This window comes from Camellia sinensis, chromosome 3 (genome assembly GCF_055761805.1).
Source record: "Camellia sinensis isolate YWXY chromosome 3, ASM5576180v1, whole genome shotgun sequence".
NCBI classification, from domain to species: Eukaryota; Viridiplantae; Streptophyta; class Magnoliopsida; order Ericales; family Theaceae; genus Camellia; species Camellia sinensis.
The window spans coordinates 226,064,917-226,136,559 of record NC_138963.1 but is presented as its reverse complement, the minus strand read 5'-3'; the positions used below and the strand labels follow the sequence as shown (position 1 = coordinate 226,136,559).

Below are 71,643 nucleotides of genomic sequence, written 5' to 3'. Positions count from 1 at the left end.
TTGTCATTCTGTTCAGTCGAGGGTCATCATCTCAATTTTCTTTAATATCCCAACCTAGTTAAATTTGGTGTCCCACATCCACTAGCATCACCCACAGTGCGGACAATGTATCCTTTTTTTCTATACATAATATTGCTAATAGGAGAACTCTAGAGAATGAAGGAAAGGAAACCCCCATCAGATTTGGGGTTTTCAGCTCATTATCCTCTTGAATTATCTTTCATGCTATTGCTAGACCTAGTGTGGTTCATTAAGATTTACTAGAACCCCCTGGTTCTTACACTGATGACTTATGAGTCTCATGTGGTGTTTGTTTTCATGCAATATCATGTCTCCAAGATACATACTGCTGCTACATTGAGATGTTAGTTTTTTTCAAAACATGCAATGTTTTTCGTTTGTGCAGGTATACAGCATATGGTCCTGAATACGTCTACCCGCAGGTTTATACTGTCCCAAAATGGCATTTGAAGTTTAATCTTTTATTAGGGCAAGAAAGCATGCATACTTTTTTATTCTTATAATGCCAACTTGCTCCTGATGTGTTTGTTGGCATCTTTCTTTTAGGGTGTTTACAACCCATATGTGGGGCAACAGTACCTTCATTTATATGGTGTACCTGGAACAGTTAACCCAGCTATGTACCCTTATAGCCAATTGGGTCAGACTATTCCTGGTGGTCAAGGTTATAATACGATGCAGGGCTATACAATGCCAGGTCATCAGATTGTGCAATTTGGTGGGCCCAGTGTCAATGCAATAACAACTTCGCCTATTCCCACAATTCATGCACAATATCCTACAGGCAAAGATATTTTTGAAGCTGTTTCTTGTTCCTTTATGACACATGAACCATACTCATACATCTCTACACATTTATATTTCTATTTAAATAACATCTGTTTTTGTAGAACTGGTATAAATTCATAATGGTGCAAATTGTTGACACCTTTTTAGCACATATAGACAGATATAGTTGACAAAGAATGAAAAGGATGAATGGAGAGACAATTGAGATCTCTTTCAAATGATATATTTATATGAGCATTGTGTTGGAAAAATTAACGAGGCATGTGCTCCTGCTTTCAGGTATGGCTGCACCTGTTCCAGTCCAACCACAGTTTATAGTTCCTGCTCATTCTCCTCAGTTCATGCAAGGTAGCGGTTCTGACCAAACAGCAGGGTGAGGGTTTAATCAAGGTGAGACCCTTTGGTAACACTCAATTCTGGGGATTAAATTCTCTATATTGTTTTGCTTGTGCTTTCCACCTGTATGATTTCTGGATGGATATTTTTGTTTTAATGTCATTTGCAGGTATCCTTAGATTGCAGCAGGACTAAGAGCATCGGTACTGCTACTTGAGTGGCGGGAGTTGAATCTAGCCTTGCAAATTATCATTTCGCATTCTAGAGGTATGCAATTCACATCCTGCCTATTGCACATTGGACGTAAGTATAACATGAGAGAATAAATTTTGTCAATTTAGAGGGGGAATACAAAAGTGAACTTTTAATCACACACCAGGAGAAGAAAACAAAGAGCCATGTGCAACCATCAACCAAATAAGCCTCCCATCCCTGGAGGGGAATGAAAAAAGTATAGGGTTGTATGAAGCCATCAACTAATTAATTCATGAAGTAATTTTAGGAATGCAAGTGCTTTAATCATTAGAAATATGATCATGAGCAAGATGGTGGTGTGTACATATACAAATGGGAATGGCCTAATTTACATAAAAAGTTGGGCATAAACATAACATATTCCGAGCAGAAAACTGGAAAAACAAAACATAATAATCACGGAGACTTCACTTTTTGGCTCTTTGAAGTTGAATTTTTATTTTAGGTCTGTGTCATGGTCTTAAAATTATGCCTAATAAAAGCAAAAAAGTTAAGACTTAAATAGAGAAGAGATTTATGATTTTGATATGTAGGGAAAAGGTTTTTTTGATTGCATTGGAATATGCCCTGTTTGCAAAGCTAGCAAATGATACAAGAAATCTTCCTTGGACCATGTTAGGGATCACCATTCAATGGGGATCTCGTATACGGTTGTAAAAAATTGTTCTTCTCATACTTAATGATGATTGATTGATGTTATGCAGGTTATACATAGTCATCATGCTCACCAGAGAAGTCATTTTTATGTCTGAGTCGCTCTGCTCCAGATGGTGGAGAAGGGAACATAGGAAGATGCGGACTGCTGTTCTTCCTTCACTGTTGTGCATCTAAATCCCTTGTGTAACTGCCAGTGCTTCAAATGACTGGTAGGAAGAGTTGGTCATTGGATTGATGGGTATGCTGGAATGGGTTTCTGGCTACCATTATAGCCATTTACAGGAACAATAAACTCTGTAAACATCTTGTTATTAGAATCAAAATATGATTCTTTTTCTCATAGTCCTGTCCCAGCATTTTGGGCATGTAGATATTCTCTGGTGTCTGTTGTTGAGTCCATCCTGCATTGTATTTAAATGTCAGTTCATTCCTTCCGAGTCAGTCTTGTGCATAGCAGTAGTTGGGGTTTCATTTGGAAAGTGGAAACTCAATTATGTAATCTGAATTATTTTGAGAGCCTGACCTCAAAGCATGGGTGAAGCTCCAGCTCTTATCTATAATACAAAGATCTTCTTTTCTGTGTGTAAAGTAGTTTTATTTTATTTTATTTTTATGGGGTCATGGCATAAAAAGATTGTTGAGAAAATGGTATGCTTATTATCCCATAGCATGCCAAGAAGAATCGACCCGCTAACGCTATTTCTTTCATTGTCCTACCACTAAAATTAAAGAATACAACTACATAGCATATTTTAAAACCATACATTTAACTGCATACCACCCGGTCTTGTGGTGCGGGTTGAAGTCACTAGAATTAATCTCTGAACAAAAAATAAAATAAAAAAAAGTGGGGAATGATTCTCTAACCACTATCTTTTTTAGACCATTTAATTATTTATTTCTTTTTTGATTTTTTTTTTTAAATTAGAACAAAAAAATATTCTACCACTAGATCTTTTATGTGAAAATAATGCATTAAGGTTATGTTTGATTCACAAGACTAATAGTGAAGTATTAATAATCTCATTAAATGAGTATGGTATTCACTATCTAATTGGATTAATATCAATTAGATTAATAATCTCACCCTTATCCCATTACTAATAATCCTACAAATTTGTTGGATTAATTATCCATTGAATTAATAATTCTAAACCAAAATGTTAAAACAAACATAGGATAATTGGGCCCACGAATTAATAATCTCAATCCCATGCTCTAATCCACCTAATCAAACATGCCATAAAATTATTAAAATGCAGTAGGGCTATTGTTAACATATTGAGGAAGGAAAATACAACAAACAAACAAGTTTGGTAGAACAAATGGATAAAATATAAAGATAAAAGGAAATAAAGAAAGAGGCTTGAATGGACTTTAGAGACATCATAATGGTTTTTTTTTTTTTAATGTATTTGGCCATCTGCCCCAATTTTATTCAAATTTGTGTGCAATTAGCTTTTTGCCAGCCACCTTTCATGATCTGATCTGGGCTGAGCTACTTTAATATTTACCTTTCATACCGTTGAGAGCATCTTCACGCGCTTAAATGGCAATGATGATGAAGTTAAATTTTGATATGATAATAGTGTCAAAAGCAGTAAAAAAATCATGGCCAATTTTAGCAAAATATTTTTGGACACTTTATGTTAATTCAATGCAATCACCAAGGTAGTTTTTGTCTATCTCTTTCTGGTGGTATTAAGAATAAATTTCCTAGTCAAATAGATAATAAAGGTTCCAGCGTACTTCAAGAAGAGTTGCAAGAAAGGCTAGGAATAACAAAAGTAAAACAGAGAGTAAATATGCCACAATCTAGCCGCCTCTTGGTGTCTTCCAAAGAGCTGGCTCCAGGTGCATGGAAATCCTCGGCCAGGATGCAAACATCATTTAATGCTTTGCTTCCTTTAGTAAACTTGACTTCAATTGGACATGTTGCAGCGATGAGAGCCGATGTTGAAAGCAAAAATGGAAAGGATCCTGGCCACCATAGCAGTGAAATCAATGAATCACTTAACTGAAGTCGTACATATTCAAGCAATGATCAGCATACCAGTTCCACTTGCCAAGCTAGTGAATAAGGACTCCAAACCATATATTATTACCTCAGAATCTCAGTTTAATCTGAACGATGAAACAGCCTGCAAAGACCAAAAAAACGATAAAACCTCTGAGCATAAACTTTGACCAGTTCCACGAATTCAATTCTCAGCAGTAAGAAGTACCCTAGACAACAACTCGATTTGAGAACTATACAGAAAGGAAGGACTCAATTGTCCACAAAAATAATTAAACCCAATAAATGGAAAAATCCATCAGATGGACCATCTTTTCTTAAGGGCACTCCAATTTGGGATTCTGGTGAACCCCAAAATCAGGAATCACATAACAAGGTAATATATAATTGAGCAATGCTACAACAACCATGTTTATATACCACATTTGGCAACGAAGAGTGCTCGTCAGAGATCTAAGTTTGTCAAATATAGCATAGGGGATGGTTATAATATGAGAACTCAATCAAGTATGTGCCTGCTATCAGGGGCATGTCCTTTCTGCACAAGTATCTTGCTTACATTAACTGCTTGAACTAGTCTAGCATCAATGCTAGACTACAGAGAACCATAAATTCTGTGCCTTTTTTTTTTTCCTTCAAACTTCTCTGAATAGATTTTTTATTAACATTAAGCCAAAATTGGGACCCTATATGGCAATGTACAAAAATATGAGTAATACTACAAATCCACCCTTACCAACCCATAAATTGCCAGAATCTTTATCTTGTGGTTCAGATTTATTCTACATATGGACCCCGCACTACATAAATTAATCTCCACCACACAATCACCCCCCAGAATTTTCTGGGTGGATTAATCTGGGTCTGTATACATTTCCTGAAAATATACTAAAGTCCAAAAGAAAGACTGAAAATTTAGGCATAAGAGCTTCGTCCTGCAATTTGAGATGCAAAAAGTATCATCAATACTGAATTTCTTAAAGCTCACCTTCTCAATTTTGGAGCCATATTTTTCTGAATCCTCATCAACAAACTGTAGCAAAAATTATATTTTAGGATGAAACTTAGGTCAAGCACCAACTGCACACTCATACATATACAAAAACTATAAGTCTTGAAAGAAAGAAAATTGTCTATGCACATTTCTTTTGGCCACACTTACCTGTCCAGTGACGGTATATAGTCTGTTATACCAACCATTGTTCGCTATCCCAAGCACTGAAATCAAATGTCTGCAACTTTGGCCAGGATTTTGCAGTGTATATTCAATGTAATACAAACCTAGCCAATAAAAAAAATTATAAATATTTGTGTGCATGTATACATAAGAATCTATATTCTTAAATAAGAAATTCTTCAAGCTTGTAACAGCTTCTCCTAGGCTGGACCATCATTATTAACATAGTTACATTACTGGAATGCATATGGAAGAAGATGCGAGTACCATTAGCAGTTTTAGAGTCTATGAGTTTTGCTCTCACACCCGGTGGTCTTTGCCAGCTTCTGTCCAGTCCGCTAACCTGATGAAGACAGTTATAACGCATAAAATAAGCACATAATCTGAGTAAGCTTCTGCACTGGAAAGTTGCCGGATGTCTTTTTATCCTACCTTGCTAGTTAAAAGAACAAATTACTCACCAGATTCTCTGCAAAAGCATCAACTTTACCAAAAGATTCCAATCTGGTAAAATCGGCACCAAGGCCCGTGATTACTACGGTGACTGAAGCATCCCATCAAGCAATTTTTAATATTCAGAAATCAAATAATTAAGGGATGGACGGATCACCAGAAACCCATATATACCATTTGAACTAGAAGGTTCATCGGGGAAAAATCCAGTTACTGATTTGACTCCATTATTATCTCCTGCACCCACTTGCCAATCTACATGACAATGGACCGACTGTTACCGTCATACATGTATTATGTTAGGCAAGACAATAAAAGCATGTATGGAAACATCTTAAAAGCAATAGAGGGAACAACTAAATCAGAGAATCTACTCCTTGACTCTCAAATTATGCGTCTGAGGTTTAAATTAGTGAAGTCCTCTGATACTACTGGCAAAAGATTAAATGTGCTGATCTGTTTCGGAATGAAACAATTCCTTTTTGGGAGTTGTGTAGACTTGAATTCAACAGGATGGCGTACTATTGAATATCCATGATAATGAAAGCATGTGATGATATAAATAAATAAAATTGGTAATAAGTCAACCCAAGCAATTATGTTTTTGAAATCAATGACCGGTGCAGAAAATTTGATGAAGGAAAAATGGTTAGAAAAGGCTTGAGGGTTTCACCTTGGGGAATCATTATTTTGAATTTGTTCGCTTCATCAGCGTAAAGGCGGAAATCCCCTGGTGTATCTGAAACTCATATATATTGAACAAGAAGAAATCAAGTTCAACTGCAAACATACATTAAAGCTGTATTACATTTCCAAATCCCTACACAAATCAATGATACAAACGCAGCCTAAAAAACAGAACAATTCCATGTTCATCTATATTGTGCCCCACCACCAACCACACACACAAGCAGAGAGAGAGAGAGAGATGATTACCGCTGTCTGCCAATGCAAGGGAAAGAATTGGAGGAAAAGAAAATGCAGCAAGGACTGTCTGGAACAATACTTGTCTCCTTTGAGTTCCTGATTGATACTCAACTCCAATACTGTAATTATTGAAAAACCAAAAGCAAAACTCTATGTTCGGTGATAAAAAAGATGGCCAAATAATTATAATTATAAATAAGAAGACAGAAACAAAGGAGTAAATTTGAATGAGATAAACCATGGATTTTGATGGAGGTCATGGTTGTTCCCGCAAGAGATAACTTGCAGCCTTTTGGACTTACTGAAGAGACGAAGAGCTGAAGAAATTGAAACAAATGAAACACAAACAACAACAACAACAACAACAATATCTCTAAAGCATTGAACACTAGTTTATGTACCAACAATTAGGTTTAGGGTTATTGGGGGAGTTTTGGGAGACTCACGATGAGGAAGAGGAGCTGCTGCTGTGGAAGGTAAAGAATGCAAACACCATACGGACTGAAGACACGCCATTGATTTTGCTTTGCTTGGCTCTTTACAGTTTTTGGCGGTTTGAGACTGTTATAACAACATCCATTACATTCGGACCACCAATCATCCACCCACCCATCCATCCATCACACCTGTTTCTCCTCATATTTTCATCCACAACTTTTAAGAGTATCCATTTTTTTATTTTTTTTATAGGTATCCTCTTCTTTTATTTTATTTTTTCTCTTATGCATATCTTTTTCACTTTTTTTTTAAAACTAATTTTAATTATTTGTCTAATAAATGATAAGTAAAAATTATGTAAAATAATATGATATAGATTTTGGAAAGACTATGGTATGAGTGTGTTTCGTATGCACCTTAGACCATATCTAATGTTTTACTTTTTTTTCATTAAATTTAAATTTGATAAAAAATTGATCAGAATCTTGCTCCAATATTGTCATTAATTTGATATAAAATTGAGGATGTCTAAAATTTTTCATCAGATTGAGGATGCCTTAAACCTTTCATCAAATTACTATAGACAACTATTAGTGTAGGAGTACTGGGCGACTGGCCGGTTGTCCCTCGGACATTCATTTCTTCATAATTTACACTAGTCGATCGACCGGTTGGATATTCGCCGGGTTGTCTATCCGGTCGACCGGTGATTTGATGAAAGATCAAAATCCTTAATTGGAGCGTACACGATATCCGATGAAATTTTTACTCAAATTTGATGAAATAAATGAGTAAACATTAGAGATGTCCTTATAATTAAAGAAAAAAATGACATAACTCTATATATTTTAAGTCATAACTATAAAATATATATATATATATATATATAACCAAACCATATGAGACATAATCAAAGATGTATAATTTTTCTCTAGATTTTCAGAATAAAAATTATAAGTAATTTAAATAAATTACATCAAATAACTTCATTATGTGTTTTAAATTGTTGTGAAGCCACTTATACATCAAACTAAAATGGATTAGGTCGTTAGGTTGTAATTCATAGTAGTCTTTTGTCATGATCTATAACGGTTGCTGTCTTGTCTTCAATGTAGTGGTGATTGGTAACAACCTACAATGGTGTTGTTCTCATTATCTTTTAAGTGAGGGTGGTGGCGTGACTAGGAATACTGAGGTGGTGGAGGGAAAAGGGATTGGAGTGGTGCATAGTGGTGGCAAAGAGGTGCTCCAGACAACAAGAAGGAAATGAGAGGTTAGGGGTATTCACAAAGGAAAAGAGCCTAAGCGAAAGAGAGGTATGAAGAGATGAGACAAAGAAGGTGTTAGGAAAAAAATATGATTCCCATAAGTAAATTAATCAATAGGAATAAAAATTAATGCAGAAAAATTAAATCAAAAGCAATACATTAATTTTTGCGTGGTTCCCTCAATATGAGATACGTCCACGGGATCGAAATCCGATTTCACTATCAGCCAAATAGTTTCCAAACAATTACAAACGAGACACGAATGGTCTCACAAACCACCCTTAGGTGAATTCCAAATAATCACAAATAAACAAGAGGAAAAACCTCACCAAATAGATGAATCAAAATCTTCGAAACCAGAGTTGAAGAAGACCCAAAATAATAACCCAAATCAACTTCAAATCAAGAGCAATAACATCCACAAACCAAGCATAATCAACTCACTGAATTGATCATCACGGCTGCTCCTCCACCAAGCAAAAACGGCTACCTTTTTTCTTGGGAAAAACAATACCAATAATATATTATAAATCTAGGATTTTTTTATCAAAACCTTAGTTGTTTCCAAACTGAATTGGGTCTCCACTAAATTAGATATAATATATAAAAATATATTATAACTAATACCAAACCAAATTAAACTCTTTTAATAAACCAATTGGGGCCTACACTCCAATAAGGAGGTATATCCCAACAATTCTCCCCCTACCGACTTAGGTGGAGACATCAATCATACCCGCCAAAGTTCAACACTTTAAATGTTTGTTTCTCGACAAAGTCTTAGTCAACATATCCGAAATATTATCATCCGTGTGAACCTTTTCGAGTTGTAACAATTTCGAATCTAACACATCACGAATCCAATGGTATCTCACATCAATGTGTTTCGATCTCAAATGAAAAGTAACATTTTTACTCAAGTGAATAGCACTTTAACTATCACAATAAAGCACATACCTTTCTTGTTTCAAACCCAACTCTTGCAAAAATTCCTTCAACCATAACACTTCTTTGCAAGCTTCTGTAATAGCAATAAATTCAGCTTCGGTAGTTGAGAGAGCAACACATTTTTGTAATTTAGATTGCCATGCCACAGCTCCCCCTGCAAAAGTTATCAAATATCCCGAAGTAGATTTCCTAGAATCAATATCACCGGCCATGTCAGAATCTGTGAACCCATCAAGCATCGGCTTACTATCCCCAAAACACAAACACACCTTCGAAGTCCCTCGAAGATATCTTAGAATCCATTTTACTACTGCCTAATGTTCTTTACTCGGATTAGAGAGAAACCGACTCACCACACCAACGGCGTGAGCAATATCCGGCCTTGTATAAACCATGGCCTACATCAAAGAACCAACTGCTGAAGCATAAGGAACTTTCAACATCTCTTCTTTGTCTTTCTCACTTGTAGAACATTGATTCAAACTAAGCTTGAAGTGACCCGCAAGTGGACAACCAACCGGCTTTGCTTTATCCATGTTGAACCTCTCAAGAACTTTCTCAATGTAGCTTTCTTAAGACAACCAAATCAGCCCCTCTTTGCGATCACGAACAATTTTCATACCAAGAATTTGCTTTGCCGGTCCCAAATCTTTCATAGCAAAAGACTTGCTCAACTCCAACTTCAACTTGTTAATCATGGTAGAATCTTGACCCATAATTAACATGTCATCAACATAAAGCAAAAGAATAATAAATTTACCATCCAAGAAATTTTTCACAAACACACAATGGTCCGAAGTGGTTTTAGAAAAACCATTATTCATCATGAAAGAGTCAAATTTTTTGTACCATTGTCGCGGAGCTTGCTTGAGACCATACAAACTTTTCTTCAATTTGCAAACAAATTTCTCTTTCCTTTTTTCCACAAAACCTTCCGGTTGCTCCATGTAAATTTCTTCTTCAAGGTCACCATGAAGAAATGCAGTCTTCACATCAAGTTGTTCAACTTCAAGGTTCATACTTGTAGCTATGCCAAGTACAACTCGAATAGAAGACATCTTCACAACCGGCGAGAAAATCTCATCAAAGTCAATACCTTTCTTTTGCCCAAAGCCTTTCACAACAAAACGTGCTTTGTACCTCAGATTCTTGCTATCATTCTTCAATTTGAAAACCCACTAATTTTTCAAAATTTTCCTCCCTTTAGGCAACTTCACTAAATCATAAGTGTGATTTTCAAGTAAGAAATTCATCTCCTCTTCCATTGCCTTTTTCCAATCATCTTTCTTTGCATGCTCAATTGCTTTTTGGTAGCTCTCAGGCTCCCCTTGATCAGAAATCAACACAAATTCATTGGGAGGATACTTTCTTGAAGGTTGTCGGTCCCTTGTAGATTTCCTCAACTCAAGTTGTGGTGGCGGTTCTTGAGTTGGATGCTCTTCCTCAATTTCTGACTCAACTTCATTAGGATTAGCATCATCCTCTTCAATAGGTGGCTGCATATCTCCCCCATTTTCATCATTCACCGAAGATGAAGGAGATGGATCCATGTCAATGAGATTACTAGTTTTTGGCTCCGGTTGATCACCTTTGCCAAAGTCTTCAATTGTTTGGTCTTCAAGAAACACAACATCAGGGCTTCGAATGACTTTCTTGTCGACCGGATCTCACAATCTATACCTGAATTCATCATGCCCATAGCCAAGAAAAATGCATTATCTTGACTTACTATCAAGCTTGGATCTCTCATAATTTGGAATGTGAACAAATGCAACGCCTTCAAAATAAACCCATAATCATGCATCCATGATACAAAAAGAGATATCATATTACCAATATCAGAGTATTCTTACAAAAAATATTACATGTTGACAACAAAAGTAAATGCCCTACAGGCTTACAACTTTCCAAGTCAACACTTGGGTTCAACAAAATAGAGTTATAACTCTTTTCACAAAATAAGCCCTTGGCTTGATATACATGTAATACCCAAAAATAATTACCCTCCCAAGCTACATTCTTGGAGGCGGCATATCACCTGCACCTGAAAATGATGTCCCATATAGGGTGAGCCAACGCCCAGTAGAGATATGCTAAACATAATATGTGCAATAACTAAAACGTCAGCATTTGATAAATGTTTGACTCATACAAACCAACGTACAACACAATCCAATTCCATGACAAAAATGTCCATGTTTCATTCTCCCTTTTTCTTTTACTTATCAACTTTTCAATTCATAACATGGCTCAGAACCTGGCCAACAATTTAATGAGACTACGGCTCATATTAAAGCACTTCTTTTTTAAATGAAATAACAACTCATATCAAAACACTTCCATACTTCACAAATGATACACAGATTTGCTGTATCAATGGAGTCCATCCCCTATCTCCTCCCAAACCGTGGAGTACATCCCCTATCTCTTCCCACACAATACAATGTATATAAACACTTATCATATACAATAATCAACTAATACATATATTCGATGTATTATTCCAATCGTCATATTCAATGACATATTCAACGTGATTAGTTTCAGTTTTCCCTAATCAACATACAATGTCTACAACAATCAAGACTATCCTCCACTGATAGCCCAAAGTAATTATTTCTAAACAGATAATAAATACATCAACAGATAATTTATCAACAATTTCAAAAATGAGCGAGTAATAAATCCGACTCCACCATTCCAACTCATATTAAGCTAATTTCATCATTTCCAACTTAATTTCATATTCCCATAACATTCCCAAATTAATTATGTAAATTAATTCATAACAAAAATTAGGGCTTTTCTCCCTCCTTCTCAACATTGACCAAAAGGCTCAAATATCAACAACAAACAACAATAACCTCATTTGTGACCCAAAATACACATGTATTGGCTCAAAGAACAAAGCCCCTCTTTACATAATTGAAACCCTAACACCCGAAATTACCCAACTTCAACATTATATCAAAATGATTAAAGGTTTATGTCAAAGACCATAAGTATGAGTAGTTATCCCTACCTCAAAAGATGAGACCAAATGGAGAAGATGAAGAATTTCGAAATACTCTAAAACCCAAGATTTTCTGATGGAAATGTAGCCCAAGCCAAGCTCTATACTTTTTACAAAGACACTAAGGTACAAGATCACTCAAACTAGTTCAAACCCTAGAGAGAAGTTGAAGTTTAGAGTGAGGAGCTCTCTAATGGAGGTTTTGAAAAGTTAGAGAGAGAAAAGGTATTGAAAAAATTATCCAAAAAATCGAAATTTAGACTGATATACAAACAGGTCCGCTCGAGCGTGGGATTCCCCGCTCGAGCGTCAGATACAGACTTACGTTCGAGCTTCAAAAGTTCCGCTCGAGCGCCGGATGCATACTTCCAGAAGTTTTGCAGTCGATGGTCCCCGCTCGAGCGTGAAAGTGGACGCTCGAGCGGGGAAAGTGGACGCTCGAGCGTCCGATAACCTACAGAACAAAATGCTGAGAGATGAATATTCACGCTCGAGCGTCAACACGCCCGCTCGAGCGGAGAAGTAACAACGAAGGGCCCGCTCGAGCGTCAAAAGCCCCGCTTGAGCGTGAAAGCCAAAATTTAGGCATCAACATTTGGTTTCTAAACACAACCAACTTGTTCCCAACCTGCCCAACACAACCCAAGACTCAAACAAAAGGGTAAAGGATAAAAATGAGAATCAGACAACGACCAACATCCATGGAACCGAGTTCGAAATACAATTAAACAATGAAGGGAAAACCGGGATTGCTATAACAAAAGCTCGACAACCAAACACTCTAAAGTGCTCATAAGACACATATTTGTCGGTCCAAATTCTTTCTGGAACATAACCATTCAAAGGATAGGAAGGAGACAAATTGATCACATCAACCGCTGTCTTCATTGCCTCACCCCAAAAAGATCTTGGCAATTTAGCTTGTAAAAGCAAACACCTTGTTTTTTCCACAATGGTGCGGTTCATCCTCTCAGCAACCCCATTTTGTTAAAGAGTCTTCTTAACTGTCTTTTGGTACTGAATACATTGGCTGCGACAATACTCATCAAATGGCTCAATGTATTCACCACCATTGTCTGATCGGATGCACTTCAATTTTTGCCATGTTTCTCTTTCAACCATGGCCTGAAAATGCTTAAATACTTCTAAAACTAGATCTTTAGTTTTTAGTAAAAAAGCCCAAACTTTTCTTGAATAATCATCAATGAAAGTAACAAAATAAAGTGCACCCCTATGTGTTCTAACTTTCAAAGGACCACAAACATCCGAATGAATCAACTCCAAAACATTTTCTTTTCTAGAAGTAACATTTTTCTGAAAAGAAACTCTATGTTGTTTACCCGCCAAATAATGAACACAAGTTTTGAGATGTGCACCTTTCAAACCGGGTAGAAGCTCTTTCTTGAACAAAACTTGTAGCCCCTTTTCACTCATATGGCCAAGCCGCTTGTGCCACAATTCGGTAGAAGTATCATCTTCAAGTACATTGACAACATCTTTACAAATTTTTACTTGCATCGAATAAAGTGAATGAATCTTCTTGTACTAAGCCACTACCAAAGAACTCTTTGTGAGCTTCCATATTCCATCACCAAATTTGTTGTTGAAGCCTTCATCATCTAGCTTCCCAGTAGAGATTAAATTGAGGCGAATGTCGGGAACATGCCTCACATCTTTAAGCAATAACTTGCAACCCAAATTTGTTTCCAAGCAAATATCACCCATGCCAATAATTTTGGACAATCTTTCATTACTCATTCGAACAGAACCATAACCTCCTTTGGTGTAAGTAGTGAAGAAATCAACTCGAGAAGTCACATGAAAAGAAATACCGGAATCAATCACCCAATTGCTCTCTTGGCCCACAAAATTGATACAATCATCTTCACAAACAACCATGAGATCATCGGTAGTAACTGCTGTTGTGTCTTCTTGCTTCTTATCCACACTTTTGTCACACCTTTCCTCCTTGTTCTTGAGCTTTCGGCATTCTCGCTTCATATGCCCTTTCTCATGGCAATAATAGCACTCAATGTTTTTCTTTGAAAAAGAACCATCTCTTGATTTGTCGCGACTTTGATCACGACCATGAGGAGTCTTACTCCTCCCCCTTGTTTTGCTTCGGCCGCTCACAACGAATGCTTCCGAATGAGAGGAACCCTCTGATTTCTTATCATAAAGGCCTTCTAATTTTTTTCATAAATCACGTGCTGAAGTTTCAGTAGCAACATGATGAAACACATTGTCATCAATCCATTAACGGATAACACCAACGGCTTTTCTATTAAGCCTATTCCATTCATCATATTTCATACCCTTGGGTTTGCCACTATCACCCTCAATGGGTCTATACAAATCTTTACAAAATAATAAGTCCTCCATTTTAGTTTTTCAAGTTACCCAATTACTTCTATTGAAGCTAGACATATGACCCACATTCCCCTCCATTGATTTACACAAATAAATAAACCCCAATAAACCGTAAGCTCTGATACCAGTTGTTAGGGAAAATATATGATTCCCACAAGTAAATCAATCAATGGGAATAAAAACTAATGCGAAAAAATTAAATCAAAAGCAACACAATAATTTTTACGTGGTTCCCTCAATGTAAGGTACGTCCACGGGATCGAAATCCGCTTTCACTATCAGCCAAATAGTTTCCAAACGAGACACGAATGGTCTCACAAACCACCCTTAGATGAATTCCAAATAATCACAAATAAACAAGAGGAAAGATCTCACCAAATAGATAAACCAAAATCTTCGAAACCGGAGTTGAAGAAGACCCAAAATAATAACCCAAATCAACTTCAAATCAGGAGCAATAACATCCACAAACCAAGCACAATCAACCCACTGAATTGATCATCACGGCTGCTCCTCTACCAAGCAAAAACGGCTGCCTTTTTTCTTGGGAAAAACAATACCAATAATATATTGTAAATGTAGGATTTTTTTATTAAAATCTTAGTTGTTTCCAAACTGAATTGGGTCTCCACTAAATTAGATATAATTTATAAGAATATATTATAACTAATACCAAATCAAATTAAACTCTTTTAATAAACTAAATAGGTTCCACACTTCAATAAAGAGGTATATGCCAACAGAAGGAAGGTGGGAACCATTTGGAAAGGAGATGAGATGGGTGAAGACAATAAAGGAAGTGAGAATGTGGTGAGCGTTGTCTAGGGGAGATGAGGTTGGTTGGGAAGGGTAACGAGAAAAAAGAACAAAGGATTACAAATGGTACCTAGAGAAAAAGATGAAGGTGAAGTTGGTAGTTGCAAAGTAAGAGGGGTTTTAAGAGTAGTAGAGAGAGACAACAATAGTAAGAAAGGAACGGAGCAGAGCATAGGGTTGTAGTGAATGGGATAGATGGTAGGATTGGTGCTAACAACGGCAACAAAGGTAATCGAAAGAAACGGATAATACAACAATTAAGACTTTAAAATTTTTAAGATTTGTATTTTTTTTAATAATCTAATGCAGAAATAAAAATGTAATAAATATTAAAAATAATAAAAAAAAGCTGTAACGTAAATAGAATCACTCTCACCTTCACACAAACACACAAAAACTTAAGAGAGAATAAAATCGATTTGCTATGATTTGAACTCCTATATTTATTCTCTAGCGGCACAACGCCGCAGACTGTTGGTAACATAAATGGCAAGTTAGCTTCCTCCAATCAAAAATGTATTTTATTAATTTTACTAATTAAAATATATATATATATATATATATATATTATAAATTTGTAAATATTTAATGAAGATATCACTGTTTTGTAATTTTTTCATTGATTTATAGTATTAAAATGCTAAATAGATTTTGTGTTCGACAAATTATTAAAAAATATACCAAATTGGAACAAATGAAAATATAATTTCTTACCATCATTCCAAAATAATCCAATTCATTTTGAATTTAATTCACAAAAGTGTTTTCTTCAAAGAGTTTTTTTTTTATATTTTCTTTTATTTTTTTAAAATATAATTAAAAGGCCGACTAATGCCATCCAACTGTACAAATAGCCGACTAATAAGGATTGTAAAGCATCTCCAACTATTGTTGTTATTTTGTCATTGTTATTGTTATAATTTGACAATAAACAGTGCTATTTTGCCAAATTATAATAATGATACTTCAATAGTCATTTGCTATATTGGCAAATCTCAACTAACTTTCCCTCCAAATTTGTAGGTGTTGTTTGAATATAATTTTTTTGTGATTTTATTTTTGTTTATTTTTTGTCTTTTGTGACATTTTTTTACTTGTTTGTAAAAAAAAGTTGTATATTTATATTATTCTCAACTAAACAAATATAATAAATGGAAAAAAAATGAAAAATTGAAAAAATATATATATATAATTCACCCTACTAAAAAACATATCACTGCATATTTAATAATTTTTTTAACTACACATAAAAAATAAACAACGTTTTTTTTTGAAGATAGCTATTGTAAAAAAAATTAATGTTTTTTTTTTTTAAAACCAAACAGAGCACAATGGCTCTTTTTACACAGAATGAGATCTCCACCGTCCACGTATAAAACTTCAATGGCTGAGATGAGGCCTTATCAAAACATATCTCTCTTCTCTCTCTTATCAAACGTATCCCATCCATCAAACCCTATATCAATTCTCTCTCTTCTCTCTTTTCTCTCTCGGTGTTTGGGGGTTTCGGAGAGGCGATTGGGGAGATGAGAGATTGACCGATCGATAACCTTCCATACCGATTCTGAACCAAAGACAACGAGATCAGTTCATTCACAGATTGATTGTGGTACTTTTTCTTCCCTTTTCTTGTTGAGATTCATTTGTTGATTTTGTTGAGATTTATTGATGAATTTTGAGAGTGATTTATTGATTTTGTTGATTATGTAAAAAAATGATTTTGAGATTCATTCACAATGATTTTGAGATCGATTCATTCAAAATGATTTTGAGATTTATTTACAGACCATTTTGTTGATTTTGTTGATTTCACCATTTGTTGATTTTGTTGAATTTTGTTGATTCTGTGATTTATAGATTCATTTGTTGATTTTGTTGATTTATTGATTTTAAAAAAATATTGAAAAATAATTTGGTGAATTCTGATAAACAAATGGTGAAACAGTTGCTGGGAGGGAGGGAAACTGTTATTTTAAGCTGAGTTGGCACAAATGGCAACTGCCAAAGCTTGTGTCAAATTTGACATAAGCTTTGGTATTTCTCAAATTTGGCAGCTGCTATATTCAATCATTGGAGCATCATTTTTTAACAGAGCTACTATATTATAGCAATGGCAGCTCCAATGGCAAACCATTGGAGATGCTTAATATAAGAGTGATTGGGAAGAGAGTTAAATTAAAATAATTTATTAAAAATAAAATAGATTAAAATAATTAATAAAATAAAATTTTACATTCAATTCATAAATATTTTATTTTTTCTTTCGTAACTATTAAATCAATTATAAAAAATTAAATATAATTTTTTAAATCAAATTAAAATAATTAAAAAAAATTAAATAATTAATTAAAATAGTTAACTTGTCAAGATCATTATAAAATAACTTAAGAAGAAAAATAAAATACAAATAATAGAGAAAACAAAAGAATGAGGACATAAAAATGGTGACAAAACTCTACCCATAAATGCAATACTGGCCATTTTACAATTGACACGTGTTACATGTATGGTTCAACAACACCCCAGCCAAAACGTGTTACGTAGAAATAGCGAGTACCGGATTTAATCACTTGAGAGAATGTAGTGAAGCTTTAAATAAACAGATTGCCAGAAAAAGAAGGCCTTGGATTTAATGCATTTAATTTGTTGCCATTTGTTTGGTTGTGTTTCCCTGCCTTTTTTCCATCTGATCAAAAAAAAAAAAAAAAAACTTCAAAAGGAAAATTTTTCAACATAAATATTTATTATTTTTATTACTTTTTAGGCTAAGAGTCCAATCACATAACCTATAATATAAAATATTCAAATTAAATCTTTAATTATCATAATGCCGAAATTCATAAAAATAAATAATTCTTATATGAAAATATCTACTAAATCCAATAATTTAATCCACTAACAAAATAATAATCCAAGTACTTAAATCATAATCCTACTCTTGGCACTCCCATAAGTAAAAAAAATATGAAACCAATACAGTGTATACAAACCAAACTGTTTAAAAAATAAAAAATAAAAATGTAGTGATACTGTACGATTTACTGAGCTGATAAATAAAATAAAATAAAAGATTCCCTAGGTTTATTACCAAATAGGATACAATATTTTTCAAATTCTTAGAAACACAAACACATATGGAGGCCATTATTGGCTAAAAACAACCCTTTATTGGCCAAAAACTGTCCGATTTATTGATTAATCCCCAAAAACTGTTTGACACAAAAATTTCGGATTTATTTAAGCTTGAACAGTATATAATACCACAAATTTGAACCAAAGTATGAATTTAAGAAATCAAACAGTACGATATCACAGTATGAATTTAAAAAATTAACTCATGAATTCTATAAGGGTCTTTTCGTTGAAATTGAACTCTACGAAATGTGGTTTAGATTTCCATACTTACCACATCTGTAAAATTAAATTAACTCCTAATAAAATTAATAAAATTCAAACTAATAATAGATTAATTTAAGTCCAAATTGATTAATTTTACAAACTAATAAAATTCAAATGTTATCGAATGTTACAAACTAATAAATTCGAATGTTATCAAAATGCTATACAAACTAATAAACATGTGTTTTATGCCATAAATAAAACTCAAACTAAGGCCTTGTTTGATTAACAGGTTAATAAAATAGTACCACTAATACTACCAATCAAACATGCCCCAAGTGTCATTCAAGGAGAAAAGAAAAGAAAAAGAAAACAAAAAACAAAGATTAATTTAGCTCCTATCTATGTTGGTTAAATTTAAAACATTAGATAAAAAGTCAAAAATTAATACAAAAAATAAACCCATTCAACACAAAAAAACATGCCCTAAGAGGCAAAGGAAGGTATGTTTATTTTCTTCTTCCAATTTTTCATTTTGTTTATTAAAAAAAATAAAAAACGCCCTTTGTTTGGTTTCCTAGAAAGCAAAAACCCACTTCAATTTGTTAAGTAATTGGCACAGGTTTTGTTAGACATGGCTTCTTAGACATGGCTTCTCAATATATATATACATACTGGAATCATACATAATGTAACGCCCTCAAAATAATAACAATAAACCCATCAGATAAGACATGAATTTACATTTAAACTAACCGCATCCCTTTCATTCATTAGAATTCCAAGACATAAGTATTACATGTTTAACCTCACAACAAAATGCCCTATGGGCTTACAGCTTTCCAAGTTAACACTTGGTTACAACAAAGAGTTCTAACTCGTTTACACATTAAGCCCTTGGCTTGAAATTACATGTAATACATCAAAGTAAAACGACAAAACTATGCCCGCCACAAGCCTCCCAGCTATGTCCTTGGAGGTGGCATGCTTCCTGCACCTGAAAATGATATTCCCATATAGGGTGAGCCACAGCCCAGTAGAAATACACTAAACCAACCATGGACAATGACTAAAACATTAGCAATTGATAGTTGGTCAACACTGATACAATCACATAAATTACATATTTATGTCAACGACTTACAAGTCCCAATTACTTTTCATTTTCCCTTTTTCAACAGATAAGCATGCTAGCTCTATCATCATTTCCACAGATATGTATAAAAACTATATCTCACATTCAGATAAGCATAAAAGCTATATCCACATTCTCAACAGATATGTATATCAACAATATCCACAGATAAGCATACAAGCTGTATCCACATTCTACAACAGATATGTATATCAACAATATCCACAGATAAGCATACAAGCTGTATCCACATTCTACAACAGATATGTATATCAACAATATCCACAGATAAGCATACAAGCTGTATCCACACTTCACAAAGATAAGCATATGAGCTCTATCTTCACTTCTCTAGACAAGCATATGAGCTCTGTCTACGGAGTTCATCCCCTATCTCCTCCCAATACCTATCCGGTTTAGAGGTACATCCCCTATCTTCCCCTAAACCGCGGAGTACATCCCCTATCTCCTCCTCTACACATAACGTATATAAACACATTGGTTCAATATACAATCACACAATACACACAATTAATGTATTCTATCAACCGTCAAGTTCCATGACACATTCCATTGATTAGTTTCCGTTTACCTAATCATCATGCATTGTCTACAACAATCTCGACTATCCTCCACCGATAGCCCAAAGCAGTTATTTCTAAAACAGAAAATACATGCACAAATGGATATTCAATCAACATTTTATTTCCTCATTTCTCACCAATTAATTATCTCAATTAATTAAACAATGTAATTAGGCCATTTTCCATAATTACTATTTCAACCCTTAGGTCCCATTTTCATCAATGATTCAACAATCATTCCATTTTCTATGCCAAACATGCATCTAGGTTTATTATGAATAAAACCCCAACTTTTGTAAAATTACACAAAAGTCCCAATCTTTCACAAAATTACTAAACCAAGCCCAACATCTCAAAATACCAAAATTTAAAGACAAAACCCATAGAGAGGAGTAGGTTATCCCTACCTCAAATTCGGAGTCCCAAAGGAGAAGACGACAAAACCCAACGTGCTCCAAAACCCGAGATTTTCAGATTAAAATGAAGCCCTCGACGATCAACAACCTTTTTATAAAGGCCAGAGGTGAGTAAATCACTCCTACTAGATCAAAACCTAGAGAGAAGGTAGAGTCTAGAGTGAGAGGCTCAACAATGGTGATTTTGGAAAAGTAAGAGAGAGAAGAGGAAGTGAAAAAGTGATTTGGAAAGTCACAACTTCGGGACTTTAACCCAGGTCTCCGCTCGAGCGTAAAACACCCCGCTCGAGCGGCCACTCACAGACTTACGCTCGAGCGGCCAACCTCCCGCTCGAGCGCAGAATGCACTCGCCCAGCACTTTTGCAGAACCAGACCTCCGCTCGAGCTCCCAACCCTACGCTCGAGCTCACAACACTGCACAACAAGATACTGGATGGATGTATTCCCCGCTCGAGCGTCAACACCTCCGCTCGAGCGGACAGGCCAAAAATCTGGGCAACTAGTTTTGGTTTCTAAACTCAACCAACCTGAAACAAAACCACCCAACAAATCCTATAACTCAAATACGAAGTAAAAGGATGTAAACACAATAATAAACAACTACCAACATCCACGGACACATGTCCGGATCACGGTATAACAAGGGTAAACCCGGGATCGCTATACATAAAGAGGGGGTTTGGAGTTTGGAATCATATATGCATACATATTGGAATCATATGTATAGATATATATATACATCCATAATCATATATAAAAATAAAAATAAAAGATTAATTTACCTTGTTTGGATATGAAAGGTCTTAAGGAAGTCCACAATGCTTCAGACTCAATGCTTCAAACCTGTTGTCAATATTATTGAAACAAAAGATTATTGAAGATTATTAAAGATATCCAATTCATTAATATTTTGAAAGATTATTAAAACAAAAGATATCCAAAGATAGAAATATAAAAATCAAAGTTCAGATTTCCATTTGGCCAATTGTTAGCTACTAATTAATGCTTGGTTGGTTGTGTATGAATGACATTTAACAAACTGTAGAGGTTATTTGTAAATCAAATTTGAATGTTATCAAAATGCTATACAAACTAATAAACGGGTAGTACCTTTGATTAATAAAATAGTACCACTATTACTACTAATCAAACATGCCCTAAGTGCCATTCAAGGAGAAAAGAAAAAAAAAAAAAAAAGAGATTAATTTAACTCCTATCTATTTTGGTTAAATTTGTTTGCGAATAGGAAAATTACCTAAAAAGCCAAAAACTAACACATAAAATCAACTCATTCTCTCTATTTAAAAAGCCACAAAAAATAAAATTAAATTATAGACTTGTATCACATACATACATATACATACATAAAATACAATTATAGACTTGTATCCAAAGACAGAAATATAAATATTAAAGAAAAATCAAAACTCAATTTTCCATTTTCCCCATTATTTGTAAATCAAACTCAAATGTTATCAAAATGCTATACAAACTAATAAATAGGTGTTTTATGCCTGTGCCTGAATGCACTATCTAATAAAATTCTTATATTACAATCTATGTGTTGCAAAAATGTTAACGACCATAAAAATGTTTTATGAAAAGTGTCTCAAAGTTGTGATCAAACAACCAAAAATGTTTAGGATCAATCAATCAACCAACAAAGGCTAGATGATTTTTCATAAAACATTTAAGAGAAATTATGTATTATGTAGCATACCCAAACAAATATAGCCCTGAATAGTATATCAAAAAAACCATAGGAAGACCACTATATCAAAAGTTACATTGATCACAAATTGTTCTAGGACCATCTCAGATGAAACAAACAAATTTAGATAAGTAAACCAAACCATGCCTTAAGTCCTATCAAATGGGATCGATTGCATAAATAAAAATGTATACAATAAAATAATCAATTTCAAATTAATTTAAAATTAAAATTAAAAAAGCCATTGCCTATTTTGAAAAGTGATTGTGGTCAGCCACCATAACAAAATAAGAAGCCACTTACACACAAATGCAAAAAATATATTCTTGAAACCCCAAACACATTTCTCATGTGTGATGGCATTTTTTGGTGCCCAAAATATTAGAGTGATTTTATGTGGACAATGACACTTTTTACCAAGAAAGGTAATATATCTTGTATATAAGAATAGCACTATCACATTCTCTCTTCTTCTTTTTTCATCTTGTCGCACTCAAATGCCTCTCCAACTCACAGAAAATAATGCAGTGGAATGGAATACATCTATTGATCCTCCATAGTCATTCTATTTTGAGATATTTAGACAGCAAATTTTATTTCATAAAGTCAAAAAGTTAACAAATAATTTCATAAAAATAGTACCACTTTCATAAAAATAGTACCACTTTGATTAAAAATAATTTCAAAAAGCCAATACTATTAATCAAACATGTCCTAAGTGTCCTTGAAGGAGAAAAGGAAAAAAAAATTTAATTTAACTCCTAATAAAATTAATAAAATTCAAACTAATAATAGATAGATTAATTTAACTCCTAATAGATTAATTTTACAAACTAATAAAATTCAAATGTTATCAAAATGCTATATAAACTAATAAATTCGAATGTTATCAAAATGCTATACAAACTAATAAACAGGTGTTTTATGCAATAAATAAAACTCAAACTAAGGCCTTATTTGATTAACAGGTTAATAAAATAGTACCACTAATACTGCTAATCAAACATGCCCTAAGTGTCATTCAAGGAGAAAAGAAAAAAAAAACAAAGAATAATTTAACTCCTATCTATATTGGTTAAATTTGAAACATTAGATAAAAAGTAAAAAACTAATACAAAAAATAAACCCATTCAACACAAAAAACATGCCCTAAGAGGCAAAGGAAGGTATGTTTATTTTCTTCTTCCAATTTTCCATTTTTTTTTATTAAAAAAAAAAAGCCCTTTGGTTGGTTGCCTAGAAAACAGAAACCCACTTCAGTTTGTTAATTAATTGGCACAGATTTTGTTAGACATGGCTTTCTTAGACATGGCTTCTCAATATTATATATACATACTGGAATTATACATAAATAGGGGGTTTGGGGTTTGGAATCATATATATAGATATATATACATCCATATATATATATATCTATATATATACGTCCATAATCATATATAAAAATAAAAATAAAAATAAAAGATTAATTTAACTCCTATCTATATTGGTTAAATTTGAAACATTAGTTAAAAAGTCAAAAATTAATACAAAAAATCAACCCATTCTTTTCTCTACCCACAAAAAATAAACTCATCCAACACAAAAAATGTATGTTTCTTTTCTTCTTCCAATTTCCAATTTTTTTTTTTTTAAAAAAACAACCTCTGTTTCGTTATGTGAAATTAGAATTCTCTACTCAGAAAGACCCACTTAAGCCTTCATTCCAATGATTTTATCAATCAAAAGCTTTTCAAAACCATAGAAAATCAACACCCATTTCTTTATAAAGAATCAAACCTATTGGATGATGTTTCCACAATAGATGTTTATCTGCCACTATAGATGTGGCAGATACATAAATAATTTCTATGTATAAACATCAGATGTAGATGTTTATCCACACCCCTAGGACTATAGATGTTGGAAAAATAATTTTATAAACATTAAAAATAAACATGTTCAACAAAAAAAAGAAACATGCTCAGATTTAGTGCACATTCATACACATTTATCAAAAGAAACACCACAAAAAAAATGTCAATTCTGTTTATTACTATCAACGGTGGCGGCAATGACTTCCATTTTCTCAAATAACCTATACCCCACAATAAATAAATAAAAAATACATATTGGAACGTGGCAAAGCAGCTTTAAAGATTCAAATGACATGGAAATTACATGTTAGAGCAACTCTAATGGTATGTTTCCCCTTCATGCGAAAGCCAAAATTTGGCAACAACACTTCCAATTCTTGCCAAAATTTAGCAAGAGCTCATCTCTCTATTCTCTAATGATAGAACCCTATTTTTTTTTTAATATACAAATTTAAAAGGACAAATGAAAGAAACACTAAAGTTGAATTTTTTAAACAACAAAGTCCAGCAAAGAAAGACCTAGTTGAATCAAAGAAAAAGAAAACAATAATTAAACAACATATATAATTGTCCCAATAACACTAACAATTTGTGTAAAATTCCAAGTTGACTCTTTGAGAAAAAAAAGATTTCTAGATATTAGATCCAAAACACAGCATAGTGTCTTCCCAAAGAAAATTTGAAAGAGATGAGAGGAGTACGTGAGAGAGAGAGAGAGAGAGAGCGTGTGTGTTCAAAAATAGAGCCATCAGATTACAGAGGGTGTGTGTTCACAATGATATATATAATACACACAAATAGATACATGTTCAACAAAAATCATCAAACCCATTTCATAAATCAAACCCATTAAATAATCAAACCCATTTCATAAATCAAAACCATGTTCAACATCAAACATTTCAAATTAACCATATCAGATTAACCATATCAAACATTTCAAACCCATTACATCTATATATATGTATACACATATACATATATATATATATACATCCAAAATGCAAATTATATATATTATACACACAAATACATACACAAATACATACATATTAGTTTGATTATGTATAATATTAGCGGCCGGGCACACGCGATGCGTGTGCAAACTCATTTGAAAACTCAATTGATAAAAATTTTAATACATTCTCATTCAATTTAATTTTTTTTTAATTTATATATTCAATTGCATAATTTTTTTCCCTGTATTTAATATGATATATATGCACACACATTCTCATATACTTCTTCATTATCTCAAATAAAATAGAAATCTACTCACAAAGAGATTTTATTGAAAACATACCAAAAAAACAAAAATTAAACACACCCATACAAAATTAATCAACCAAACAAACCAATTAAGAACACAATTTTTTTTTTTTTAAAAAAAAAATACACTAACAAAATTAAACAAACAAACCAACCAACTTTTTTAAAACTGAAGTCTGCAACCAACTGCTTCACAACCTCTGCTTCTTCTGTAAGAGCTTTGTTTGTATTCATCCATTTCGCACGAACTAAAGGGTCATCAAGTGTGTTCAAATGCCTGAAGAAGAAAGGGAAAAAAAAAGAAAAAGAAATCACTGCCCCAATTATCCACAACACCCGGATCGAAAAGCACCTGGTCTTCTCCCTAAATACCATCATGTGGCATGATATGATGAGCGAAAAGCTAAAAACGCAGACAATCTTCAAGGTGCTAAGCCCTGCATGCTCAAGATGCGCAGAGACCCTGAGCATGAGCATGAGCATGAGGACATCTGGATACATGCACATTTTTCAAAACAGTGCAGCAAGATATTTATTTGCAGTGATGCCTTTAATTTTTCAAACATTCAATAAAATTCATATGACACAATCAAGAAACTCACCTCTGTTTTATAAGCACCAACACCCAAATTTAACTTTATTGGGCTGGGATCTTTATTATATGCAACAGTCACCTGTTCATTATAAATGACGTTAGAAAGCTATCAAGACAACCTGACAAAACTGAATCCAAGCAAAGATATGGAACAAAGAGATAATAGAGCAGTACCAAGATTTCAACACATGCCAATTTAAAAATCTTAATAGTTTAATAAATTAAAAATCAGTAATATGTGTTAGATGTGTGTTCTTTAAGTATAGACATGGTAATGGCCAAGATTAAAGATCATGAGATGAAATAGAAGAGTCTGGATCTTTTTTAGAGTGATTTTTTCTAGAGTGATCATCAAGTTCGTTTTTGGATGACTGAGATTTAATTCTACAAAATTGAAGGTAGAATTCTAAAAGTTGGGTACTTTCCACTAACTCATTTCCTTTATGCTCTGTTTGGCTGCTCCCTAATTTGTATGTGACAAAAAAACCAAAAAACAAAAAACAAAATCCAAAACAAACAAACAAATTTACAAACTTCCACCCGCCAGTCTTGCTGAATTGGAACTTTTTCATTTCAGGAAGCAAAATCCAAATTAAACTTCTCTTCATTTCATCAATTCGATGAGCAACAAAAACGATCTAAAGACATAAACTGAGCCATCATGATCCATGAAACAACAAAGCTCGCTTTTTTGTTTTATCTAAAGTCTGTAACAATAAAAAAATATTAAAAAAAAATGATCTACACGTCTCTTCATTGCATTGATTTTGTTCTCTCTCTAAAGTCTGTAACCATCATGATCCATGAAACAACAACCAAAAAAATAGGTTTCGTTTGGGTGAAGATAATCAAAACTGAATGAGGAAGATGAAGGAAAACCCATTTGCTTCTTCTCGTTCATATTTCTCTATCTTTATCTCTCTCTCTCTCTCTCTCTAAAACTCTCTTCGTATACCCACAAATGAGAGTAATGCAGAACAGTAAATAAACAAAATCTAATCCTTTTCTCTGTTCAGTACGTTCATCATCTCCATCACAAAATCAAACCCATTTCAAACATAAATCAAATACAAAATCAAATACATACATGTTCAACATAAATCATCAAACCCATTTCAAACCCATTTCATAAATCAAACCCATTAAATAATCAAACCCATTTCATAAATCAAAACTATGTTCAACATTTCAAACCCATATCAGATTAACCGTGTCAAACATTTCAAACCCATTACATACATCTATATACACATATACATATATATATCCAAAATACAAATTATATATATTATACACACAAATACATACATATTGGCTTGAGAGAGAGAGAGAGAGAGGGGGGGTAACTGGGGACGGTGACGGTGACGCTCTGGCCGGGGACAGACTTCGGTCCGGTTCCGGCAGTGACGACTCCCTTGTTGATGTGCCCCTGTTAACGGCAGAGAGGGAGAGAGGAAGAAAGAAGATGAAGACAGGGAAGCACTGCAAGGGTTGGGTTTCAACAGGGAAGCATAGGAATGGGCTCCAATGGAGGTAGAGAGAGAGAGAGAGAGTGTGTGTTCAAAATTTGAAAACAGAAACAGAGGAGAGGAGTATGTGTGAGAGAGAGAGGGTGTGTGTTGAAAGAGATGAGAGTGAGATGTTTTTAGCCCTTAGATCAAATCAATCTAATGGTCAAAATTTGGACAAAGGGACAAAAGTCCCATCCAGATTAAAAAATCTGAGCTTCCTTATTATATAGATATATATATATATATATATTTTTAGTCAACAAAGCAAGAGAATGTATATTTTGACAAAATATTTGTTACATTCTATTCAATTTTAATGAATAAAAATGTTTCAAAGCCCTAGAGCAAGAGCTCTAGAGCATGCATTAATGATGCGGATTTGTGTGGGGTCCACTTTGGTGTGATGTTTTAGCTTGATTTTTTTTTTTTTTTTTTTTTTTGAGAACCTGTCAGCTCAATTGAGCTTTTTTTAGAGCTTTAGATCATTACTGTTTTAATGAATCAAACACTACCTTAATCCAAGTTTTACAAAATTACACATGCACACAAAAGTTAAATATTTTTAAACCATTTCAGATGAACACCATAAAAGAAAATTATAAACCAATTAAGCCTATCTTAATTGGCCATCATGCCTTCCTTAGGGTTAGGAGGTCATAGGATCAACTCCCCTAACCTTTTAGGGAAGTTAACTTTAGAAAATGCAAGTATTTAGGTATTTTGCCGAGAGTGGAGAGATTTTCTCCCATTGATGCTAATCTAATAATTAACAATTAATATTTTAACTATCAAAAAAAATAAAAAATAAAAGAAAATTGTAAGTTTTATTTCAATAAAAAAAATGAAGTCATACACAAAAGAAGTCTTAAGGTATATAATTAATAATTAATTAATTATGTATATTCCAAAATTTATTAACAGTATAATTTTTTTAATAACTTAAAAATTTATTAGAGTAAATATTAACTGGCTAATAAAAATAGTGATTTTTTTATTTAATATTTTTTAATTTTTATGAATGTCATTAATAAGAATATTTGATCAGAATGCATTAAGTGGTGTTTTGAGAAGATGGTTAAAAGTTAATTTTTTGATTTTTTTTTTTACTTTTTTTAAAAACTATATATAAAAATGTGAGAGATGATATGCCTCAAAATGAATTAAAAATTAAGAAGTAACTTTTAACTCACGTCTCAAAAGAGACCTAAATGACAATAATTAACCCCACTAATAGAAAGGAATAATATTATATGCACTAATTAGTGTACACACTAGTATGTCAATAAATGATATGGCATAATTTTAGAAATTTTAAGTATTTGTAATTTGTATAATAAATAGGGTCATTAATAATATCATAATATTAATTAGTACACTAATATGTACACTAATTGGTGTAGATAGCACAACTTTTTGAGACTACAAGTATGTCAAATTTCGAGGACGAAATTTCTTTTAAGAGGGGAAGAATGTAACACCCAAGTTGTGTGTAGGATTATTTTATTTGATAGATTACTAATTAAATTAATTTATATGGGTCATTTATTAATATCAAAGACTTAGTTATGAGATGACATTATATTTCCTATTACTTAGATGGGTAATTTTGTAACTTTGAGAAATTAGGTTAATAAGCCCATCAGTTGTGGCTTTAAGTCTTGGAAAACAAACAAAACAAAGGCTGGGAATTGCTCCATAGGCGGCTAGGGTTTGAGAAGGTAGAAGAAAAAAAGAAAAGAAAAAGAGAAGAGAGGTTCAAGTGAGGCTGCAATAGGGATTGGAGGCAGCACGTTGGTGATTTTGGGACACCCATTGGTTAAGGTAAATCTGTCTTTACTGTTAATTAGTAAGTTTATGTTGAGGAATTTAACAATCAATGCATTAAGGGGATTTTGAAGATCTATAGGTGCCTACTTAGGTTTTGAGAATTGGGTGCAATGTGTAAGTGTAACTTTGGGTGGGTAATAGAAACAATGGAATTTTGTATCATGGGTAAGGGTGTGTTTGGCTATAAAGTTGGGTTGAATGGTTTAATCACTTGGATATTAAAGCAATACATTAATCTAATATGGTGGGGGTTTTGTGGGTGTATGTAACACGTAAAAATATTAATTTATTTGAGGTTTTGTTTATTAGGTTTGTGTGATTGAAGTGGTGAAGCTGGGTGTTTGGAGTTGGTGTTGGAATATTATTTTTAAGCGTTTGGTGTAAGTAACCCTCTATCACTGTTGGTTCATTTTTATTCCTATCGAATCGTTTAAAATCATAAATATTTATTTATAGCCTTCATGTTCTCTTAAAATAAAATATGGGTCAAGTATAAAACAATATCGAATATTATTATGAGAATTATTTGAATATTTGGTGAAACTATTCTGAAAATTGTACTAAACGTTTAATCTGAAAATATCGAATGTTTTATTTAAAAGTTGTGTATTGTTTGAATTTTGAACATCACTCTAGTCTGACTAGGATTTGGACCCTAGCCAATGGGAGTTATTTCTTGGCACAGAAACTAGTTTCTTTTGGGGCTTTGCCACCGGCCTATGTGTGGCTCTGGGCCTTGTCACAGGCTAAGTGACCATAGTCACCAAGACTTGGATTTTGTGAATCAATTCATTGAACCATCTGAATATCGAACCATCGATTTGAACATCGAATTTACTTTGAATTATCTTGTTGGCTTTTCAATTAAAATGTATTGTACATCGTTTATTTTTTTAGCTATGAAACCATCTTACAAATAATTGTTCATTTATTGAATTATAGCAAAAATTATATTTATTGGTTATCGACTATTTATGTATTTATTTTTTGTATACTTGATCCAGCTAGCAGTGATGGTTGGTTATTTACTGAGCTATTTAGCTTACCCTTATTTTATTTTTTTCAGATTATGAGAAATAGAGCTACGCAGTTCTTACCTTTTCTATAAGATGTGCTCCAAGTCTTAGATAGCATCAGTTGGATCTCAAGTCCTAAAATTAATTCGCTTCGTTATAGTTCACCCAATTTTGATTTGAGTCTGATTGTGTTTGGAAGTGCCATTAAGACTTATGGTAAATATAACATATCTTTTGGGATTGGCTTTATTTATTGTTGTTCATGGTTAAGACGTTCTCCTATGCTAAACATAAGATATGTTTGGGGATTTATATGGTTTCAATGTGTAAAGCAGTGTATCATAATTTTTCTTAAATTGAGGAAGCACAAAATAAATTAAGGTTATAGAAGAAAAAAAAAATTAAGTAAACCAATTTATTTTTTATCTTTTCCGCTTCTTTTTTGTATTTTCTCACAAAAATAAAACAATCTTAGAAAGTCAATTCTTATATCTTTTAAGGCTATTTTCTTATGTACATTGAAATATTTCTTTATCATATCTATCTTTTGTGAAAAAAAAGTTAGCTTAGGTATATCTTGGAGACATTTTAGTAGTTGACCACCTGGTGGATGAATTATTTTTTATGAAATTATTTATTGGCTTTTTTACTTTAGCAGTTGACTTTAGTGGTTCACTTTGTCCACTTTAGGTGTAGAAGTATATATTTTCACCCTTTGCTAATACATATATGTCTACTCATTTGCACCCTTTGCTAAGAAAAATGGTAACATTCATTAATATTTTCTTTTGCTGTTGTTTGGAGTCAAATTGTGTTTCCAACAGACTGATTTATTTTTTATTTATTTAATGTTTGGAGTGAAATTATTATTTTAAAACTATTTAGATGTGCAAAGCTTTTGTTATTTGTTAATTTTAATAAATAGATTCTTGGAAGCAAAGTACTAAGTGATTGATGTGTTTTATTGATAGTTTCCGTTGGAAACACAACTCATTTTGATAAATTGTTGAATTTTAGTAAAATTTGGTGGCGGAAAATGATTGGTAGGTTATTAGTTTCTATGTGATTTTATCTATGTGATTTTTGATAAATTGTTTATCTATGTGATTTTTTATTAATTTCTTGAATGAGCTCAACACAATTCAGTAGAGCTTAAGCCATCGATATGTAGAAGCCCTCGATATCTATGTGATTTTTATGTGATTTTTTATTAATGTAGGAGCCATTGATATGTTAAGTATCTATTGATTGTTTCGTTCGGTTTGACTTGGTGAATTAAAATATGCTATGTATTTAATCTTTATTTAGTTAAGTTCACTTTTGTATTACAGGTTTTGACAATACTAAGCTGCATCAGCCTCTAAAATTTCCGCCCATTTATTATATTTATATAGATTTACGATCTAAATGTGTTGAGATATAGTGGGATTTAATTTTATGATAATGTGTTCAATATGTTCCGAATAATGGGTCTCAAATATAATGATAAAGTGTTTCAAATATAATTTTAAGTTCCGAGTTATCCTCTACTGTCTATAACTTGCTGTTGAGTGGATGGAGCTCTCAACTTTGCTAAATAAACTTTCAATAGGCTTTGATAGTCAAATATGCCGATTTTTTTTACTTTTTTTGGTCCTTACTTTGTTGGTTTTTGGATTTTCTGGGTGTTTGATTATTGAAAAAAAATAGAGGATAATTTCATGGCTTCTGAAATTGTGAGATTGGGGTGGTTGAGTTTGACTTTATTAAATTACAGAGGATAATTTCATAGCTTCTGAAATTGTGAGATTAAGTTTGTCCACTTCAGGTGCAACAATATATATTTGTTGCCTTTACTACTACACATGTTTCTACTCATTTGCACCTTTTGCCAAGTTGGGATGATGTGGCATCTTGGACAATTTTAATATTTATTAATTTGTAAGAAAAATAGTAAGATTCATTACTACTTTCTTTTGATGTTGTTTGGATTCAGATTGTGTTACCAATACCTGAAAATGTTTGGAGTTAAATTAAAAATTTCAAACTGTGGATTTATTGCAAATCTTTTGTTATTTGTTAATTTCAATAAATACATTATTGGAAACACAACTCCTTTTGGTGGCGGAAAATGATTGTTGGGTTATTAGTTTGTCATATGTGTGATTTTTTTTTCCAGTGTGATTTTTTATTAATTCCTTGAATGAGATGTTTTGTCATATGAATTAACTGTGGATTTCAAAATGATTGATGATTTTTTATTAGTTTGTCATATGAATTAACTTTATAAATTTTGCAATTCCATTTAAACCTCTTTTAGTTCAATTAAATTCAACAAACCTTAAGCCATCAATAGGTTTGATTCCATTTAAGTATCTATTGATTGCTTCATTTGGTTTCACTTGGTGAATTAAAATAACTTTTGTATTTACATAAGTTATGTATTCCAAAACCTTTACTGGATTAATATGTATTTACTAAAGTCAACTTTTGTATTACAGGTTTTGGCAATATTAAGCTGGAACGACCTCTAACATTATGGATAATGTAAGTTGTCTTTTTTAAAAAAACTGGTACATAGATTTTAAAAAAACTTTTGTATTATAGGTTCTTATTATAAAAAAAAAATAAAAAAATTCCTCATTTTTTACAGCTAGATGGAGACTTAGAACGAATTGTAATATTCGTTCCCTTTACTCATCGTCTTATAAAATTTCATTTTGTGTACATATCAGCTACTTATTTGTTTTTGTATGTATAGGTTCAGTTTCTTCAACAAAGAAATGTCGGTGTAGTGATTCGTGATGAGCATGATTTCAATGTTGTTCGTATTTCTAATGTCAGCCCAAAAATCACTTTCTTATCATTTTTTTATTTATTTTTATTTCTTATACTTTGGTTATTTCTTAGACTTTGGTTATTTTTTAAAGGCAATGGAAAAGGAAAATGCAAAGACAATGTTGAAAGGAAAAGAAAAGGTGTATTATGCTTCCAAGGGCAAGGGAAAGGAAAATGCATGTCCAGCGGTATAGTTCTTAATGGTTTTTGTAAAGTGTTTTTTTTTTTTTTTAAATTGTTAGTTTTCGTATGTTTGTATTTTAAGCCATAATTGTAGAGTGTTTTTGAAAATGCATGTCCATTTATTTATTTTAAACCATAATTGTATTTTTTTCTTTTAAACTGTTCACTTTTTTAAGTGTCTCCTGTATATATGTGTAAATCTGCACCACTTTTCAATGTGGTGCAGCGAAAATTTTGAGATAAGAGATAAAGAGAGGAGAGAGAAAATGGGCAATTTTTTTTTTTTTTCCAGCTATGTGAATGGGGATACTTTATGAAGTTCATAAGTTGGCCGAACATTTGTTTGTTTGTATAACAAAACCATACAATTTATTATATAGATTATAAATGACAATTTTGAGTTATGTCATTTTTTTTTTAATTATAACCAATTTTCTTCTTTAGTAATGACCTTATTTTAGTTATGCCTCGCATGTTGTTTGATTTTGATTTTTTTAATTTTTATTTTTATATATAGTTATAACTCAAAAAGTATGAAATTATGCTATTTTTTCTTTAGTTATAATGTGCATACATCACACACCATTTATAGTGCTTCTCTTGTGAGAGGTATCATTTTGACAACTTATTTACATCTATAAATATAGAGAAGTGCTATTCAAATTTTTAAAAAATAATAATAATAAATTTATTGGGTAAATACTTTACACTATGTGCCAATTTATTTGTTTTAATTTGCTCAATTTTGCCCCTTAATTTAACAGATTGTGTCATTTTAATCCAATAAATAATGGTTGTCAAGTTTGGTGGACGGAAAGTCTACACAATATGTCAATTTGGTCCCTGTAGTTTACAAAATTTGTCAATTTAGTCCTTGTTATTTTAATTTGCTCAGTTTTGATAGAAACTAAATTAGCACATTGTGTAAACTACAGGAACCAAATTGACACATAGTTTGACTTTCTGTCCACTAAACTTAACAACCGTTATGTATTGGACTAAAATGACACAATCCGTTATGTTTAGCGGTATGGTTGTTATTGATTTTGTAGAGTTTTTTAGTTTTTATTTTTATATCTTCATATATTGTATTTTATTTAGCCATAATTGTATTTTATTTTTGAAACTATGCACATTTTTTGGTGTCTCCTGTATATTCTTAGGAAGAAAGAAATATATAGGGGATACTTTATGAAGGAATATATAGTGAGAAAGGAATATATAGTGTCTCCTATAAGTGCATGGGCCCTACAAGAAAATGGGGATACTTTATGAAGCTCATCTGCTGATCGAACATTTGTTCATTACTGTTACAAACACAATATGCTGGTCGAACGTTTATTATTCTCATAAGTTGGTCGAACATTTGTTCATTAGTGTAACAAAACTACACAATTTATTATTATTATTATTATTATTATTATTATTATTATTATTATTATTATAAAACTATAGGCAGTCATGAGCAAGAGTATAATACATTTTCTCTAAATTCTTGGTATTTTCTTTGGACAGTGGAAAATGGTACTTGATAATATTTGCATTTTAAGTATTCAATGATTTAATATTCATATTTTAGGGACCCAATGGTTATGTTATATCAAGAGCTGTATTAGCTCAACGTGCACGACGAGAACGTGAAAGAAATGAAAATGCATGCTCTGCATATCAATCGAGACACTGCTTGCGACAAGAACGAGAGAGATTAGGAGCATATGTTAAAGACTTTCCTTCATTAACATCGAGTCATCGCAGTCATGCTTGCCTAGAATAGGGTACAAAAACACTTGCGGATACTTCGTTGGCACAAAAGCGAACAATGGTTACACATGCATCCACATGTTCGTTCTCTATGGAAAGTACATCTTTAGCTCGGAATTGGTAAAACATGTTTAATTCTTTAAATAATACTCTTACTTTTACATGTGTATAAATTTTAATTTATGCACAACAAATATTTGTAGGCCTAATTCTACAGTCACATTTCTTCAAGAGGATCTATGTACAGATGATGAATTAGAAGATACAACTATAAGTACTGCGATTAATACTCAATCACACATGAATTCATGTCGTCATTCTCTCGGCAAGATGGATGTGTTATGTCCTTACTGTTTAGCCTTACATTGGATGGACGAAAAATTAGCACAATCATCTCGAAAGCGTCCCCTATTTGGAACTTGCTGTTCAAAAGGAAAGACTAGGCTACCTCTGCTTATGACACCCCCTCTACCGCTTCAAGCATTATATGATGGGGATGATGATCAAGCAAGATCGTTTCGACGTTATGCTCGAGTATACAATGCAGCCAATGCTTTTACAAGTCTTGGTGCTACATTGGATCCAAGAGTACTAAGGGGAAGCAGCCCTAAACCATTTATTATCCATGGGGAATTACGACATCGAACAGGATCACTTCTACCACAGCCAGGTCAGGATGCGACTTATGCTCAGTTGTATATTTATGATCCTGATTCAGCTTTAGAAGTTCAAAATCGTAGAAATCCTCACTTACAAAGGGATGTTCTCAAAACTATTCAAGATAGTTTGTTGCAAGTTAATGCATTTGTAGACAAATTTCGCCAAGCTCATGCAATTTTGAATCAATTAGCCTTCACTGGACAAAATCTACCTGCTCATATTCACTACAGTTCAGCAACAGATCAACGATGGTATAACCTACCAACTGCTGACGAGATTACAATTGTAATATCATGTGATGGAACCGAGGTTACTGGAATGAGAGATGTTGTTTTACATCTACAGGGAAATAATGAACTGATGCAAATTAATGAATGTCACCCAACGTATTTGCCATTGCATTATGTTTATTATTCCCGTATGGTGAGCTCGGATGGGAACCTGAGTTGAAATTGTGGGACGTTAAACATGATCGACCTTCAACTGATCGACTTACTCAAATGGATTTTTATAGTTATCGTTTGTTTGAGCGACCTACAGAGTATTCAACAATTTTGAGAGGTGGAAAACTATTCCAAGAGTTTTTGGTAGATGCTTGGGCTGCAACTGAGCAAAATCGGTTGACGTACTACAAGCTTAATAAAAAAAAAATTCGGGCTGAACTTTACCAAGATTTAAGCGATATTGATCCAGATGACTTGCGACCTAATCAAATTGGTCAAAGGTTTATTTTTCCATCTTCATTTACTAGTAGTCCTAGACATATGCTTGAAATCTTTCAAGATTCAATGGCTATCACGCGATACAACCAGCATCTAGATATTTTTCTCACCATGACTGCAAATCCCAATTGGCTAGAAATTACTTCAGCATTATTACCACACCAAAAAGCTATTGATCGTCCGGATTTGATTGCCCGTGTTTTTGAGCTAGAAAGAAAGTGTTTGATGAAGGAGATAGAGACAAACAAAGTGTTCGGTAATAAAGTTGCACATGTTTTTACAATTGAATTCCAAAAACGAGGCCTACCACATGTGCATGCGCTTCTCTTTCTTAAAGGTCCAGACAAAATTTGAACATGTGCTCAAGTAGACAAATTAGTTTGTGCAGAATTGCCAGATCCAAAAGTTGATCCTACACTTTTTGAAACTGTCAAGTGTTACATGGTACATGGACCATGTGGTGCTCGAAATCCCCAAGCACCATATATGGAAAATGGTAGATGTACTAAGAAATACCCTCGAGCCTTTGCAGAATCAACAACTATGGACCAAGATGGATATCCAATCTATTGTCGTCGCGATAGTGGTCAAGTATATACTGTGAGAGGACATGAAGTTGATAACAGGGATGTGATACCATACAATGCATATCTTTCTAAACAGTTCAACTGTCATATAAATGTAGAAGTTTGTGCTGGAGTGAGATGTGTTAAGTATATACATAAGTATATTTACAAGGGTTATGATCGCACAACAATGGTTTTGGGATTGATTAATGAGATCCAACAATATCTTGATGCGAGGTATATTGGACCACCAGAAGCTGCTTGGCGAATATTCGGTCATCATTTGCATGCAGAGATGCTAACAGTTGTTCGCTTGGCACTTCATTTACCTGGAATGCATTGTGTTCTTTTTAATCCTAATGACTCATTGGAAATGATTCTTTCTAGAGCTGCGCAACAAAAATCGACTCTTACTGGTTTTTTTGGTTATTGTGCTTCCAATGAAAATGAATGCCAATTCACTTACCAAGAATTTTCGTAACATTTTGTTTGGCTCAAGTCAGAACATAGATGGAAACCAAGAGAACATGGATATCCAATTGGTAGAAGGTACTTTGCTAGCCCTAACTATGGTGAAAGATTTTATATGCGTTTGTTGTTAACTGTTGTCAAAGGGCCAAGATCGTTTCAATGTTTACGTACAGTTAACAATGTTTTGCATGAGACGTTTAAATCAGCATGTGTTGCCAAAGGACTCTTAGAAGATGATGAAGAATGGATACAGTGCCTGAAAGAGGCTGTAGTTATGAAAACCGGATATCAATTGAGGAGATTGTTTTGTGTTATTCTGACCCAATGTTTTTCCACTACAACCACATGCGTAATGGAATCAATTTTCAATGCATATCTGTGATGATCTTGCACATAAGCTTCGTACATTGTTTGTTATTTCTAACCCAACTGAGGCTCAAATTAAAGATTATGGTTTGTAACTTTTGAATCAAATGCTTCAAGAATCAGGAAAGAGTTTAATTAACTTCCCGCCCATGCGACAACCTACAGCAAATTGGAGTGCAACAGTTGGTAACCGATTAATATTCGAACATCAATAACTACATAATGAGGCACAACAGACAGATGTGCAAATTACTATTGATCGCCTCAATAATGGGCAACGAACTGCTTATAACGCAATCACTTCTTCAGTCTTTGAAAGTAAAGGGATTATTTTCTTTTTGAATGGCGGTGCTGGAACGGGGAAAACATTTTTGTACAATACGATTGCATTAAAATGTCGCAGCCTTGGCCATATTGTTGTTGCCGTGGCTTCATCTGGAATTACATCATTGCTATTAGTAGGAGGTCGCACTGCACATTTAACATTTTCCATTCCATTGGATGCCTTGGAAAATTCAGTTTGTGGGTTTAGCAAGCAATCATTACAGGCTGAATTGTTTAGAGAAACAAAACTCATAATTTGGGATGAAGTTCCTATGCAACATAGGTATTGTGTTGAGGCGGTTGATCGCACACTTCGAGATATTTATGATTGTGAAAATCCATTTGGGGGTATCACTGTTGTTCTTGGTGGAGACTTTCAACAAATCTTACCAGTTATAACCAAAGGAGTTCGTGAGCAAATTGTGAATGCATCATTGAGACACTCTGTTTTGTGGAAGGATCTACATGTTTTATCTTTAGATTTGAATATGCGCTTGAATCATGCAAACCTTGGAAATGCTATTTTTGCAAAATTCTTGACGGAGGTAATACTCATTCGAATTTTGATTATACCATTTGATGATACTTTGATTACACCATTTTTTTAAATTTATTTTATTTTATTTATTAGGTTGGAACCAATTCGCAAGAAATCATTAAAATTCCATCAACAATACACAAATGCCAGGATCTAAAGGAATTGCTCTCAGCAGTTTATCCACAATTGGATGTGGCAGATACATCAACCCCATCATTCTTAACGGAACGTACAATTCTTTCTGCACGAAATGATGATGTCAATGCTATCAATATTGCTGCGTTGAATATTTTTCTAGGGAATACATATACGTATCTTGCTGCAGATAAGATGGTTGAAGATGATGAAATTGATCCTTCCATTACGAACAGATATCCTAATGAGTTTTTAAATTCATTGGATCCTCCTGGGCTACTAGTTTTTAAGGTAGAGTTGAAAGTGGGTTGTCCTATAATGTTATTAAGAAACATTGCACTGAAAGATAGACTATGTAATGGCACAAGATTGATGGTATCAAGGTGCGACACTCGCATAATTGAAGCTCGAATCTTAATTGGAGAGAAGTTTGGCAATTTGGCATTTATACCAAGGATATCATTGACTCCGTCTTCTGCAGAAATGCCTTTCCGAATGACAAGACGTCAATTTCCAGTTCGATTGGCATACACTTTGACCATTAACAAATCTCAAGGACAATCTGTGAAATTTGTTGGGGTTGATTGGCGTACACCTGTTTTTAGTCATGGGCAACTATACGTGGCATTATCCAGATGCACATCTTTCGATCGTATAAGTATCCTCCTCCCTAATGATGAGCCAGATTCCACTACAAATATTGTTTACCCTGAAGTTTTGTTATGAAGACCTTTTAGAAATTGATGAGACGTTCGTAAGAATTGTGGGAAAGAACAAATATAAAGACATTATCAAACACATATTTTTGTAAAGTATATACATTTTGTAAAGCAGACGATAGCTATGACCCACTTTTTGTAAAGCTTTCCACCTATGTGGACTTTGTTGCATTTCAAATATTTTTGTGAAGCCTTTTATTCCCCTATATTTTTGCATTTGTAGTATTACTAAGTTTGATTTAAGAGTGCTGACTTGATCTTTTACAATTGAGTTATTACTTTGGACATGTAAGTTGATTTATTACTTTAGACATATAAGTTGTCACTACTTTGGGCATGCCAGTTGTCACTACTTTGTATACACTTTTTTTTCCCTTTTTTGTATAAAATTATGTTCTCTTTTATTTTCATAGGATGATGGAGATTTGCACCAAACTGTTATATAGGCTCTCTTTACTCATCTTCTTTTTTCATTGAGAAAATTACAAATCAATGAGTTTTTAAATATTTTGTGAAGTTATCACCTATTTATAATTTTTCTTATTTAATTTACTCTTCTTACTATACATTTTCTTTCAAGTATTGATACTAGCAATACTTGATGGCTATTAGATGATTTTAAAATCTTTTTAATTTGACTATTTTGTAAAGCAACAATTTGTATTTTATAGTTGATGTAATTGTGATTTTCACATTAATTTGACAAACCAGATGAGTTGCAGGAATTATTTTTTTTACCATTTATTGTTGGGATGCTATGACATAGAGTTGATTTCTTCTTCATGATATGATGCATTTAGTTTTTCAATACTTTTCGTATCTTGATTGGAAAATTATTTCAAAATATTTGATTTTCGTATCTTAATTTGTAAACAATTTCTAAAGACTACTATTTGCGAGGTTATGGTATTTATGTTATGTGTATTATATTATTTCAATCAGATATTTGTGGTTCGGGGTACTATGACACTCACCAATGTATTAGGTGTTATCCACAAATTAATGGTAGGAGTGCTGACTTGAACTTTTATAAGGTGCTACAGACTCTACAAATTTTAATATGTAGAGTACAAATTACAATTACATTTTAATCTCAATATTATTTACACCGTGCCTTTAGACACGAGCATACACTAGTATATATATATATATATATATATATATATATTACAAAAGAAATCATCCTTTATTATTTTAAAGGAATAATTGTTCCAAAGAAAATTTAGAAAATAATTATTTTATTCTATTCCATTTCATTTTATATTTTTCCAATGAACCAAATAAAAAAACACATAAATAAAATCTAAAATTAACACTAAAAAAGTTAATTTATTTAAGAAATTTTAGTTTTTTTATTTAAAAATATTTTCTAATGATTATTTAAAAAGATGAAAATGTGTGTGTGTTTTTTACGAGAAATAAGTTTGACAAATAAATTAAATCTTATTTAATAAAATTAATTCGTTCAATCATAAAATGATTTTTAAGGCCTAGGTTAAATGGTGGGGCCAAGCAAAGGCAAGTTTTGTTTGAATTTCACACCAAGCAACGATAAGTCAGACTTAAATACTTGGTGTATTATTAAAATTAAGAATCTCATTAGTGAGTTTTCTAAATACATTAGTTTTTAAAAATTTAAATAATTGTATATTTTGATTCATATAAAAAACATATAAATTAAAAAAATATTTGAGTTTTTTTTCCCCACATTTTTAGTGATTTTTTTTTGATATTTTAATTATTATTCTATTTTTAAAATAGATTAAAAGTAAAATATTTATAAAAAAAATAAAAAAAATCAAATATTAAAAATTGCTTGATTTGATTTTTCAAAAATTGTTTTTAAATTAATTTTTATTAATTTTTAATATTTTTTAAATGTATCTAATCAAGATACATCTAAAAAGTAAAATAAATTGATTAAAATATTAAAAAATTATTATATTTTTTAAGTATATTTAGATTAAAAGTATTTAAAAAATAAAAAATTTACATCAAATATTAAAAAAGTTTACATAAAAAAATACAAAAAATAAAATATTCAAGTTTTAGAAAAACAAAAATAACAAAACAAGATGATTTATGTTTTCTTTTTTGGATATTTATTAAAATTTTATTTTATTTTATTTTTTTGCAAAATATATATTTTGGATGCATTAAAAAATTGACTAAAATATGAAAAATTCACAATCAATGACCTAGTAAAATAGTTATGAAAAAATTAAATTAAAAAATATGAAAATTAAAAATTTTAAACATAAAATCAAAGGAAAAGTATTTTCAGAGTTTTTTTTATTAAAAAAAAAATAATAATAAATGTCTGGGCCGTAGGAGAGAAGTCGGGAAAAAAAAGTAGAATCGCGTTGTTAAAAAACAAAAGAAAAAAAAACAGAAAAGGAAAATAAAATAATAAGCAAATTAAGTAAGTATTTATTACAATTCTCAACATTTCTTTACAAAAAGCCTCCCTGAGAGCCTTTTCCGTATCCATTCCCTAACCCTAGAAATTCATTCTCTTCTTCCCTTTCGATTACTTTGCTTCTTTGCAGCTTCACAAAATTTTCCCTATTTATTGGTAAGCAATTCACATTTTTCTGGAATTTTTCTGTGATTTTCCTATTTTTGTTGCATTTTCTGGCTATTTTTTTATATACGCTGTAAATCTCGAAAAATAAAAAAATTTCAAAACTGATCGTCCAAGTGCGATTAATTTCTGTGCTTTGTCTGGGAATTTTTTGCACCGTCTGTTGAAAATTTTGAAATTAATCTGCACATTTATATAATTTTTTTTGGGGGGTAAGTAGCAAAGTCCGCGACTTTCCAGGTTTCTTTCAGTGAAATTAGGGTTTTATTTTTTATGATTTCGTTTACTAGATTTTAGTTAGATTTTTTCGCTAGATTTGAGGCAAAGATTGGATTTCTAGGGTTTCTTTCGCTTTAGACATTTTCGAACAGAACTTATTACTTAGGGTTTTAATCTTCAGTAACTTACACATTTCCGGTGAAGTTATTGAGTGAAGTGTGTCTTAATTTATTTTTATTTTTTTTGTCTGAAAAAGAAATTTGAAACTCGTTTGAAATTCAAACTGTTTATATTTTTTATTTACTGACGATCTGAAAATCTACGACTTTGAATCAGTGTAATTTCGGAAAAAATGTCGGGATCTGAGACAGGAGTGATGACGAGTAGAGAACCGTTCGCGATCGGAGTTCAAACTTCACCGCATATGATACAGAACATGCGTCTAGCCTATGGTACTGACGGAACAGCCGTATACAAACCCGTCGCCGGCAGCCCTCCGGCGTACCAGTCCGCCGTGAGTGGCGGTGGCGGCAATGGCGAGGGTCAGGCAGTGATGCCGCATAATCTAAACATGAATGTGATGGGGAGCGACCCTTCTATGAAGAAGAAGAGAGGGAGGCCAAGAAAGTACGGCCCCGATGGCGCCATGTCATTGTCCGTGGTGACGCCTCCGCCTCCTACCACCGTCCCTCAGTCTACTACAGGGACGTTCTCTCCTCCAGCTCCGGCAGGAGGATTGGGTTCACCTTCTTCATCATCGAAGAAGGCTAGAGGTCGACCACCTGGATCAAGCAAGAAGCAACAAATTGAAGCTCTGGGTGAAACTACTAATATTACTATTATACTTATTTTTCATTGAGTTCGTTGTTATTATCTTGCATCACGGGCTGGAATATTGAATGTTTTCTGATGCTGTTGGGCTATAAATATTATGCAAATAGTTATTTTGACCATTCTCTTATAATTTGATTGTGTGACCTGTAATTGTAGGTTATTTTATTTTATTTATTTATTTCATGTTAAAAAGTGCTTAATCAGTTTCGGTTCTATTAATTTGATTATCCGATCCCTGGTTTTTTTTACCTTTTGTGTGTGTGTTAAAAGTTTTTTTTTAATTAGATTGGGTTGTAATGGGAAATGAATTGCTTATTATTGTCTATATAACTATATGTGTGTGTGTGTGTGTGTGTGTGTGTGTGTGTGTGTGTGTGTGTGTGTGTGTGTGTGTGTGTGATATATTGATAATGGGTGGAGTTTATAAGTGGAGCGGAGTGGAGTGGAGAGTGTGTAAATCTGAATAGGAACGCACTGTGGTTATTTTAGAACTTTGGGTCTGCTGGGTCTGATTCCAGATTCTTTGATTCTAGATTCTTATGCATGATCAAATTACATATTTGCCCTTTTATGTTTTGCATTTGTGCTGTTTGTCTCTGTTGGTTGTTCAATTCTTTGTTGTCATGCAAAAAAGAGTGGTAGTATCCTTTTCAACTACCATAAAAACCAGAACATTTGCATTACCAAAAGAGGGAGGAGGCTTTTTTATGCACAGAGATTTTAGACTAGAATTTGAATCTAAATTATTGTTTTAATTTTTCTTTTGTTGTGTATTTATTATTTATTTTTTCAGAAACAAAGGACCAAGAGAGACTTGGTATTTATGCTGTATCATTAGTCAATGGATTACACAGTTGCTGTATTGTAAATATTTCACTTCAATTGAAGGATACTATTTTGGGAGAAATTGCGTAAAGTAGCTTTAAAATTAGGAATATTTTTGTTTTCCAATTATCTTAAATGTATTTCTATATTTTCTTGTAATTGGGCTAGTTGGCAAGCACTAATTATTTTTTTAATTACAAAACGTGCAATTTTCTCAGTTTTCCATTTTGTTATAATTAGAAAAAAGAAATTTGCCTTTGATTTGGTCCATTACAAAGCTCTTTTGCTTTTGTGGATGTATTCATGTAAATAAGCATACATGTGAAGTTTTCTTCTTCTTCCTTTTTTCTTTTTATTTCTGAGGTGGATTTTTTAGCAAAAAATCAAATTCTATTCTTTGCCTTCTATTTTGACAGTTCAATCTTTGAGATTTCATGCTGCATTTCTGCCATGCACACTCATACATACATAATCACATATACATTTTAACTGTAAATTTCTGACGGAGGCTTTTGCTTGCAGGATCAGCAGGGGTTGGATTTACACCGCATATTATGACTGTGAAAGCTGGAGAGGTTTCTCTTTCCCTTTTATATTCTTGATTAATGCAATCAAACATAAATTTGTGTTTTTTTTTTCCTTCCTTTTTTGCAGTCGGCAATTTATTATACCTCTAAGTTAGATTATGAGTTATAAAATTTATAAAAAGGGGGTCAAACAGACCTGTTTCTATTGTGGGACTTGTATCTCTATTTATTTATAACATTCATGCCATGTAAGTAGCAGCTCCTTTTAGAAGTTATTTGCTTGTTTGTTTGGTTTTATCCAAGAAAATCATCACCTTTGTGCTGGTTTTCTGTCATAATCGTTTATTTTTTGGGGTTTCTTTTTTTTGTTTCTGTTTTCCCCCCCTTTCGGTCTGTAGCAAAGTAGTTAAATATGCTCAATTGTGTCATTTATGTGGTAACGTAAACATGTCTAGTGAGTAGTTTATCAGACATAACTCCTGTGTTCTCATTTACTCTACTTATTCAGGTTTATTGATCATAGTGGGTATTAAAAATGCATATTTTTTTCGTATCAATGATTGCTTGGTTTGTTATGGGAAGCTCTCTCTTGAATATCAATATGGACATGACATAATTTCCAGGCAATTACTTTGATGTAGCTCTGTGTCATTGTGCATGGTCAAAAAAAAGCAAAAAGAGTCTGCTTTCATTTTTGTTTAGCTTGTAGGATATCATGTGCAATATGTTATATGTCAAGGTTTAAGTGCAATCTGTGTGATCTTTGAAGCTGCAAGGTCCTGTACTCATTCTCTAATTTTATTTATTATGTTTTCCCAGAGTGCTAAATGCATCTTACATCTTTTTGTCAATATAAATGTTATATTAGTAAATGAGTTCCTAGTTTTTTCTCATATCTTTTCTTGTTAACCAAAAATAAAAATATTTGAAATAAATTTAATAAAAGAAAAATCGTGAAAGGGAGATAGAGAAGGCCTACTTCAATGGGGAAGTCCTCTTGTTGGTTCACATTGAGGGGAATCAGGCCTCCATAACAAAAGTTAATAGGTAAGAATATTCAACATATCTTAGTCATCAACAAATGTTGTTTATATACAGTAAACTTTTAACTGACACGACCCAGGAAAACAACCTAACCCACTCTAAATTCTACTAATTTATTAAATATATAATATTTATTTATAAAATATTGTATGTAACTAAATACAAGCCTATCGCTTTTAGCTTAGTTATAATTGAGAAAAAATTGGTTAGTTATGTCATAGATCACCTATATTAATGCTTTTGAAAACATAATTACATGGATTTATGAAGAACCTGATGTAGAAAAATGCATCCATTATTGCAATTATTAGCGTTAAATTACCTTGATATAAAAAGATCTAGATTTTCCAGCCTTCTTTGGGAAAAATAAAACATGCAACTACAAATTGTCAATGTCTTCAAAATTAAGCACAACTTTTTTGGACTGTACTTTACTTTCCAATTGGATTTTTTGGATGCTTGTTGTGTCCTATTCCTGAAATAGACTTAAATATCTTATTGATACATTAGCATGCATGTGTAATGTTTATTTCTTTTTGACATGTGAGCACCTAAGAAGCATAGACACAGACATGGACATAGTGAATTCAAAATATGATGACATGAACACAGTGGAGACACTTCAATAAAAACATATATATATATATATATATTAAATTAATATATAAGTTAATATTACGTCCATAAGCAATCAAAATTAACAAAAACTAACACTAATTCAATATAAAAAATAAACTAAGATATAAATAATTAATATAGATCATTCATAAAAAGACAAAAACGATAAGAGTTAACTTTAGACAAAGAGGTTATCATCTAGTGTATCATTAATTGATTACAATATATGCAAAAAGTAATAAACATTCAACATGTAACATTCATCAAAAGCACTAAAGAAGAGTGAGGGGAAAGAAAAAAAAAAAAACTGGTTGGCATGTCCCCAAAAAACAAATTAATAAAATAAAGGGACATGCCAACTGGCGTGTCACATATGTATCCCCCCCCACCCCCACCCCCACCCCCCAACCAAACACAACATGTATGTTGTGTCGCCTCCGCCTTGTCCCATGGCCCCTTGTCGTTTGACACCACTACAACACTTGTTTTGAAATAATATGTTCTTGTAGGCTTGTAGATATCTCTTTGTGGGCATTTTATTAGGGAGCTGCTATTCTCACTCCACTTTGCTCTAGATACGCTCTTTTCTTTATCCTTATTATACATAGAAGTGAGTGCATTTGGAGCAAAGTGGCGGGAGAATAGTAAGTATGTATAATAAGGACAAAGAAGGAAGTGTATTTGGGACAAAGTGGAGTGGGAATAGCGGCTCCCTTTTATTATTGCCTCATTAATGGTCCAATCTAATATTTTTACCATTTTTAGTTCATCTATGTCTTTGGTGGGCATTTTATATATAAGAGTTATACTTATGCCATTTTTTGTGCTCACCATAGCCATAGAAAGAACCACAAGCTTAGACTGAGGGAAGGGGGAAGTTGCTTCCAAGATAACATTTGTTGAGTACCACCTAATGTTTTGATTTGGTAAATTCTTTATTACTAATTATTTGAAGTGACCAAAGGAAGCTTTTGGTAATTTGTTAAATTTGGCATGTATTGTCAGCATAAATGTCAACACCAAACTTGCAGCCAATCCTTATTATATGTTGTAGTAGATGCTGAAAAATGAAATAATAGGCGGGATGATGATTTCAAGTATTGCCCAGTCCTGGTGCACCTACCAGAATTCCATACTAATTTGTATTATCCTATTCCTTTATCTTGGTAATATTCTAATTTTTTGAGTTATTTTTATTTTCAGGATGTGTCATCAAAGATAATGTCATTCTCTCAGAATGGTCCAAGGGCTGTTTGCATCCTTTCTGCAAATGGTGCCATATCCAATGTGACACTTCGCCAAGCGGCAACATCTGGTGGAACTGCAACATATGAGGTTTGTCTAATTGTCGCTCACTTTTTAAATGACCTTGCTTTACAATGATGTTGCAGTGGAATACAAACTTGTTCACTCTTCAGAAATAATTACGAGTTTGTATTAAATATCGTGAGTCCTGTATTCCAAGTATGTACTGAAGGAAAATACGGTGAATTTACAAAATTTTGAATCTAAACTATGTTTCTGTGCTAGTGATGCTATTTTGTTAAATGTTTATGAAGAATTGTCACCTGCAATAGGAAAATATAGCTGATGTCAAAACTAGTGATAAATTGTTGTTTATTGTTGAGTCATTCCGTTAGGAGAATCTACCATATGATTCAGTTAGTTTTGGAAGTGATCTCTTCATGCGGCTGTTTGACACTTGGTGTGACATACAGGTGCCACAATCCATTTGTTATCATTATGATGATTTTTGACACGTTTTCTGCTTGGATGGTAATCAATATATGTGTATATTTCAATAGTTAATAATATTTTACCATTTGATTGGTTTTATTTAATGATGCAGGGGCGATTCGATATTCTGTCACTGTGTGGTTCATTTCTGCTGACAGAGGTTGGTGGTCAGCGGAGCCGAACTGGTGGGCTGAGTGTCACATTAGCTGGACCAGATGGACGTGTTTTAGGTGGCTGTGTTGCAGGACTTCTTACTGCTGCAACCCCCGTTCAGGTTTGTCTGCTTCTCTAGCAAATCTTTTTCGTGTTTTGTAAACTGAGCACTCAACTTTAAAATTTATTATCTTGTGAAATTGATAAATAGATCAGTACTGGTGTTGGGGTGGCCAAGATATGGAACAATCTTAACTTTTTCCAGCTTAACTTCTCTCTCTCTCTCTCTCTCTCTCTCCCCCCCTTTCCCTTTTTCTGATTGGTATAATTGGGGAAATATATATGAGAAACAATCTTTACAGTGGCATCGGTGCCCGAGGCGGTACAACTCTCAACACAAAGTCCGTGTTTTACAGTCAGGTGAGTGAGTGACTGAAAGGTTTTCAGGTTTAAGCTCGCAACTTTACACCCTGCTTAATTCGTTGCAGTCTCACCAGGCTCCGTGCTCTGACAATTTGTGTCCATACTAAAACAAAACATAAATTTCTGGTGGATGTGATCTAGACACTTGCCTTATAGTTCATTATTGTTCTTTGACAATGATCCACTCTGGTACATACCTTTTTTAAATTTTTAAATTTTTTTTACCAATAGTAGGAGGGGGAAGTTGCATCACGCAACAGGTAAGACTCAAACCCAAACATCACCCCTGGCAAGGGAGCACCTCATCTACTGGCCCAATCCTTGGTCTTACTCTGGTACATACTTTATACAGTCAATTTTGAGAAAGTAAAGAGTCAGTATTGTAACTTCATTGTCCTAACTGTGGCATGAAAAACTCTCTTTCCCTTTCAATAGTTTAGCAAACTCCTAAACAGCCTTGCTAAGTTGGAACAATTAGAAATTCCAATTCATCGTCAAATGTGAAGCATGGCATGAATCTCTCGCTATTACAAATCCAGCAAGTTTGAGTTAAAAATTAGGCTGTCCTTTTGGAGTTGTTTTCAAGAATTCAGTGGTTCCTCTTGCACCAGATATTTTATATCACTGCTGCAAAAAACCACTATTACCATTTTCGAAAACATCTTTCCCTTTAGTTTCCAGCTGGACCAGCTAGCCCATTGCACCTTTTGATGAAAAAAAAGCTCACTATGCTTCAAAATGATGCAACACACTCATAGGTATACTCATTCCCTGGCAGCTGGCCATTGTTTGATGAGGTGATATTGTGCAGTTGCAACAACATTTTTTTGTATCCAAGGTTGCCTATGAAGCATAAATGCTTCTATTGGGGTGTTGCATTCATATCGGATACTAAGGGTGCATTTGGTATCACTTTTGTAAACTGTTTTCTGTTCTAGATTACAGAAGAAATGGAAAATGACATGGAAAACTTGTTTGGCAAACCATTTGTGACAACTGTGTTTGGATTTTTTTTTCTTCTATATTTTAGAACATCCCATTTTTAAGAAACACTTCTAACTTGTTTTTTGAATTTTTTTTTTATTTACACACAAAAATGAAAATTGGTGTTTTTTCAAATTTTCATTATTTATGTTTTTGGAAAATAAAAAATGCAAATAAAAATTAAAAATGGAAACAGAAACATCAAAATGAGAGTGATAACAAATAGACCCTATACTCCTCATGCATTCATGCCCCTTGTTTCATCATTGCATTCAAAGTTCAAAATCATATGAAGTTAATGGTATACCTCTATTCTAATCCAGTGTACCCCATGTTTTACAGATGAGCTGATTTAATTGTTGATTATTTTTTGTTTCTAGTTGGGGGAACGCATTAGATATTTACCTAAACCGGTAGGTCCCCATCCTTGGGTGTTGTAAGAAAATTGATTACAAAAGGGGAAATCAACGTCCACAATAAAATTACCTGTAATGTAAATGGATCATCATCTTGTCCCTCGTCCATTAACTTCAACAGTAGATATTTAATGGCAGGGGAGGTCCAGCTGCCTGAATCACAAACAACCTTTCAATTTACCCAATAAAGAGCTATAGTTTTCATATCAATATTCTGGAAAAAAATATTGTTTTCTGATTTACATACAAGTGTATTACATACATACAACTGCATGTTTATTGTTTTACTATTGATAATTTCCTCAAGGGTGATGATTGAGACCCCCTCCAATCACCACCCCCACCACCCCCACACACACGTGGCAGGTGGTGATTGGAGGAGAAGGGAGAAATGAAAAAAGAAAAAGAAAAAGTGACCAATCATGGGAAGAGGGGGTCAAGGGGGTGAGAAAAAAAGGGGGTCCAAGTCGTCATTGTTTCCTCAATACTATTTTTCTGAGAGTTTGTCATATCAGAGTTTCATTTTGTGTCATCGGTATACCACATTGAGAAGTCCATTCATACAAAGCACACCCATCCATTTGTTCTGCTTTTACAGCATGACAACTGATTTTTATTTTTTGTTTTATTTTCCTTGTAATTTATTGTATTATATATTTGCCTGTTGACTATCTTCGTCATTGATAGTTTAAGCCAGCTCCACCTTTTAAATACTTTCCATTACCTTTCAGATTTGCTGATTACATATAGATCTTGTATTTTCATTAATAAAGAAAAAGGCATTTTTATTGATCAATATTGGAAAAAAAAGGTTTGAAACACCCACTAGACATTTCTCAACCAAAGTTCCATTTTAACACACAGCTGTGTCTATCTAATGACACCTATAATAATGGGTTTCCTCCATTGTAGGTGATTATGGGCAGTTTCATCGCTGATGGTGGCAAGGAATCAAAGGCAGTAAATCAAATGGAACAGCTGTCAGCTCCATCAAAGCTTGCCCCAGTTGGTGGTGGTGGTGGTGCAACAGGTGCTACCAGCCCGCCATCGCATGGGACGCTCAGTGAATCATCTGGTGGACCTGGGAGCCCACTCAACCACAGCACAGGAGCTTACAACAACAGTAACCCCCAAGGCATGTCTACCATGCCATGGAGGTGATCTTTCTGTGGAGCTTGGCTTTCATTCACCCTTTGAGAGACCCCGTTTGTAAGTTAAGTGCGCGCATTGTGTAATTTTAGTGGTGCAGAATAAAGACAACTGGTGACTTGACTTTGCAGTGTGACCTTGGTCTTGTTAGGAGTAGCCAACCTTGTAGTGACAGTTGGTGCCCTTCTCCAATTGTGTTGATAAGTTATTAATTAGTTGTGTTAGTAAGGTTCTATAGAACAGCTCATGGTGATTGTAGTATGTCGGTGTTTTGGCTGTTGTAGTCTCTTTCTGTTCTTTTTAATTTATTTTTTGTTGAGAACAGTAGTCTCTGTTGTTGTCCATTAGATTTAAATGGTACCAAACTGTCTCCTTTGTTTTGTTTCTCCATTGATCAAGTTTTAGGTTTCCTTAATGATTCTAGCCCATTTCTCCAGGTAGTTTTTGCTTGGGTAATACTGTCGTAGTAAATTGCAGTTTCTTCATCCAAGATTTGTTGCAGAACTTGTGACCGTTTCAATGCCTTCTTGCTTTCCCAGTTGTTTGGGGTGGTACAGTTTGTCAGGGGTAATATTTAATGGAAGTATCTAAATGCATCACGGAAAAATTGTTGGATATCCTGTTCCTTTCGACACTCTCAAATTTAAATTTTGTTGATTTTTGTTTGATACATCCAAAATTAGTTTTCACCTTACCTTTACACACCCCCGACATATCCAGTCTGCCAATGCCACCTTCTCCCTCTGAGACTTGAACCCTAACCCCACTGTTGCCATTAGAGAGAGCCTTGAGGGGGAGAGATAGAATTGCACAGAAAGGAGAGAGAAGTCGATTTGCAAAAGGGGAGGTGAGTGCGACAAGGAGGGGAGTTGCACAGGTTGGGAGAAGGGGATAGGGTGGTGGTGGGTTGGGGAGGTGTCTGGTTGGTGCTGAACAGTGCCATGACAGGAAGATGTAGGAAGGGACTGGCTGGATTTGAGGAGGATTTTTTTGTCCTTTTTAATAATTTAACTTAGAGGATAAAATGATATTAAAGAGGAGTGATATTCAAACAAAATTTTCTCACAAAATTTAAGACAAGGATGATGTGATAATAAGATTCTTGTACTTAAATGATGGATATGTCAACTCCCAATAAATAGATATAAATGAGATTCCTCAAAAAACAAGACACAAACAAGATACATCATTTGTATGAAACTTTGAACACAAAATTTGTTAGTATAGAGCACTACTCTAAACAAAATTATGGAAGGTGGAATGTCCAATAATTTATTATTATTATTATTATTATTATTATTTTTAAAGGATGCATTTTGAGGCTCCCAGGTGTGCTTGCTCAAACTCGAATTCCAGCTCATTAATCCAATCTTGTTAACCCAGGCAAACAGCATGGTTTCTCAGTTTACAGCCCTGGGCTTGAGGTCCAAGAGATGAGCTGGGTCATGGCAAATTAGCAGAGGTAGATCTACTCTTTTTACATACCTGTTTTCTCAGCAATCAAAGTTCAAACTAGGTGGATTCACTTCGGGCTTTAGATACTCCCGCAGATCAAATCAAATCAAATCAAATCTCCTTTGATAGAGACACAGTGGTTGTTCATAGAAATAAAAAGATGATCTCTGATCACATTTTTCAACACTACCAAAAAAAATCTAAACCCTTAGCTGTGTCCTATTTTACTGCCTATGAAGGAACTGCCCTTATACAGTAGTAAATACAGCTGCTAAAAAGATTATATCAACAATAGATGCTCCAACTTACTTCCTGGCCCTCTTCAACAGGAAACGCAATGAAAAAACCCCAAGCGCAAGAGTCTGCCAAAACCAGCCTCTTGCATTCAAAGGATCCACTTTTTTTGCCAGATGCCACGCATACATAGCCTCTCCAATATGAGCTGCTGCAGCCAAAATGAACACCATTCTCATTACCCACATAGACCGGAAGAAGAAGAGACAGAAATCTCTTAAAAGCAACACAGGTCCGAAAGCTGGCCAATATGCAGCAATAAATAGCAAAGTCATTCCAATTACACTAAACATCCATGTATATATTGTAGGCCCATCCAAAATTCTCATTTTCCTCTCTTGAAAATATGATATGGTTGCGGCCATGCCCTCCCGAGGACTCACCATAGGGACATAGCCAAGCTCCTCCTTTGCTTTTAGGAAAGAGAAGTAATGAGTTACCCCAACCTGTCAAGAGATAAAACACACACACAAATATATCAGATATGGTTCAGTACAAAGTAGTGAAACTTGCAAAACCTAATAACAGATGTTAGAGAATGTTTCAGGTTTGTCTGGAAATGTGGATGTTGAGATGGGGTGAAAGGAATTACGGTAAACCATGTGGGAAGGTGCAGGATCAATTGCAACTAGGCCAAGTGAGAACTGCAGGAAACTGATGAGTGGCAATAGGACGTATGCATCAAAGTGACGATATGTTGCATTAACCACTTAAATTGAAACCAGTAGACGGGGATATAGATGACCCTTTATAAGATCCAAGTAGGAAGTGATTTTATGTTATGTTGCGTTGTGTAAGGATACTTTTGTACTTTGGACTGTACTACTATAATATATGGGAAAAAACCCTAATATAAGGGAGACAACCCTTCTCTCTGATTTATTTATTTTTTGGATTGACACTGGGGTGTCAGGATCAAAACCCGACTAATTCCTAGGGATGCACAGGCCCTCGGCAAGGAGTTTCCCGCAAGTGTTAATTCAAGAGTTTTTCCCTAGTCCGGTGACCCCAAGGAATTGTTAGTACCTAAGAGGTTTCGATCCCTGAACCTTGAAGGAAGCCTACCCCCAAGATCCAAGGTTTGTTGTTTTTGTACGCAGTAAGGAATGCTTTACAAGTCTACAATTATATTCAACCAGATTCCGAGGTAATTTAGAAGTGAACCTCGCGCACTTCAGTAGGAAGCATCAATGGTTGAGGAAGCCACCATCGGTTCAACCATGGATATAAGATAGTGTAGACCAACTGGAATATCCTTCCCAGAACAAGAGCATGAGAGACAGCTAATGACCGCTTTGGCAGGTCATACTCCAGGCTCTGGAGTAGCGGGCGGAGGAATTCAAAACTGTTAACTGGAGACCCTGTAAATCATTGGCTAATATTAAACCATTGCATGGAAAACAGTTAAATATTAAACACAGTTCACTCTAGTCACTAATCAGTTTTTCGCATTCAAGTAGTCCTTCCTTGGAATCAAGGGTTAATCAATAACTTTAATGGACAATACTATACAAACTAACAAATCTTACTAACTTTTCTCACAGATATGTGACACGCAGTCATAAGACTTCGGTATTTGAAATGGGACCCACTCAAATAATATAATAGGTACAAATAATGTGACTTTTTAAGTTTTGTTAGTTTGTATAGCATTACTCAACTTTAATAGCTCTAGTTGCCATGAAAAGAAGTAAAATATTTCTAAGCAAATGGATTGAATATTACCATCTGATATAAAGTATGGTTGACCAGCAGCTATTGGACGTCCTTCCCTCTGGGGAATGTCATCCAAGAGTCCCATGCTAGCCAATATTAGGGCTAGAACAAGGTTATCTATATAAACCCAGTCTGACTTCACTCTTTCTTCACCAATTTTGAATGGCAGCAGACCTAACTTTGAAAGATTTATAATTCGGGGGAGATGTCTCTCCTCACCTGGTCCATAGATAGCAGCCGGACGAATTGCGCATGTATAGAGATTTCCATTCTTCTTCCTACATAGCATAGAAACATCGTACATAAATCAGAACCTTACAAACTAGACGAGGTCAGGTCAAGCATTGAAATTCATGTGTAGATTCTCTTTCTCTAAAGGAGCAAAGAACTTGATACTGCAAATCTGAAAACGGAAGGATATTTTCATCAATCTGAGCTTGACTTTCTTATGCTATTTTCCAGATAACAAACAAAATTTTGAAAAGTGAGAATGCATAATTCTTCAATATAACCTAAATAAGTAAATTGAAGAAAGAAAACAACTAAGATGAAGTTCTCAACAGTCAACAATAATTTCCACGAATAAGTAGCGGTCTAGTAAGAACTGCATCTGAAACACTATTTCTTACTCAGATTGCTGGGATTTGCAGGATTAAAGAAGGGAATTCAATGAGTCATAAGAAAGTAGAATGACTTTTCTAAACAAAGGCAGTGTATTATAGATCTGCTTGAGGCAATGCACACCAGAATCATTTTTACACTGTTCAAGGTACTGCTTTATCATGTTTATTTAAGGTGTCTTGTTAGGATCACAAGTTATGCATACACTTTTAACCTCTATTTAATAGATCACAAAATTGTTCTCTATGCTACTTCTATAGTTCAAAAATATATTATGGAACATTTCATATTCATGTTAGTAGATGCTTGACACATACCAACCCATTTGCTAATACATAAAAGTGACAATTTATTTGTTTATTTATTTTTTAAACCAGTTGAAACTTGAAACCAAAAACAACAAGAGTCATAAAAATATAGTTAAAGAAGTGCGAAGCACACCTACTAAACAAGATATCAAAGACAGCCCGACTGGTGAACTTGTGAAAATAAAATTACTTACTTGAGAGGGCGCCCATTGCTCTTTAGAACTAACTGTTCAGCAATACATTTGCTGCGGCTGTATGGATCAACATAATCATCAAGAGGGAAATAAGGTAAGGTTTCATTGCCATTGACAATCTCCTTACCCCCAAACACAACGTTGTATGTGCTCACATAAACAAGCCTCTTAACCCCATGCTCAACACAAGCCTCCAAGACATGGCAAGTTCCGTTTATATTCACATCATCCACGCGGCCAAATTGGAGCATTTCTTTCCCAGACATGCCATATGAAGCAAGGTGAAAAACACAATCTGCGCCGCGTAACGCTTTTTGAACATCTTGTTTGCGGGTGACATCTCCTATCATTATACGAATTTGGTTAAGAAAGTTGCAGCTAATATGACTATGACTATGACTATGACTATCAATGGCAGTTAATATCATATTCATAGCAAAGGCAATCTAAGCAAATGTGTGTGAGATACAGTCATACAGCACATATTAGTTTTATTAAACAGATTCTGAAGCAATCATGTTTTGTAGATTCAAAACAGTGTGTGGACTATGTTATGAACTAAATATGCAAGAGAAGGAAGAAAATATTGCATCTGGCGGAAGCTTCCAAGTGCTTCATTTGGTTGCTGAGAAAGATGAGGAAAAGAAAAGAGCAACTTAAAAAAATTTTAATTTCACCACTCGGATCATCTGTTTCTGGGAAACAAAACAACACAATTTGCAAGATTCAAAAATTAATCTATTTATTTTATTTTCCTCATTTACAGAGTTACCAGAACAGACAATCCACTGGATCTCATTGAGGGGCAACAATCCATCTTTAACTTGACTAATTACTTTACTTGGATCACTATTCTAATACATGTATGTATGTATGTATATTTATATATATATATATAAATTAAAAATCCTACACAATGATCCTGAATCAAGTAATCAAAGAATTGTTCAGCAGAAACGGAACTCAAGATCCTGATTCATCATTTTCAGGGAAACAAAAAAAGAAAAGAAAAAAGAAAGAAGACCCGAGAGAGAGAGAGAGAGAGAGAGAGATGCCTGGGATGCAGTGGACTCCCTTGTTGAGGAGATGATGGGAGCAGGGAGAAGTGGTACGAAGGTCAAAGGTCCGAACTCGGTGAGCACCCCTTCTTAAGAGCTCCAAGCAAAGACTAGACCCAACAAATCCAAGCCCTCCGGTTACCACGAAGGTTTTACCCTCTATTCCCTCGTTCTCGCTCAAATGCATCTCTCTATCTCTTTCTCTCTCTCTCTAGCTCTCTGTCTTTCTGTTTTTGTTTCTGCAGAAAACAGGCCCTGTCTGCGAAGTGAAATATTATTTTTTTTTAGGTTAAAATTTAGAAGAATATAAAATAGATTAAAATGACCAATAAAATAAAGGAAAATGATTGAGAGCCCTAAAAAAGTTGCCCCTAATACCCCTAATTTCCAATTTTGGAAACTGTTTTTTTTTTTTTCTTTCTTTTTTCTTTTTTTTTTTTCTTTCTCTTTACCCGAAATGGAATTTCGAGCCATTCGGGGCTCTCCATTTCGGGCCCTTAATCACCGCCCTAAAATAAAATATCCCATTTAATTTATGATTATTTAATTTATTTTTTTTATAAATATTTTATTCAATTAGAAAAAATTTAATAATTTTTTAACATATAAAAATTTTAATCTATTAAAATAATTAAAAATTAAAATAACTTATTAAAATAATTAACTACCCGCTTCATAGTTTGTGGGACTGGATATTGATTCGCAATTCTTTGTTCACGGTCCGGCGTGAAATTGGAATGAGTCCAAACTCTAGGGAGGCTTTGGCCCCCAAATTATCATTTTTCTTGTAATTTTTGTTTTTCATTAATATACGTATTAAAAAGAAGAAGAAGTCCCCCACTCATGAGTTCGAATAGGCCCTTATGAAAATTAATCAAGGCCGGCCCAGCATGAGAGAGAAAATGGGCTTGAGTCAGATATTTGATCCACTTGTATTGTATGCCCTGTGTTCAATCATGCTTGAAAGTGGGCTAGGCCCATCAGGACACTCAGCACAAGGTCACTCACCGCTCCCTCGCTTACAACAATGGAGAGTTGTTCCACTACATACACGCTCTCGTTTCAGACTGCGGGCTTTGCGTTTCAGGAAATATGCTTTACTCATTTCGCTTCTAATCGATCATTCTCTCGCAGACTTCAATTGGTAAATCAATCTTTTTCGTTTTTTTTGTCACACATCTTTGTGTTCATGTGTGTAAACTGTCCATGCTAATTTGTAAATGCACAATGATTTAGCAAGTCTATGAAGTAGATAACAATAATAACAAAAAGAAAAACCACACAATTACATTGTGAAATGTGTGATTGTGATTTTTTTTCATCTAAAGTTTGAAAATCAAACTAAACCCACCAATACTTTATGACAAGAGTGGTTGAAGACAATCCAGATCGATTATACATTTGATTATTTGTAGAAGGTGATATATTGCATTCCCTTTTGGTGCATTGTTATTACAATAGGAGGTTGAGTTTTAACCACTTTAATTGGAAAATTGGGTGAAAATTTGGGAGAAATTACAAGAGGGTGTGCACTGTATGTAGAGTGTTTTGCAGATTTTGCATGCCTTGTCCTCCTCATGTATAGGAAAATTCACTTGTAACTTCATTGAATCATCAATTTGTGTTTTTTTTTTTTTTTTTTTGGATTCCCCCTTGACAGATGGGTCAATCTTGAAGTCAGTTTTAGTTAACTCCATAATAAATGAGAGAAGTCGGAAATTCTCAAACATGTTATTAATGAGATAGGCACTTGCGAATGTATAAAAGATCATGAGACAATGCTTGGTAGCTCAAATATAAGGTTGGCTTGAATGGCTCGAAATTCACCTAGCTGGTCGTCCAAGCAGATGTCTGGCCGGTTGTTCAGTGAGGAGGCTGATAGTTGACAAATGTGACAATCGCAGTAGACAATCTTTCACCCGGTCGTCCAAGCGGACGTCCGGCCAACACTCATTCGGGCCATTCGAGCCCCTCCAATTCGAGCTACCACGCTTTTTCCAAGATCATGTGAATTAGGTTATCCCTTTATTGAGTTGGAAAAATTGAAAGATCTTAGTAGTTGGTCATTTATTACATTATATGAGAATTAGTATGACATGTGAACATTATGTATCTTAATTCTTATGAACTGATATAAATATTTATGTGTATTGTATTGTATTTGTATATATATATGCTTCTTTTGAGAAAATATGTGTTTTCATTTAATGTACATTGTAAGTGCAAAAGTGGTTCTTTTCAAATGTAACAATACCATTGTTAAAAACTTAATACTTCATTGGTGTATGATCATGTATTTTTTGTACTATACCGGTTTTTCATTTATTTTATTTTACTGTGGTTAGCAGCACATATTATTATTATTTTGCTCATTATGCTTTTCTGTGCACAAATGATAGTAAAACATGATTGACTATTAAAATCTCCAGTGGTTTTGATTATATTTTAAATAAACTATTTCCATATCTTGAACCTAACCTAATTGCTCCAAGTCATTAAAACTTCCCTATTTCTTTCGGTATTTGCGTACCCATGTCATGATGCAGTGGAGGGAATGGAGGTTGTTTTTGTTTGTTCCCTTTTCCTAATTCTTTGAACTACTAGTTTTCTTTTTAGTATATGTTAGTCAACAAAATTTGAAAGTTCTTCTCTATATGGTTCAAATTTTTGTTGTTGGAGATGAGTTTCTCTTGTTTAATACCTAAGAAGTATGGACACTTCTAAGAAGTTGACGTATCCATGTCGTGTCCATATCGAAGATCGACACTCTTTGGACACTCATAGGACACGTGTTCGACACTCTTTAAAACATGTCTTATTTTAATTTTTTTTTTTAAAGACCTGAACACTCTTTGGACACTTGGAGAATACACGTGTCAATCGCTTAAACACACATGTCTATCGATTAGACACATGTAAAACTAATTATAAGTTTGAACAAAACAACTTAACATACAATAATAAAACAAAACCCATATAAATTTATAAGAATTAGTGTCATATTACATTTTTGTATTATCTTTGAATGATATATTTATCAGCAATGATTGAGGGCCACAATTTTTGTTGCTCAAATGGCTCGAAATTGCTAAAACGACGTCGTTTTGACAATTTTGAGCCATTTGAGCCACAAAAATTGTGGCCCTCAAACATTTTCCTATATTTATATATATAGCATATAATAAATATATAAAATTATATATCTCATGAGTGTCCCTCATGTGTCGTGGTTAGTATTTTTTGAAAATTAACGTATCGGCGTATCCGTGTCGTGTCACGTGTCTGTGTCCATACTTCTTAGTTTAATATTAAGTTTTGGCTAGGGACTGGGTTCTTTATCTATATTTTGGTTCTTTTACTTTGGCCCAAGATTTTGTTGATTGTTATTATCCATGATCAACTTAATTTTATGTGAAAGAGGCTAGCCTTGAAAGGTTAAACGCTTAGCTGTGAGATATAATTTCAAGTTAAACTCTCGGAATTCCAAATTCATAACACTTTCACCAGAGATTTAGAGAAGAAGGTTAAGGCGGTTATATGAACAAGTTGTGGAAGACAATGGAAGGAAAAGATTCACATGCAAATGGAAACTCATCGGCAAAGTTTCAAGATGAAATGGAAAAGGGCAGTATTGTGATCCTTTTGAAATGTCACTGGTCCCAAGTACAGGCAATTTGGATGGGCCCTTCATGATGCCCCTTTTGTTGGTTCCAAATGCGTCACAGTCTAATTCAAAGGCATCTGTTATCTTGACTGGAACAGCTACAAGAGGGGGAACTGTACTAGCTGTTGGAGTTGTGGACATTGGTGTTAGCAAATCTGCCTATTTTTTTCAAGTTGCTCTGCCTGGGATCAGAAAGGATCCTGGTTTGTTTCTCTCTTTTTCTTAAATTTTTGCTATATTTATAGAGAAGTTATGATAATATTAATTGTCGTACTATTTAATAGTCCTTGCTTACCAACAAGGCAACTCCTTTAAGTTACAGGGGATTAAAAACCCAAGTTTTTCTTAATGCTGAACTGGGTCAAAAAGATTTTGTTGCATCTAAGAATGTGAAGACATGATCTTTCTATCCAGTGCAAGGAATCCAAGGTATTGGGCTACCCTGTGTGTTTTTGCATCTTCTGGCAGAAATATTTTTATGCTGTTGAAGTATCTATGTCATTTGGGCACGAGTCTGATTCCTGGAGACAACCATGTACACCTGACACTTTAATCTAGTGCATTTAACGTAATTGCAACTGATGCCTGTAGCAATATAATAGCAATTTTCTCTTGGATAGTGTTTCCTTTCCCTTGCCTTGTTCTAAGTTTTTTAAAAACTTAAAATATTGCCTATTTGGCAAGCAAGACGGCCTTTTTTCTTTTTCTAAGCATAAATTTATTACCAAAATCACCTTAAAGGGGCGAAAACCCTATATAAAAACCGAAGCCTAGAAACTAAACTTCTGTGTGCATATACAAATCACTTATAAAACTGCTCTCAAGACAAAACCAAGAAAGGACAAAACCTATGAGGAAGTAGGACGTCGTATACTACATAAACTTACATACATGCCAACAAATCTAGGCATGAGCATGGCCAGATATTTAAAGGACTATAAGCACGTTATTTTTTATGGTATGGAACTGCATGTTACACAGACCACCAAAACATCTTGTAAGGATGAATATACAGCAGCCTAGGCTTACTATTCTGCATAAAACTACATATCTGCCAAACATGTTATTTAGATTGATAAGACTGTGTAAGGAACCCTCTCGACTCTACCGGAAAAAAATCTGCAAAGAAGGTGGTAAGAACACTATGCTGCACCACAAGGTTTACAATTGTTGGATGAAAAATGGCACTGCCAGTTAATGGATCTGCATTCTTGGAAATTATGGAGGCTACTAATTAGTTATGGGTTTCGTTTTTATTTTTTATGACAGGCATTATCTAGACAACCTTTATAGAAAGAGAATCACAAGGTTTGTCTCCAACGTGTGGTCAACTTGTTTTCTAAAATTTTGTAATGGAATCTAAAAATAGGATAGTTTGAAATTATTTGCTCAGTATGTACTTAGGTTTGGATAATTTCCTAAAGGCCATCAGTATTTTTCAGATGCAGAATAGAAGTGCTGGAGTTATCTAGACAACCTTTATAGAAAGAGATTCACGAGATTCGTCTCCAGCATGTGGTCAATTTGTTTACTAAAATTTCGTAGTGGAATCTATAAATAGGAGAGATTGAAATTATTTGTTGAGAACATACTTTGGTGCAATTATGTATGTCTTGAGAGTCAATAAACAATTGCTTTATGGTGCATTTATGCTTAGTTTATCTTTCAGAACGTACTTTGGTGCATTTACGTATGCCTTGAGAGTGGATAAACAATTGCTTTATGGTGCATTTATCCTTAGTTTATCTTTGTTTTTGCATTAGACCATTTAAATTTAGTTAATAACTATGACTACTCTTTTGCTTCAAGAAACATGTACACACATGGTATGCATGATCTTCTATTTTTAGTCTTTCACGAGTTAAAACCAAAATCTATCTTGCATTTGGGATAATGTAATTGTATTTCATTTGAGTGATCTAAAAAATCTTTTTCTTTGCTCTTTTGGTGGCTTTCTTTACGAGACTCTCTGTTTACTTCTAAGAACTTGATAGCATCTGTTCTAGCAGGTCAGTTCAGCTGTGAGATTGAACGTGATGGAAAGGACCATGTACGGGGTGTGACGTCAACTGGTGGAAAAACTGTTTTGAGACATTCCCGTATTTATGAAATGAAATTTCAGCAACAATGCCCACCCGGACCATTCACACTTTCTTTCAGTCTGCTAGGACCTGTTGATCCAAGGCTTTTTTCACCACACTTCAGATCTGATGGTATTCTTGAAGCCGTCGTCCTGAAATACGAGTAATGTTGGAAAATTTGGTTTATAAGACTTATTTTGGGTAAACTTTGAGCCCAAAATAGAGTGGGCCCCAAACGTCTTTTGGGGTGGGTCCAAAGAGGTGACGTGTTCCTTGCCGCGTGGCCAGTCACATGGTGAAGGCGGTTCGCCAAAACCATTTATGAGTGAATGAAAAGTTGACGTCATTTTCGGGTTTGTGGAATGGACATTTAAAGATTTAAATGTGGGTTTCCTTAAAATGGGTTGTCCCACATTGAAACTTTAATAGAGTTTTTTTTGTGTATATAAGCTCTAGACTACAACCCTTGGGTTGGGCCCCAAGGAGCACCCCAAGTTTGTAGAAGGGAGGAGTTATGAACAAATGAAACTTTAGCCCAAACGACCACACGCGCGTGCCGCCGGTCCGGCCGAGCCAAGCCTTGTGCGATTGTGGGTCGATTCTGACATTAATTTTTTGGATAAAATTTATTTGAATTTTTTTCAGAAATTCTTAATGAAATTAAATTCCAATTTTGTGTCAAAATTGAAATTAATTTTCTGTCCATATATTACCAACTTCAGTCCGTATTTTCAACAGATTAAATTCAGAAATTCTTAATGAAATTAAATTCCAATTTTGTGTCAAAATTGAAATTAATTTTCTGTCCATATATTACTGTTGGCTTTTTTGGCTTTCGAATGTTATTATTGTAATTGCGAGCGTGCCAACAAGGATCAATCAGTCCTCACAGAAAATTAATTGCTAACCAATTATCAGACGATTGTGTTTTAGTTCTTTCAGCCTCAATGAAGAGGACTTTTACTGGTGGCTTGATTTAGGAGAATTAAGCAAAATAACAATTAAATGAAGAACAGTTGAAGTATTTCATTAAAAATGAAAAACTTACAATGATCCAAACTCAGCCTCGTAGAGGTTTACAGCAACAATCTACTTGAAACTACTCATATGAACGACGTGCAGTGCAGGAATTTAAAGTACATGAAAATGAAAGACTAGAAATGTAAAACTGGAAAGGAAAATAAGTATAATAAGACTGGTTTTTTGGATCTGAGTCTGGGGATTTTTTTCTGGGTCTTCTCTGCTATTTATACTTCTCAAGGATGACCATCAAATTGTATTTCTAACCGTCGAACTGCTCCTCCATGATCGCTGATTATGTTGCCTTACAATTAGCCCCACTGTGCCATCATTTGCAGTTAGGCTTCCCTCATAAATTTGAATTTAAATGTGAGTAACCATTGAAGCCACATCACCTTGCATCTCTTTGTTGATCCACCGCTACTCAGATCTCGTAATAACCAATACTAGCTGCCACGTGTACGATCAGGATCGAAGACTTGAATAGTCTTCCTGTATTACCCTTATTCTGTCACGCGTCGAATTGTAATTGGCTTGTACAAAATATGTAGCCAACATTATCCCCCGCACTAATATACCCAATACTTGGTGATATTAGTGGATCAAGGTTTTTTTTTTTTATCCACGTCTTAGAACGTGCATGGGCTTTGCATTCTTCCAGAAATGCAACTGTCATTCATTATCTGCATTAAACTCTCCTCCAATCTTTTGAACATCCCTACCACCTTAGTATTCGAACAGACTGATACATTTCTTGTGGCCGAATCAATTTTCTCCTCCATTGATCGAGCACACGAAGAGTCATCTGATGATATTGTTCCTCCTCGAAAGAACCTCCATGCATTAATTAGCCACCTTTACCCACCTTTCTATATCTAGGTCATGGATGCCTTTGCAAATTATCAACCTTTAGACTACGAACACATTGCCCTTAATCCTTTGATTCAGAAACTTACAAATATGGACATGGGAAATTCTTCTTCTGACTCACCCTTGGACTATGAACAAACTGCTCTCAATCCTTTGATTCAGAAAGTCACAAATATGGACATGGGAAGTTCTTCTTCACAACCCTCTGCATGGGATAAGGCTGCAGCTTCTTTTTCCTCTGGGGCTTCTGACTGGACAAGTTGGTCAAAACCTGAGGTCTGTGATTTAAGGGAGTGAATCAACCATCACTTTGTCGAGTTTACTAACCCTTTAGAGTTCCCTTCTTATACGCGAAGCTCGGTGGTCTACCCTTACGTACTTATCGACCGTCGACGCAGTTTGGAGGAGAATCTACTTGTAGCATGGTACACATCCTCCATGCCTACAAAGATAGTGCACACTGCCCGACGCTCCGAAGAGGCACAAGGGTACAATCCGTTGTTCTTAGCTCAGAAGGCAAAGCTTTGCTCTTCTGACTGGCGTGATTATATTAATGCCCTTGTTCCTTCTGCCTTTGCTCCTCCTCCTGAAGTGGAGGCTTCCATACCTTCTCCTCCGCCAACTCCTTGCTGGACAGAGAGACTGAGGCTTGTTCTCTCTGAGGATAAGGTCTTTCCTCCTTACAAGCCTCCACCTTTTTCTACTCCAGCTGAGCGGAAGCAAGCCCAATTCCTGCTTGCAGCCTTCTCTCACTTGCCTTTCAGTGTTCTTGAGGACGAAGTCCCTCTTAAGAACCTTCAATGGGCTTGTGATATTCTGACTCGGCGTCACGTCCTCAATCCCCTCGCCCAAGCAGAGCTTCACATGTTTTTGGATTAACTTCCATTACTTCTCCACTGGCATCGGACCCCTATAGCCACCATTCAATCTTTGGACCAACTCTCGTCCCTTCGAGTTCATGCCCAGTATGAAGCAGAGAACTTCATTGAAGAATTCAAAAATTTCAAGAATAAAGATTCTACGTACTAGGATGACTTGGATACAGACAAGTTGGAACAAAGATTGAGAGAAACAGCATTCGCAATAAAGGCTGAAGAGCTCTTCTATGAAGTGAGAACACATCAACTTATGCAGCCAATCCTTGAAGAAATAGAGGATAGAATAAAGAAAGAACAGAAATTCATTGATCATAACTGGACCAAATTTCACGATCTTATTATTTATTATATTTCCTACTTTTATGAGCTTGAATTTGTACCCAAAGAGGGCTGTTCAATGTAATTGCTTTTGCTTTAATAAAACTAAGACTTTTCTTTGTTTGGCATTGTTTCATCTTGTCTCCATTTGTCTTTGAAAGCAAATTCAGGACTCCGAACTGGACAATCTTATCCTTCGAATCTGGACTCAATCGTTTTAAATGAAACACTGAAAAAGCCAATATGAACTTTTCCAATTTATGGAATAAAGTTTGACAGTTTTTTTTTGCTGATTTTCATTTAGAATCAATGCTTCGAATTTTAACAAACTTACCCCTTAAAGCTTGTTTTAATCGTAACCAACATATGGTCATGATTAGTATGATCAATCAATTTTAAATTGACCTTCTTTCCTTCGAACAATAGTCCATACTTTCAAAAGATATGAAAGCTCCTTTTGAGGGCTGCACTGTTTTAGTTCGAAAAGACAACCTCTTTATGTATATATATATATATATATATATATAAACCAACTAATGGTTTTGATGTTTGGAACATCAATTTCCATCCTTAAGGGGTCTCAAGTTTTGCTTCGAAGGACATTACTCTCATTTCAGAAACCTAAAACAAGTCTTTAATCCCTTTGAAGTAAACAAATACTTGAGCCTTCTTACATCCTTGGGTATGGAATGTGCTTCGAAGTCGACTTCTATGCTTCGAAGCCGTTATTTTTTGACCTTTGGCGCCAAAATCTGGTTTCGAAGCCAAATATTTTACTTCGAAGCTGGTATCAACATCTGGGATGTGTTTTTTCCTCCAAAAGTGTCAATATTGAAGGAAACTCTTCGTATTTGTACTTTTAATACTTAACGAATTACGCGATACATTTTCCGGACACACAGGTTTTTATTTTTTTATTTTTAAAACCCTTTTACTTCTTGTTTTGAAATCACTTGCTCGTTTAACACACAAACCCTTTATCTTTACTGACTCTCTACTCCCTTTCCTAACTTTGTCTTCTGAGAAAGCTTTCAATCAATGGCTTTTTCTTCATTGAAAGTACCAGTTGTAGAGCGCGCGAGCCCGTCTGTGACCTTAAAAAGGATCATTGAGGCAGAATGTAAAAAGTACAAGGTCGGTGAGAAAAACACCATCGATGGACCTATTTTCATCCATCGACGTTATGAGCAACAGGACTATGTGCTTGGGCCTATCTTCAAGGAGATTCTTACTGAGCTTCCAGCGTTATATCCACGTCTAGAAGACCACTGTCTCCTTTACGAAGGTGGTCTTGACTGGGGAACCTGGAGGATGAATCGTCCCCACCGATGCTGGCCCACGGTGAGACCGGAGTGGTAAGAATGGTACGATCGGGTTGTCCCTGCTAGGACTTTGGACCTTCAAGAGCTTTGCCTTCTCAATGCCCTTCGACTATCCAGATTTACCATCTCAGAGGACCCTTTCCTAATTCCTGCTACCTTTTGCTTCTAGAATTCTGCTTTTAATTTTTTCCAATTCAGATGTGGGATGATGGCCCATATTGTTCTTGATATTTGCCATCTATTAGGATTATCTCCCATTGGTACCCCCATTGGACCAGATTATCCTGACTTACCCGTCCCACTATTAAGGCTTCATATTCAGCTCGATTATTCGAATAGGTAATCTCATCCACCCTGAAACCATGTGTGGTTTCTACCCCTTGTGGTGATTTAATCACTATACCAATTCCAATTAGGCCATTGGCTCTTGATCCATCGAACCACATTTGCCATGGCTCAACACTAGCCATACCAAGTTCCATTATTTCTTGGCTTTCTATTTGAGATGGATGGTCTGCCAAAAAATTAGCTAAAACTTGTCCTTTTACTGCCTTTCGGGGAACATATTCTAAATGAAATTCTGATAAGGCTAGTATCCATTTGCTAATTCTTCCTCTCAACATAGGTCTAGATAACATATACTTAACCAAATCCGTGGTTGCAATTACCAAGACAGTTGTAGGCAAAAGATAATATCTTAATTTCATTGCAGCAAAATACAATGCAAGGCACAGCTTTTCTACAGCTGAGTATTTACATTCACAGGAATTTAAAAACCTACTAAGGTAATAAACAGCTTGCTCCTTACTTTCTTCATTGTCTTGGGCTAAGAAAGCTCCCAATGAATCCTCTGCTGCAGCTATGTATAACTTCAAGGGCTTCTCACCTTTTTGTGGCATCAGCACTAGAGGGTTGGCCAAGTAGGCTTTGATTCCTTCGAAAGCAATTTGATACTCTGCTGTCCACACAAATTCTTCTTCATCTTTTAGCCTTAACAAGGAAGAAAAGACTTTAGTTTTCCCTGTTAGAAATGAATCTTCGAAGAAAATTAACCTGTCCAAGGAACTTTTGTAATTCTTTCTTACTTGATGGATGTCTGGCTTCAATAATGGCTTTGGCTTTATTCTGATCAATCTGTATTCCTTTCTGGTGTACTACATAGCCCAAGAAGTTTCCAGATGATACGCCAAAAGCACATTTAAGAGGATTGAGTTTCAACTTGAACTTTCTCATTCTCTCAAAAGCTGCTTCTAAGTGAAACAGATGCTCCTCCATAGATTGGGATTTAACTACAATGTCATCAATATAACAGTCTAAATACCCACCAACGAGGTCATAAAAGATAGTGTTCATAGCCCTCTGATATGTAGCCCCAGCATTCTTCAGGCCAAATGGCATTTTAACCCATTCGAAGGTGCCAATATTCCCAGGACATCTGAATGCTGTCTTGTGAACATCCTCTTCTGTAATGTAGATTTGGTTATAACCAGAGTGCCCATCCATCATTGATAAAATTTGATGCTCTGCTGAACTGTCTACCAACAAATCTACTATAGGCATGAGATACTCTTCTTTTAGAGTTGTTAGATTTAAGTTTCTGAAATCAATGCATACCCTCATTTTACCATTCTTCTTAACTACAGGCACAATATTGGATAGCCATCCAACATACCTGGCTGTCCTAATAAAGCCTGCCTTGAGTAGTTTAAGAATCTCCTCATTAACTTTCTGAATCACTTCTGGATTCATTCTTCTTGGTTTTTGCTTGTATGGCTTGAAATTAGGCCTCATAGGGAGCCTATGTTCCATTAATGACCTATCCAATCCTAGTAGTTCATTATAAGACCATGCAAAACAATCTTTATATTTCTTCATAACAACCAATAACTGGTCCCTGTTTAGAGCATTCAAACAAGCACTTATATAGATGGGCTGTTGTATAGAACCTTCCCCTAAATTTATCTCTTATAAGGGGTCTTGTGTTTGAGAATTTACCGAAGCTTTTTCTTTGATTCCTTCTGGCTTCGAAGCAATCTTCTTCCTTTGTTCTGCTCGCAGATTCTTTAATTCAACATCTTTACCCTCCTCCTCATAGACAAAGTCTGTCCATAAGGCTTCTTCTTCTTGTATCTCCTGGACTTTTGTTTCAATGTCCAATGCACAATATTTGTTAAAGGCCAAAACTCTGGTATGTTGCTGCTCCTGCTTGCAGCCAATTATCATGGCTTCTTTCTCTTGCTCTTGCACTTTCTGGACTATTGATTTTACATCCAATATTGAAAACTTAATTAGAGCCAAACACTTGGCTTCTTGTGCTTCATCTCTTTGCCTACAACCAGGTATCATTGTCATCCTTAACGACAACCTCTTCATCAGCACTTTCCTGGACTAAGTGCTTTAGGTGTGTCACCTCCTCATCAGCCGTCACTTCGGCTAAGCCATTAGGTTTCCTCAGTATACTGAGTGGTGTCACTCTTTCAATATAAAATTTGGCCTCTGTGAAGTCTGTGCACAGACTATGAAGGGTTGAGGATCTGCATCAATATCCTCTGTCTCTCCATTGCCCAAGGCCATCATTATTTTCTAGGGGTGGGCGCGGGTCAGTTGCAGCCACGGAACTTCTAATCCGCCATCCGTCCGCCAGAATGGCGGATTGGAAAAAATCAATCCGCATCCGTCCGCCAATCCGGCGAATGTGGATTGAACGGATTGGCGGTTTGGCGGAAGGATGCGAATCGGTTTGGCGGTTTAAAATTTTATAAATCTTCAACATAATTCAACTTATGCACTTCCTCAAAAAAAAAAAGAAAAAAAGAAAGTATTACTGTCAATGACTTAAAAAAGTATTACAATCACTGTATGCCTCATCCAAAGAAAGAAAGTTTGAAACTTTAGAATATCACAATCACTGCATGCCTCATCCACATATTACAATCACAGCATGATTCATCCACATAAAGTATTACAATCTGTGGTTCTTAAAATATAATAACAATTCGAACCACCAAAACTATGAACAGAGCAGTAGTAGAGATTGTATATCTCTGTATTGTTACATCTATATATATTTTTGAAAACAAAAATCAACCAGTATATATCATATTTTCTATTTATTATTTTTAGAGTTAGATCTAAAAACCAAAAAATATAGATAAATAATATGTTTATTTTTTTTAATTCAAAAAATATATTCAAGTTGAAAACTTTTTTTCAACATAATATTTAAACTCTTTTTCAATTGAAAACACAAACAAAATATTTAAACAAATTGAAAACATAAAGTCTTATAAATTACTAGGGGTGCTCGCGGTTTGGCGGTTCGGTTGCGGCCAAAGAAATCTCAAATCCGCCATCCGTCCGCCAAATTGGCAGATTGAAGAAAATCAATCCGCAACCGTCCGTTCGTCATCACGCATCCGTCCAAAATGCGGCGGATCGGTTCGGTTCGGTCGGTTTTGGCGGATCGGTATATCCGTTGCTCACCCCTATTATTTTCTGATGCAAGGAGGAAGGCACACATTTGTTAGTGTGGATCCAATCTCTGCCAAGTAAAGCATTGTACTTAGCATTGCTGTCGATCACGAAGAATGCCATCATGCAGTCCCTGGTTCCCACACTCAGGTTGACGGGCAGAATTCCCTGAGCCATCTATTTGTCTCCAGCGAAGCCAGCAATGGTTGTGTTGGTCAGGATTAACCTGGGGTTCCTTTTCCCTAGTTTCTTCAAGGAAGATTTCGGTAGTAAGTTCACCGCTGCCCTATTATCTACCAAGACTCGGTTCAATTGTATCCCATCGAAGAAGGCCTTGATATACAAAGGCTTGACATGCTGTGTCATAGAGTTCGTGGAATACTCAAAAGGATATGAGAGGTTAATACTAACCTCTTCTTCACTCTCATATTCAGTTTCCCTTGGGGTAGTCATTCCGGAATTATCTTGCACCATACTCACTTGTGAGTCTTCGCTAGAGGCTGGAATTGGGTCAATTTCTTGCCCCTCTTGGTCCTCATTTCCAGTTTGGAATTCATGTGGTAATATGTGTATCATATTCACTGATACTGCGCCAAATTGAATGGTCGGCTGTGCCTGTTTCTTCTCTTGGCCACCTTGTTTAGTCACTTTAAAAGCATCTTTCATGCTGCATTTTGGCACCTCATTAGTAACAGACTCCTTCGAATGGTTTTTTCCGACTGGCTTTTCAACCAAAAACGTTTGTTCAGCCATGAAGGCTTCGAACATTTCTTCCTCAACCATTCCTTTCTTTTGACCCAGGCAAACTTCTTCTTCTATCTCTCTATCACTCTCCATCAAAGCCTTCTCCAAT

The 71,643-nt window shown here is 34.4% G+C and overlaps 6 protein-coding genes, 1 long non-coding RNA gene and 1 pseudogene across 14 annotated transcripts in view; 5 read left to right on the top strand and 3 right to left on the bottom strand.

Annotated features, from left to right (window-relative positions):
* The window catches only part of LOC114276164 (RNA-binding (RRM/RBD/RNP motifs) family protein), a 5,387-nt gene extending 2,741 nt beyond the window's left edge, over positions 1-2,646 (top strand). Inside the window, exons 4-8 of the mRNA XM_028217947.2 lie at positions 407-443; positions 568-805; positions 1,090-1,200; positions 1,316-1,413; positions 2,106-2,646. Coding sequence (XP_028073748.1) covers positions 407-443; positions 568-805; positions 1,090-1,187 — 373 coding nt within the window. The 3' untranslated portion in view covers positions 1,188-1,200; positions 1,316-1,413; positions 2,106-2,646. The remainder of the gene's footprint in view (positions 1-406; positions 444-567; positions 806-1,089; positions 1,201-1,315; positions 1,414-2,105) is intronic.
* Positions 1,314-1,623, bottom strand: LOC145823145 (uncharacterized). Its single transcript, XR_014365345.1, has 2 exons — positions 1,523-1,623; positions 1,314-1,433 (listed from the first exon to the last, which is right to left on the bottom strand). It is a non-coding gene; the product is annotated as an uncharacterized LOC145823145 (long non-coding RNA).
* Positions 2,647-3,677: 1,031 nt separating the features above from the next.
* On the bottom strand, positions 3,678-7,315 carry LOC114276165 (Photosystem II reaction center PsbP family protein). Of its 6 annotated transcripts, none has more exons than XR_003634090.2 (11): positions 7,079-7,315; positions 6,871-6,949; positions 6,642-6,751; positions 6,379-6,444; positions 5,880-5,960; positions 5,714-5,796; positions 5,520-5,595; positions 5,238-5,356; positions 5,064-5,108; positions 4,112-4,199; positions 3,678-4,038 (listed from the first exon to the last, which is right to left on the bottom strand). XR_003634090.2 is itself a non-coding variant. In XM_082922423.1 (11 exons), exons 1-10 carry the CDS (start codon positions 7,146-7,148, stop codon positions 4,178-4,180), a joined length of 798 nt encoding a protein of 265 aa, XP_082778549.1. In that variant the 5' UTR covers positions 7,149-7,315; the 3' UTR covers positions 3,678-4,038; positions 4,164-4,177. The 6 variants fall into 6 exon arrangements, 4 of the variants coding, with proteins under 4 accessions (XP_082778549.1, XP_028073749.1, XP_082778550.1 ...); XM_082922423.1 differs by having other exon boundaries at positions 4,164-4,199; positions 5,064-5,155; XM_028217948.2 differs by having other exon boundaries at positions 4,164-4,199.
* Positions 7,316-36,666: 29,351 nt separating this feature from the next.
* On the top strand, positions 36,667-37,935 carry LOC114276182 (uncharacterized). Its single transcript, XM_082918901.1, has 2 exons — positions 36,667-37,144; positions 37,277-37,935. Exons 1-2 carry the CDS (start codon positions 36,667-36,669, stop codon positions 37,933-37,935), a joined length of 1,137 nt encoding a protein of 378 aa, XP_082775027.1.
* Positions 37,936-37,981: 46 nt separating this feature from the next.
* Positions 37,982-40,014, top strand: LOC114312792 (uncharacterized). Its single transcript, XM_082918900.1, has 3 exons — positions 37,982-38,044; positions 38,528-39,160; positions 39,247-40,014. Exons 1-3 carry the CDS (start codon positions 37,982-37,984, stop codon positions 40,012-40,014), a joined length of 1,464 nt encoding a protein of 487 aa, XP_082775026.1.
* A 2,322-nt stretch (positions 40,015-42,336) lies between these two features.
* Positions 42,337-51,935, top strand: LOC114276162 (AT-hook motif nuclear-localized protein 10). 2 transcript variants are annotated; one of them, XM_028217943.2, is made up of 6 exons: positions 42,337-42,582; positions 43,147-43,628; positions 44,992-45,044; positions 47,862-47,993; positions 48,508-48,669; positions 51,284-51,935. In XM_028217943.2, exons 2-6 carry the CDS (start codon positions 43,163-43,165, stop codon positions 51,530-51,532), a joined length of 1,062 nt encoding a protein of 353 aa, XP_028073744.2. In that variant the 5' UTR covers positions 42,337-42,582; positions 43,147-43,162; the 3' UTR covers positions 51,533-51,935. The 2 variants fall into 2 exon arrangements, with proteins under 2 accessions (XP_028073744.2, XP_028073746.2); XM_028217945.2 differs by lacking the exon at positions 42,337-42,582 and adding an exon at positions 42,604-42,803.
* A 1,135-nt stretch (positions 51,936-53,070) lies between these two features.
* Positions 53,071-57,448, bottom strand: LOC114276161 (uncharacterized). Of its 2 annotated transcripts, none has more exons than XM_028217942.2 (5): positions 57,164-57,448; positions 56,109-56,451; positions 54,995-55,263; positions 54,434-54,630; positions 53,071-53,715 (listed from the first exon to the last, which is right to left on the bottom strand). In XM_028217942.2, the coding sequence occupies exons 1-5, from the start codon at positions 57,351-57,353 to the stop codon at positions 53,281-53,283; spliced, it is 1,434 nt and encodes a 477-aa protein (XP_028073743.2). In that variant the 5' UTR covers positions 57,354-57,448; the 3' UTR covers positions 53,071-53,280. The 2 variants fall into 2 exon arrangements, with proteins under 2 accessions (XP_028073743.2, XP_082778561.1); XM_082922435.1 differs by having other exon boundaries at positions 55,205-55,263.
* Positions 57,449-60,724: 3,276 nt separating this feature from the next.
* LOC114276180 (increased DNA methylation 3-like) lies at positions 60,725-63,152 on the top strand (annotated as a pseudogene).
* Positions 63,153-71,643: the final 8,491 nt, after the last annotated feature.

Excerpts from the sequence above, each read along its gene's own strand:
- LOC114276165 (XM_082922423.1), bottom strand. The coding sequence starts at position 7,148 with ATGGCGTGTCTTCAGTCCGTATGGTGTTTGCATTCTTTACCTTCCACA. Across the intron at positions 5,596-5,713 it reads ATGCTTTTGCAGAGAATCTG|GTTAGCGGACTGGACAGAAG; the intron begins GTGAGTAATTTG and ends TGTCTTCATCAG. Across the intron at positions 4,200-5,063 it reads ATGGCTCCAAAATTGAGAAG|GCTGTTTCATCGTTCAGATT; the intron begins GTGAGCTTTAAG and ends TGGTCTTTGCAG.
- LOC114276182 (XM_082918901.1), top strand. The coding sequence starts at position 36,667 with ATGGATTTTTATAGTTATCGTTTGTTTGAGCGACCTACAGAGTATTCA. Across the intron at positions 37,145-37,276 it reads AGAGACAAACAAAGTGTTCG|AATTGCCAGATCCAAAAGTT; the intron begins GTAATAAAGTTG and ends TAGTTTGTGCAG.
- LOC114312792 (XM_082918900.1), top strand. The coding sequence starts at position 37,982 with ATGGATATCCAATTGGTAGAAGGTACTTTGCTAGCCCTAACTATGGTG. Across the intron at positions 38,045-38,527 it reads TGGTGAAAGATTTTATATGC|ACAGATGTGCAAATTACTAT; the intron begins GTTTGTTGTTAA and ends GAGGCACAACAG. Across the intron at positions 39,161-39,246 it reads TTGCAAAATTCTTGACGGAG|GTTGGAACCAATTCGCAAGA; the intron begins GTAATACTCATT and ends TTTATTTATTAG.
- LOC114276162 (XM_028217943.2), top strand. The coding sequence starts at position 43,163 with ATGTCGGGATCTGAGACAGGAGTGATGACGAGTAGAGAACCGTTCGCG. Across the intron at positions 47,994-48,507 it reads GTGGAACTGCAACATATGAG|GGGCGATTCGATATTCTGTC; the intron begins GTTTGTCTAATT and ends TTAATGATGCAG. Across the intron at positions 48,670-51,283 it reads CTGCTGCAACCCCCGTTCAG|GTGATTATGGGCAGTTTCAT; the intron begins GTTTGTCTGCTT and ends CCTCCATTGTAG.
- LOC114276161 (XM_028217942.2), bottom strand. The coding sequence starts at position 57,353 with ATGCATTTGAGCGAGAACGAGGGAATAGAGGGTAAAACCTTCGTGGTA. Across the intron at positions 55,264-56,108 it reads AGCAATGGGCGCCCTCTCAA|GAAGAAGAATGGAAATCTCT; the intron begins GTAAGTAATTTT and ends TATGCTATGTAG. Across the intron at positions 54,631-54,994 it reads ACCATACTTTATATCAGATG|GGTCTCCAGTTAACAGTTTT; the intron begins GTAATATTCAAT and ends AATGATTTACAG.